Genomic DNA, 72,089 nt, shown 5'->3' with positions numbered 1-72,089 from the left:
TTCAACCCTCTTTCTTTTATGCTCTCTCGCCCTCTCTCTCGCCCTCTCTCTCTCTCTCTCTTTTATGCCCTCGCCCCCTCCCGGTCCATCTCTACCTCTCTCCCATTCCCTTTTCTATCACTTTCACTTTTCGCTTCCATTCCTTCCTCGTCCGTCCGTCCCCCTCATCTTTTCTCTCCAAACAGCATCCCCCCCCCCCTCTCTCTCTCTCTCACGTATCTCTCCATTTTCCCTCCTTCCTCCCCCCCTCTCTCTCTCTCTCTCTCTCTGTCTGTCATTCCCTGAGGTGAGTGGCTGAGTGCTAATGCCCAGGTCTCAGTAATGGGGTAATCCTTTCACATCAGAGCGGCAGCGTCAGGCAGGCTACGCGTCACTCTCTAAAAGCCGTCCTTATCATTGAAATAGGGCTCTAATCTCCGCATCACACGGCATTCACACACACACACACACACACACATACACACGTACGCTGACCGAATGTCTCATCATCAAATGATGCAGCCGCGGAGCAACCGTGCTCCAGACCCCATTTTGTTTCTTATCGGCTGAGCGGCGCTATCGCAGAGAATGTTCCTGCATGGCGTTCACCTGCAGATAAACACGTATAGGACGTTTATCTGCTCCTACGCTACACTTAGGAAACATAGGCATATATGTTGTGTGGCAGGAGGGTAAAAGGTATGTGCTGCATGCAAGAGGCAGACATCCAGCCCACGGCTATTTAAGCGATGTCACAACACGGCGTTCAAGTGCACAATAAACGTATTTGTGACAGCGCGTGTGGAGATACAATCATATTATTTCGCCAGTTTGCGCTTGGTATTTTTCTACGGTGTCACCACATGAAGTGATTGTAACACAAATACACCCACGCACAAGCGCACCTACGCACACACACACACACACACACACACACACCGGTCTATTCGTGCCAGAGCAGAAACATCTGGGCTCCCCGACTGGCGGGATCCTCTGGGGAGCGTTGATGTGTTGCTTTGACTGTCCGTGTCCACCTGTGTCCAGAAATAGCTCGAAAAACACAATCTCTTGGCAACACCTGCTATGGGCTTTACATAACTGCTGGAGGAGACCACACAGCGGCGGGCGGAGGGCTCCGCCACAGAGGAGAAACGCATCGGACAGGTGAGGAGGGTATGCGTGCCTGAGCCTGTGTGTGTGTGTGTGTGTGTGTGTGTGAGGAAAGAGAGGCTACAAGTACACGCAGACTATTTTCGCATTCTGAATGAATCCCCCCCCCCCCCCCGATTCAGAATTCCAAATTTGCTGTTCGTATCGGCGGTTCTCAACCTGCGGGTCGGGACCCCCCAGGGGGTCGCGAGATCATTTTGAGGGGTCGCGAGATGATTTATGGGAGAGGAAAAAAACATACTACTACCATACTGCTATAAATATAGACACTAAATAAACACTAAATAAAGTGATCTGATAAGTTGTACGTTTACTTAAACCAAAGGAGAGAAAGAATATTATGCATTCCAGCCGAAGAGAGCAGCCGGTTTAACATGGCTACTGACAGCTGAAATTCTCCCGACTGAACAGAATATCAAAGGTTTATACTCCCGCCTTCATGCTAAATGAAATTTCAGTGGGAACGGGTTAGTCTACTCCATGTGAGGTGGTTTCCAGAGGCCATTTTTTACTCTGAATAGACTATTACTCTGATTATTAATGAAATTTTAGGCTCCACGTAGACCCGGCTAGAGGGACGGAAGAAGAGACGGATAGTTAGGGAGGGGGGTAGAGAGAAAGAAAAACAAACCCCAACACACACACAGACGCACAGCTAACTCGCGTGGCTGTCATATTATCACACTTCGCCTCACATCAGGTAGAGGCCCTGACTGATGTGTTTTGATAGAGCGCGGTACTTAGGGCGACCTTTCGGAGGAAACTAATATTCTCCTTGACGACAATGGCACCGAGGCGTAATGCCTGTGAAGTTGTCAGTGTGCCTCGCGCGAGAGATCGGCGAGCCTGCCATTGATGTGACATTTGTGCCACAAAGCGATAAACGGATGCGACACCGAACTGTATCACTTATGAGCCGAAAGCCCGCGTGCGGTATGTGGGATCTGTGTTGTATGTGCGCGTGGGTATGTGTGTGTGTGTGTGTGTGTGTGTGTCTGTGTGTGTGTGTGGTAAGTGCTTCGGTGTGCAGTTACAGTCTGCGTATCCATGCGTATGTGTGTGTGCGGTATGTCAAAGTGTGTGTCAATTAGTGTCTGCTAATTAGATCATATAATGCTTACACATAGTATCTTGCACGCTTGAGTGAGTTTATTATGTGCAGATTGTGTGTGTGTGGTCGCGCTTGGTGTGTCGACATGTATTTGGTTTACATGTCTTTTGTACAAATGCGTCTGGTGCTCTGAGATTGTGTGTATATATGTTGTGCATGCCTGTATGTGTGTGTGTGTGTGTGCTTATGCATTCAAAATGAGGCTCGGTGTACTCAACATGCATGTCCTCACTAAGCTCGATGTTCGGTGCTGAGACTGTGCAAGCACTTTCTAGATGTTGGTATTCGAGTGTGTGTGTGCATGAAATTACGACACGCATGGGTTTGTGCATAAAGTACACATGTGCCTATGTGCAAATGTGTGCCATGGCATACATTTGTAAGTGTGTGGCTTTGTATGTGTTTGTGGTATGACAGAGTGGGTTTGTGTATCACACATACACACACACACACGCACACAAATGCGTCTACCCATGCAGATTAAAAGCTCAGAGCTCAGAGGGTGTCGGGTCTCACTACTCTCTCTCTCTCGCTCTCTCCCTCTCTCCACTCTCTCCCTCCTCTCTTTGTTTGAGTTCAGCTCTCCAGGGCGCTTTCTCATTTTTCTCAATCAAAGTGGAGGGCCTGTTTATTCGCGGCGGGGGCCACGGCGGCGGCGTCCATAATGGGACACGCGGCGCGGACGATAATCCCGCAGCACAGCGGCCGCTCCATCACTGACACGCCGACAGCCCGGTGAATGATGAGCCCTGCCTTGCCCTCCAGCTCTGTACCCATCATGCATCAGTTCTCGATGGCGCGGCGCACACCCAGAATGCAGACCGGGGCGTTGGTTCCGATTTGCCGTGTCGCTGTTCGACAAGGAGCGCCCGCGACTCCGTTTACTCACCTTTTTATATGCAGAATAGTTTTACTACCGTTTTAGGCTGGCATAAATCTTTATGGTTTCTTATTAATATCAAACTGATGTAAGTTTTATGAAGATAGGGCTTTAAAAAGGGAAAAAGCATAAATTGCTTTTCAGATTTTTTTGTGCAATGGTGCTTCTGATGCCTTATAATAATAATACACTTTATTTGTAGCCTATATATAGTGTTTTTCAATGCACTCAGACGCTTCGCAGCAAAAGAGAACGTCAAAAAAGAGAAAATACAATTTAATAACATTAAATCGAAAGCAGAAAGGTAATATGACTCATAGCAATTTAGAAACGACAATAACAACCACGAGATAAAAAATAAACTTGAGACAATATTTCAAACAGCAGACAGACACAGACTAAAAAAAGGATGGAACTAAATAACTAAAGTTAACTATAGTTTGAAAAATCTATATTATAGGCTACAGTGGGGATGGGAAGTGCTTGATCCTTATGGCTGGAGATAGGAGGTTGGAATCAGCTGATCTGAGCCTCAAGATAATCACCGACTGCAAATCCTAATTTACCGCTACTTGCCTGCTTCCAGGTTGGCGGGGGTTAAGGCGGGTGCAGGAGGAGGGCTCTCAAAGAGTCATGAAGTGTATTTAAAATTCACACGGTGTCGCGGATAATAGTTCATATCTCGGTTAAGGTCTTCTTTGAGATAAGCTGTTTATACGCATCTTCATATCCCCCCCCCCCCCCCCCCCATCACAGCTGTCTCCGCGCTCGAGAATAAACAGAATATTCGGCGTCGCCATGGAAACAGAGCCGGCACAGGTGATGACAAAGCCATAGGTAAATGGGCTTAAGTGTGCCCGTGCGGCGGCGGCGGCGTCCCGGTAAATAATTATTTTAAATGGGATATGATCTTTATGTGTGGCAACTCGAGAGCGGCACACTCGAGGAGGCCGAAAAATTAGCAGGACGCCGTTGTGGGCGTGTGTGTTAAGCGGGTTCACCGGAGAGGCCACAGGTATGTACATCTCTCTGCTGCTATATCACCCCAGGGAGAAACCTGAATGGGGTTTACTGCTAGAGTCTTTCCCCCCCCCCCCCCCGAGCTGCGCTATGCCATCACTGCCCTTGACTTCGATGTACACCCTTGGGAACCATTTCACTCCGATGCGCAAAAAGAAAAACGCTGTGTTCGACTTGCTCTCCGCTCGGCTCCGACTCCAAATCCCTGTCTGTCGCGGCTGACCTTGAAGTCCGGTTTTTGACAGGAGCATTATAATAGTCTGCTGTTATAACGGTAATAGCATTAGAACAGCTGTACGGTAAAACCTCGTGAGGTGGAGCGGGCGCTTGGCAGTTCAGATCATTCCCTGAAACATATTTACTCCTACGCTGCGGTGACAGCTACGGTGAAATATGCCCAGGGATAGTAAACCCGGCGTGTGTGTGTCTGTGTGTGTGTGTGTGTGTGTGTGTGTGTGTGTGTGTGTGTGGGGCTGAGCCGTGAGAGCTGCGGTGGCTGGGGCTGCAGCAGTCAGCACTCCTGCGATGTACAGAATGGTCAGACGGCAAAGGAGGACGACTTTCCTTCATACAGCTTCACTGTATGTACTGTCCCGACACCCCCCCCCGGCGTTAAACAGCAGGTGATGGGAGCCACGACGGCGCCCCGTTCTCGTAATACACCCCAAAAAAACACAGCGGGGGCAAGGAAATGAACCAGGAGAGGGGATTTGCCGCCGTGACAAAAGAGAAGATTTCTCTCTGTGTTTTCTCGAGCCAACGGTGCACAGTGACTCGCAGCCAAAACAAAGACGGCTTGATTTCCCGCTGCCCTCTGCGGCGTCTACCTTCGATAAATTACCTGCCAATTAAAAGCAATTTTTTCAGCGACCGACTATCGCAGGAAACGGAGCAGACCACAGCCAATATCAGCAGCTCTAACCCCTGCGGTGGCGGACCCCATGAGTTGGATCTATGAAGCCAAACAGAGGCAGCGACATCAAGCGCAAGAGTCTTCTCCCTCAAGCCTTAGCAACAGTAGGCCGCCACATTAGCGAGGAAGGAATCCATCCTCGCCCCCCCTGGGCATGCGCAGCTCTTCCGGACCCAGCAGGCATTCTGTACTGTCTTTGAATCTCTCTTTTCCCTCTCTTTTTATTTGTAGATCACTGCCCCCGGGGGCCACAAGAAACAGCATTAGCTCCTGTATGTTTTCTTGAATATCGTACGAGATCGCCTCTTAGAAAAGAACAGTATGGTTAAGAGCCACTCGCAGAGGTCATGAGGAATATCAAACATGCAGTACGGCTTTGGTAGTGTAGTTACAGTGGAGCCATGAAAACACATCCATATGAGAGCTTCACTGTGACCCCCTTTACACCTTGCATTAAAATGCGTTTTGGGTGACCGGATTGCAATCGGATGGTGCTTGACCACATGAAAGTACAGGTGTAAATGCACCCGGGACGCATTGAGGACGGATTGTGATCCGATCGGCCAAACCACCTCCGGAGGTGGTCAGGGACGCATTGTGACCACATTGAACACAAGTGTAAATGCAATTGCGTTTTCAATCCACATACAACAACTACGTGGGCGGAAATACGTAATCGCGCGCGACTTTCGTCTTCGGCATTCCAGTTGTTGAAGACGGCTTCTTCCCCCGCTTCCAAAAGCAAGCATAAGTCCATACAATAGCGCGGCTTCACGGATGGGTATCATCTTTTTTTTTTTTTTGGACCCGCGAAACGAGAGGAGGATGTGACGTTCGGTTGTTTGAGCTGGACAGAGCAATCGGATCTCAATCGGATCTCAATGTGGACACTGGAGACACATATTAATACCAGGTGTAAATGTAATCAGGTTAAATCATATCTAGATACAATCTGGATACCAGACGCATTTTAATGCAAGGTGTAAAGGGGGCCTGTGACATAAACTCACAGTTCCTACACTACAACCATTATTGAATATATATTTCATTCTCCGCTCATTCATTCTACATTTCACAAACCTCTGGATATGAATGGAGTGTGTCGCTCCCAGTGTGCCGGGCCTTTAAATCAAACCGCCCGCCCGCCCTGAGCCGGACCACGGCCAACACATGTTCCTGGTTCTGATCCATTTAGCACTCCTGCTCGCTCCATTAGGCCCGGATGAAGGCTAGAGTAGGGGGAAAGGGTGCGACAGACTGTGTGGGGGGGGCAGCATGGATGGAACGAGGAGGAGATGGAGGAGGGTAAGGGAGAGGAGGACTCAAAGGGAGTGTAGAGGGGTAGCAAGACAGAAGAAGAGGAGGTGGTGCAGGAGAGATGTGAAAGAGGGAGGGGAGTGCGGCATCATGGGAGTAGCAAAGGTGAAAGAAGGGAGGGGGTTCAAATGGAAAGGACTAGATTTTGGAGGAACAACGAAGGAGGTTGTGGTGAGGGAGGGAGAGAGGTAGAGGGTGAGGAGTATGGAGGGATGAGTGAGGTAAACAAGAGAAGAGAGGCTAGAGAGAGGCAGGAAGGGGATGGAAGAAATAGACTAACAGAGGATGTTGAAATGGAGGGGAAGGAGAGGGGGGGGGGGGGGGGGGTGTAAGGGAGGCCTCGCTCCGTAACGATCTCTGAGATCCTCCTAATTGGGCAAATCTCTGAGCAGCCACCCGGCACTCTGCTCTGGAGAACAGGTCAGAGAGAGAGAGAGAGAGACAGAGAGACGGAAGGAAGAGGAAAGCATTTACAGACACAAGGGGGGTGCCATGAAAAGGTTGAGCTATGTGAGTCTAATGAATTGAGGGGTTGTACAAGTGCGGCGCTGACCTCCCCCCCCCCTCCCCCAGCCCTGCAGCTCCCTCCTCGCCTTCCTCCTCCATTCCTCTTTCCCCTCTCTCCAGCCCTCTCTCCTGCCCCCTTCTAAATCTATGAGCAGCTGATTCGGCGGAAAACGGTGAAAAATACCTTTGGCCCTGGAAAATGACATGACCACGGCTTAGCAGCGGCCCGGGGTCCTGGTTTGCAACTGCGGCGTGGCCAATGAAAGGGCGGGGATGGGGGAGAGGAGGAGGAGGAGGAGGAGGAGAGTGCTCTATAAGGGCCTCTCCAGAGGACTAATTTATGAGCGGCCTGATCAATGGGTTAATTAAGTGGAGAGAGGAGAAAATGGAGAGGGCAGGGGCCAGGCCTGAGCGGCCAGGGGCAAAGCGGACAGGGGGAGGGATGGAAGGAGTAGATGGGTGGAGGTTAGGAGGATGGGGTGAAGGGTGACGACAGAAGAGGTAGAGGGATTTCGGTTATCGAAGCTCTGGAGGCTGTTGAACCCGCAGTGGGTTAGAGTCAAATCCTCTTGTGCTCTTAACTACATTGACTGGCTCCATCCATTAGTTCCCTGATGGGGATTTCTTCATGTTAGTCGTGATTATGAACTATAGCTCGCCCACCTGAATCAATACGACTCCACCTCTTCAGATTTGTCAAAGTCGGGCAAAATAAGATGTCAGGAACACAATCTATGGGGCGGTCTTTCGGAGACCTTTGGAAAATCAATTCCGATATTTACTTGTCAACAAAATCTCAATAGGAGGCATACGCGCGTCAAACACACCCACACCTGTCAGCCGTGGTTACACAGCACACACCCTTGCGGCTGTTCCGTCTTCTAGAAATGTGAAGCACGTTTCTCCAGTGAGAGGGATCAAGCTCATCCTCTGAAATGTGTTTATTCTCCACAAAAAGAGAGAGAGAGAGAGAGAGAGAGAGAGCGAGGGAGAGAAAACACAGGGCCGGGAAATCCTGCTGACTTGCACATTCTAAATCCCCCCCACCCTTCTCCAATTCCCCTCCCTCTTTCCAAGTCCCTGGAGTTTAAACCGAAATGGAAAGAGATCGTTTCATCTTAGCACCAGGGGAGCTCTGGCTGCTTTTTTCCCAGGTTCTCTTCCTCTTCTTTGCAGCGTTTCTAGTCCTGGGCCCCCCCCGATGCGACGGTGGTTGGTGGGATATATGCTAACAGATCTCCGAGCAAAGCAATCTCACCACTCATTAGCCGTTAGCACTAGCGTGTGATCAAGGTTACACTCCCTTACCCTTGCTCATTAAGGTGACAAGGCCCTATCTTTCTTCCTCTAATGGTGAGCTGTTCCCTCTATACGTGACCCCTAAACATTCTTGTTCCTTTTACCTTTATGTCTCTACATCCATGCTTCTTCTACCTGCTTTTTCCTATCCTCTACACTCTTATTTCAATCACCCTTGCTCCCTAAATCCTTAACTCCGTTTCCTATAACCACGTACCCTCCACCCTTTTTGTCTACACTTTCATTCTTTGTTCCTTACACCTTGGGTAAATTCCAATCAGTCAGTAGGGACCTGGGAAGGGCACTGCACAGGGAAGATGAGTCATTTTCACCAAGCTACTGTAGCCTCAGGGTGGCAGATAAGTGCATTTAATAAAGTTCGGTATGAGTCAGAACACTGACATTTATGTTACCGGTGCTGTGAGCCGCTACCTGTGCAAGTATAGTCCATGAAAATCCACTCATGTTGGGTGCAGGGCACAGGAGCGATCCCCACAGATTGGAATTGCCCCTCTTTCTTGCTGCCATTTGGTAGTCAGCAGAGGAATTGCTTCAGCCTTGGGAGACAGTGTGAAGAGCCACAGATGAATGATTCAACCGACACGCATTGTTTTATATGAAGGATGGAGGATACACATGCCGCATCCTTAAATATTGAGAGAAAACAAAAAGAAAGTGCTTTCCGTGGGGACAAATCGAAGGAGAAAGGCGTGGCAAAGGTTTTCAGGCGCTTGCTCTCGTAGCGTGCGCACGGAGGCAGAACCTCTCGCTGTTGTGTGTGCGCGCGTGCGTCTGTGTGTGTTCCCGCTCGTCCCGGGGGCTGCTGTTTTCTTTGCTGATTGTGACAATAAGAGCGACGATCATTGCCTGCTCGGCATCATCGGGCGCGAAAGTGTGACACTGCCATTCTGGTGCTCATTCATCACTGTCGCGCCTCTGCTTTCGGGCCGTAACCAGCGCACACACACACACACACACACAGACACACAAAAATACAACCTGAATCTAGTGCACTAGCACAGGCCTGTCAAGGCAGAGGCATCCTAATTCACTATGTAGGAACAGGCCGATTCTATTCATTAGCATCCGCCATCACGGCAGCCAAGGCCCGGCAGCCTAACAATGCATCAACTGCAGCTCGACGGCATACGGAAGCACTTGAAATGCTCCGTTTGTTTTGAAGATGGAGGGGGGGGGTTTAAGGCTCGGGGTTAAGTGCTTTGCTCAGGCAAGCTTGAAGAAGTGACATGTGCATGCGTGCGCGCACACGCACACACACCTACGTATGGATTTCGTAGCAGCGGAGCGTTCGGGAGGCAGCGAGTACGGAGCTGGAAACAACTCATCCAGAGCTCCTCCAGGCAGCAGCCTTAACAGCCACGGTGACCCCAGGGAAACGGACAGCGCGGCCCGGTATCTCCGCATCCTCAAGTGCTGCCATTAGCCGGCGGCTCTGGCCATGCCTCAAACCCAACCACCGCAACCCACTGCCACTTATGTCAACAGATGGACATCAAATGGATAACGGCCCAGCCTGTATTACGCGACAGCCACCGGCCACGCCGCCACGGTGGCTCATTATGGTTGACTGACTGAGACCAGCGCTCACTGTGTGTGTGCGAGTGCAGAGAGAGAGAGAGAGAGAGAGTGTACACGTTTTATAACAACCCTCATCATTATACAGTGCAGCTACAGTGATAACACTTCAGTGTGTTGGCCAACACAGCCACTGCTGCTGCTGCCTCTCCCAGCATTACCATTCAACTGGTCCTTCTCTAGCTAGTTGTTAGGGCTTCGGCTGACAGCCCATACTAATATGTGTGGTGGTGTCAGCCCATACTAATGTGTGTGCAACAGCAGGGAAGAGGTAGCATATAGTGGATGCTAGGAGAGCAAAATAGAGATGGTGCTGTTGTAATGTTGCAGCGTTCCCCTCTCTCTCTCTCTCTCTCTCTCTCTCTCTCTGCTGTACAGTACAGTATGTGCTGCTACACTGCTTGGTTTTCTGAACACCCTCCTCTTCATCTCGCTCCCTCTGCTCCATTCGATTTCTTGTGACATCCGTGGCCACTTGACTTTCAGAGCACATGCTCTCTTTCTCTCTCCTTCTCTCCCTGTGTGTGTCCGGGGTAAGAGGGCAGGAGTGGAGGCCTGCCTACCTGCCTGTCTCCCGGTGACCCGCTGCTCGTTTGCGATGCTGAGGGTTTACCATACAGTTCTCACACGGATGAGGCTACCCCTGACCTTGAGATGCTGTCGATACGGTAACTCACTCAATTTCTCCACATCCCGATCGAATGCGGTACGTAATAAGTGCAATGTGCTTGCGCGCGAGTAAAGAGGCGCTGTGGTATAGTGGGAAAACTGACAGAATATGAGACTGTAATGCATGATGCAGCGAGAACAAAAAAAGGATTTTTCATAAAGGAACATTACATAAACGTATTAATCTCCTATGTCATGTCACTGTGAGATTTGTGTGTGAAATCCCTGGGCTGTGGGGAAGTGGACAGGAGGGCAGGGGGGCATTAAGGCAAAAGAGCACGCAGGTAAAATTCCCTGGGATACACCAGAGATACACAGGGAAGGCATTCAGTTCAACAGAGGGATGAGCTGCACCGGTCTGCTGTCAGTCAATCTGATTGGCCGGAAAGCAGGATGTAACTAATCCCGTCTGCGGCTGACTCCAACGCTGATTCCATGCAATCTGGATCATGCTTTCTATTCAGGGCCAGACTTGCCAACATAGAAGAATAAAATCCCATTGCAATCCCATGCACCTCCAATATGAATGGAGATATTTTTTAAAAATCACTCAACAGTGGCTTTAATCTTTGCTGTATTTCCACTGTGAGAAGAGATGTGGGGCTGTAACCAACCTGCTGCGTTATCAAACTTAAGAGGGGAGCCGGTAGCTCGGAGGTAGCTGGCCGGCGGGTGTTCTGGGTGGTTTCTCACTGTCTCTCTGTCTTCTTTTGGCTGTTATCTCTTTGAAGAGAAAAGGAGGAAGTGTTCATTGGTCTTGGCCGGTGGTCGGTCTGGTTCTACTAGGGAGTAGGAGGGGGGGGAGTGGTGATTTGAAGGTTGCCGGTGTTGGCTGGAGACTCAGGAAGCGAACGTCGGGCTTTTCCGTCAAAACGTGTCGGCGCTATGAGCGCCCGACCTTGATCTAACCTTAATGAACCCACCGGGGACGCTGCAGCACCGCTCGCCTCCGGTTGACAGATGAGAGAGGCAGAGACAACGAAATAGACACAGAAACTAAAAAGAAAAGACAGAAAAGGAGACAGGAAGAAAGAAATGGAGGGAGATAGAGGCAGAGGGGGAAAGAGAGAGAGAGAGACTGCGGAGAGTGGAGCCGAGACATGTAATGGCTCTAACCTCTCGTCTCTATCCCGCACCCCGGAGAGCAAAGATCTCATTCAACAGGCCCAGACAATGGAGAGAGATGGGCCGCTGTGGAGGGACTGTGGGAGACCAGCACTCCGAGAGAATTGCCAGAAAATAGACACACTGACAGGCTGAGCGGGGAAGACGATGGAGGTACTCGTCTCAGAGAACAATCTTCCTCAACAATATCCTACAATTGTTTTTCTTTACCCTTTCAATAACTCAGATACAGCTGCATATGCACTAGGACTGCATAATACTGAACACAAAATGGAACTACATGTGTGGACAGTTTCTTTCATGTAACTTTGTTTTTCTTCACTATCCGCAAAAAAAATGGGGTAAATATGACATGCTGATGCTTAGGTTTGCTCATTTTGAGTATAATGAAATATTTTCTCTAACACACAACTAGAGATTCTGCACAGCACTGGAGAACATTGTTTAGTGGGCTCTCTGATAAAAACAAAAATGCAGCTTCTTGCAAGTTGGACATTGCAGTAGTCAATATGGTGATGTCAGTTGTTTTTTTTTTTTATTTCATTGTGCAGCCTTAGCATGCACGGACAGACACATGCAGGAGCACACATACACACACTAGTGAAGACAAAGCACAGACTACAGGTTTACAACACCGGCCTTTGTGGGGCTTATCCCTCCAAAAAGATGCTTCCATAGCAACGACACACACTCCTCGCGAAACAACAGCCAGGCTCCCTTTGAACCAAATGAATGAGTCGGCCACAAAATGATGGAAATGGATGGAGAAGAGACACAAACGAATACATGGATGAGGAACAAAGGCGACAAAGGAGTCACGTGGAGCATCTGTGTTCTTACAACAGCATGGAGTCTTGGCCGAGGAGGGGAAAGAGTTTCAAAAGTCGATTTAATATAATGGGTAGAGAGTGGTAGCCTACACACGGCAACAAACACATAAAGAAGACGGGGTGATTACATGGGGAGATCGGCGCAAAAGCGGGAAGCAGAGGCATACTCCTATTGTGAACAGCTTGTTGTCCATTACCAAGACTGGCTTTATAAAAAAAAGAGCATCCACTGACAGGCAATTCCATTTAATCAGCTTTATTTTCCACAAGAGAAGCAGTGAAAAATAGGGCTTTGTATCAGGCCAACCATCCACAATCTAGGCTTAGCCTATCCGATACTGGGTGTAGTGCAGCAGTGATAGAGATGAGGTCACAGCAACAGGCACACGTCATAAAATAATGCAACATACTGAACTCCCACTCAGCATAGACCAAGCACCACAAGGGAGACACGATTCTGTATTATTTACATACATTTTGTGTGTGCATTAGAGAGAGAGAGAGAGAGAGAGAGAGAGAGAGAGAGATAACAATAACAATAGAAAACCCAGAGAAGTGGTTACCTCAGAGGAACATTAATGGCTTTGGGTCAGGTTAAGGTTAGGAGAAGGGTTAAGTTTACTCATGTAATGTTGATGGTTAAGGGCTAGGGACTGACTGCAAGACTATAGAATGCTCTCACAACCATGATATGTTTGTGCGTGTGTGTGCGTGTATGTGTGTGTGTACTGCTGTTCCTAATCAGCATTGCTGAAAAAAGAGCAGAGCTCCTTCATGGAAATATCAAACGTGGAAATCAAGCTCCCACAATCAGTCCTTCACACTTCTTCAACCCCATCTGTACAGTTTGGCACACTGGTAGCCTGAAGATAGCTAAAAAGTAAAATGATATATATATGAGCTCTTGGGGAAATAAATATCTGCCAGCATGCTGAAAATACCTTCCTGGCACCTTCAAAGCAACAACTGACCCACAGGCTTCCTAGAAATTTAGATTGCTAGCAAGACACATTTTTCAGTTCTTCAGCTAACGTACCTGAAGCAACAAACATAAATAACATGTGAAGACATGTGGCTTCACCAATTCATTTCCATTTTGCTGAACAAACACTTAATTTGGCCAATATTCATCAGATGATTGTCTAGTTCTTCACGTCAATATATCAATCATCCTGGGGATTTTTTTCCATCACTCACACGTGGCATCTCTCACACCTAAAAATAGCAGCGACGGCTGTCATTTCCACACTAAAGACCAGATAAAAAACCATTCTGACCCGCCAGGGGACCTGCTGTCATCGACATATCTTGACTACAGTAAAAATAAATAGTGAGCGACAAAATTATCAGCAGTGCGTAGGCAGGTAGCGCTTCTGAAGATTGCGAAGATGGCCGTTTCAACTCTCGCTGTCACAACACCAGCCTCCATCTGTTGACTGCTTAGCGACCCGCGCTAGGAGCCATCAATCTACCCGGCGACACGCTTTGAACGACTCAGCGCCATCTGCCTCCAGCTTCCCTGCACCTTGCCCGGGATGGATGGCGTTGAGCAATGTTTTTAGGGGCCTTGCGCACATTTGGTTAAGACACACACAAGGACACAAAACACATACGGATGTATGCAGCACGCTCACACACAAGCACACACATAAACACACACACACACACACAGCGTGGTGGGAACGGGCCTCCTCCACAAGGCCACCTGTCCTCTGTGCTTTAGTCAGCCTATTGTAAATCAATTAGAGCGCATCCATCCACTGTTGCCATATGAATAAACAGGACGTGCCATGTAGCATTGCTGCAGAGACACTCTATGGTGTCTCTCCCTCACTCCTCCCTCTCTCTCCTTCTGTGTGTATCTCTCTCTCTCTCTCACACAAACACGCAATCACTCTACACACTGCATTAGCGCGCCACCTTTATCGCTCTTAAACATCTCCACAGGTCTTCAAAGTTTCCAGCCAGCCGCAGTCGAGATAAATAACAACTCCTCTGTGACAACATCTATTCAGCACAAGGACAGTCGCACATTTTTTTCTCCCTGCCTCCATTAAAATGCTTTCTCCCCACAGAGGAGCTGTCCCTATCTGCTATATAGGGCAGACTGGCTGCCTGAGCCAAGGAGAGGAGCTGAGCTGAGCTGAGCTGAGCTGAGCTGAGCGGAGCGGAGCTGCCTTCCCCTTCTCGTCGCCACAGATAAGAACAGAGGTCTTCTTGTCCCCGCTGAATTCTATCATCTAGCAGGCCCTGCCGCTCCGAATGCCCCGCAACACCAGCCCCAGCATATAAATGCGGCCCATTCTTTATGCCATGTGTGTGTGTGTGTGTGTGTGTGTGTGTGTGTGTGGGTGTGTGGGTGGGTGGGAGCATTTAGGGGCATATGTTCTCATAGTCGTGGCGTTTCCTGGATCCTTTGGCTATGACCCCAACAATAAATGAGATGCTCACATTACATTGAAGGATGACATGACTGTTGAAGGGGATGACTGTTGAGAAGTTCTGTGTGTGTGTGTGTGTGTGTGTGTGTGTGTGTGTGTGCGCGCGCCTGTATGTGTGTGTGCATCCCTCCAATCGTCTGTCTGCTACACACGACTCCTTGCAGAATTTCCTTCCCACTCCAATTCATTTCGTTCACATTCAAGCCGATATAAAACACGAGAAACACACACTGATCCCCGTGCACGGCGATTGATCCTGCATTGATGTGGCCTCAGCTGAGCTCGTTGATTAATAACCTACAAATTCAGCATGTATGAGGACAGAGAAATGAGCTCCGCCTGACTGAATAGCAGCCTCTGTTCCTCTCACTCCACCAGAGGAGCTTTGAATCCAGGTCCTCATTAACGCTACAGAGGATGCATCGCCTCTGTTATGAGGGAACAGCAATCATTCACAGGTCTGAAATACCCGGACTGCAAAAACACATTCCACACATAGAAGTATGCTTCAAAATATGCAAACAATTGGCCAAGAAACGTATACATTAAGATGACATTCATTCCAAACATATTTTGAACATTTTGAAATGCATCTTTTCCTAATGCACTGTTGACAACATATATCTGCAAGGATTTCTCAAAATATATTTTGAGTGGCCAAAATATATTTCGAGAAATCCTTGCATGGAATGAACATGTATACATGTATGAACATGCTATATAGTATAAAAAATATAGCGTGTAAAAACATACATTTTGCCTCATTTTTGCATATTTTGCTACATATTTCTAACATGTCAATGTTTTTTTTCTTGTTTGTTTTGTTTTTCAGTATAGGGATCAAAGACCCCCACCACACACACACACACACACACACACACACACACAGACATACCAACAGGAAAAATGAAGGCTGCGCATTTAATGCAAAATTACAATACACTAGTATGATGGTAGGCTATAATTAAAAAAATAAAAAATAAAACAAGGGGGTTTTCAAGAGCACTGGTCGGACTTGATTTTAGTGAGAAGCATCTCGTCAGTGTGAATTGGCATTAGTCGTGCAAACCTCAGCCTACCTGTTAATTTGTGGTCCACGGGTGGTGGTGAAGGGGAGGGGGGGGGGGGGGGTGCCAGATCCCACTGATGATTTTTTTCCTGAGATTTCGTCCTCCTCCTCCCCGTCCTCTTCTCAAAAAAACCTTCCTCCAGCAGCGGTAGTATATGTCAAACGAGCAAAGAGAGCTTCTTCAAAAAAAAGAAAAGAAAAAGAAAAAAAAAAAAAAAAAAACCTTCCTTCTGAAATCCCCCCCCCCAGGTCTGTTTACCGACACCACCACCCCGTTCAATCCAACCGGGCCGGCAGGTGGGACCGCCACATCATGACTAGAAACGATGACAGTGGACACTGAAAGGCAAAAATAAAGCTCTCTACTGCATTACACACCAGAAACAGACATGCAAGCAGGCTTTAGTATGATTCCCCATCAGAGTATGCAGGCTCGGCTCGGCTCGGCTCGGTCCCCGTCCTCTCCAGCACCGCAATAAATTAATTAATTGCTCGGTTGACGGTCCAGTTTGCCTCGGGACGAATGTCTCTGTATTTTCCGAGGCCCTTTAACGACAAAATAACCCGGTGTCTGCAGGGAATCGGCTGTTGACAGCCGGGAAGTGTCACCTATGTTGACCAATGGTCGTAGCGACTCAGTTTTTGGACGTTTTATTGGGACGTCGTCGATAAATCCTCAATAAATCCCCTCAAGGAAAGCTCCGACGCGGTATGGACGCGGTTCAAGTCACGCTGCTAGCCTCGGCTTCCTTTGGCTAGCCTTGAGGGCGCTCGGTAACGGCGGAGATACACTGCGTGGTCCTCCGGTGAGAAGATGCTGCCTCTGCTTCTGCTGCCGCCGCTGCCGCCGCTGCTGCTGCTGTGTGCCTGCCGCGACCGCCTCTGCTATCTGTCGCACGCCCGCGCACGTACGAACGCACGCACGCAGGCACGTACGCTCGTCCCCGCCGTGAGTCGCGCGCCGCGGTGTCCTCCCTAGCAAGTTGGTCGCCGTGGTAACGCTGTCTCCTGACCTCAATATGGTCGCTATTCTATTAAAAAATGTGTTTCGTTTACCTCCGCTTCGGCCGCCTTGACAGCATCCTCCAATTCACTCGGCGGCGGAAACAGGAATTAATCCGTTCTTCTCCGTAGCTTCCATCACAGCGGCGTCTTCTCCTGCGGAGGAATGTGGAAAAAATAGTGCTGAGGAGTTTTATTTGTCGGCATCCTCTCCCCTCTCCTCCTCCCGCATCCAGCCTACCTCAGCCGGGCAGAGCTGCATCAGCGTGACGTCAGAGGACGTTAAAGCGATACTAGTCCGTTTTATTTCACCCCCCCCCCCCCCTCCGCTCCCCTCCGTCACTCCGATCCTCCCCTCCAGCCTTCTTCCCTTCTTAACTCCATCCCTCCATCCTTTCTTCCTCAACCCCATCCATCATTCCTCCTTACCTCCCTCCCAACATCCCTCCATCTCCCCCCTCCCTCTAGCCCATCCCTCCTTACCTGCCTCCCTCATCCCCTCCTTCAATCCATCCGTCCATCCATCCCCTCATCCCTCATGTAGTCTAATTAATCTCCACATAGAGCACAAGCAGCCCACTTGCGAGTATTGTATCGCTATGTAGTTTCCCATGTATTTCCACCTCTCTATTCCCTATAGTAACAATAATCATAAGTTTTAGAAGGACGCTATACAAATATCACAGCAAAACTGAGTTCCTATGGGAATGCTATAGGGATATTATAGTGATACCATAAAAGATAAAAATGCCATAAAGTACATTAAGGTCACTATAAACTCACGATTAATTACCATAGCCACACTGTAGGTCCCTGTACGGATATTAGACTGATTTATTTGTTAGGCTATGTGCTGACTTGCTTGCTCGCCTGTTTATTTGTTTTACTTCAAGGGATAATAACCGTCTAACATCCAGCGCGGCTGAATCCCTGATCTCATCACCGCAGATGGTAATGGCTGTGCGGTGGCAGCACCTGCTCCGCTGGACGCAGCGCGGCCACATGTCGTTCTTATTACCGGGGCGCTGACACCGCCAAACATCTGCCTCAGCCGCTGTCCTACACCAGAGCCATGTAGCTGACACCTGCCACCAATTCACGGATCATGGGACGCGAGTCTGCCAAAAAAAAAAAAACGTCATCTTTTGTCGTCAAAAACCATCATTGTGCGGTTGAACTGCAGCTTTCCCCATGAACTAATGTATAGGGACGCAAAACAGTGTGATAAATTGGTTCTGAACGCACCTCTAATGTGATTTTATTTTTAGGTATGGATTCCCCTGATGATGATCTTTCCTTCTCATTACGATCACATGTGGACCCAACTGACACCCACGTTCTCCCAGGCAGCAGCGTCTCTGATTTTAGAGAAGATGGACTGCTTCACATCCATCCGCCAGCGTCCATTCACTTCCCCCGCTGTAAGAACCCCGGGCAGGGAAACGGACGGGGGGAAAGCGCTCGTCTGGAGAGCCCTGCCTGTCCTCGATCATGTCAGCCGGTCCGGACTCTTACCTTGGACACCTCCAGCCACCTGGGGGACGAGAGAGAGAGAGAGAGAGAGAGAAAGAAAGAGAGACCGACATGGGGCTTCTATCTCGGCTATCAAGACAAATTGTCTATGGTGTTGGACGTGCGTTCCCCAGTGACACCTCATCAGGCCAAGGTGAGGAGGTAGAGGGCCACTGTGTGTGTGTGTGTGTGTGTGTGTGTGAGTTGGGGGGTGGATGGTGGGGGGTGGAGGGTGGTGAAGGAGGGGTTGATGTTGATGTCCCACCCTTGATAGACCCTGGCCAAGCATCAGAAGTAATGGGCCACCAGGGAAGACCTGACAGCTGAGCCCTCACCAAGACAGCGCGCACACACACACACACACACACACACACACACACACACACACACACACAGGCGCGCACACACACCCCTCGCTGCCTTGTCCCTGTTGTTTCACATGGCTCCCTGCAGTTCGCCTCTGATGGGCTACATCGATAGACGCTGGCCAACACATGTATCACGACAAAACACACACACTCCTTGCCCTCCCCTTAACCCATACATACACTTAACACATACATAGAAAAAAACATACAACACACACACACACACACACACACAGTCCCTCCCCACACACATGTCCAGTCAAGATGTATGTTGTGTTGGGGGTCAGCTTGCCGCTGGGCAGCCCCAGGGGAAGCTGCCGGTCTGTGGAGAATTCCTCTGCAGTGTTTATGTATATTGTCCCATTCCTCCTGCCCACTGTAAACGCCCGTGCTCTCTCTGTATAAGTGACCCCACTCTCTGTATAAGTGACCTTGCAAGTGGCCCTTTCAAGTGGCCCCGGGGCCCCTGAGCCCCCACACACCCCCACCTCAGGCTACGCTCTCTCTTGCTCTCTTTCTCTCTCTCTCCCTCTGGCTCTCTCAATTCAATTCAGTATATACTGTAGGCTATATAATATGTAAAAGAGGGAGATTAAATGCAATCTAATGCCTTGTATTAAACAGAGAAATATAATACTATGAAATGAAAATTACAAATTACTAAGTAAATACCCACAATTAAAATCTACTAATGGTCATAAAGGTGAAAATATAACTACATAGTGTTACAATATTCTGGAAGTTCTAATTAACATTCATTATTTTCTCTAATATCATAGCAGACTGTTACATATCGTGCGGCTAAATGTGTATATTCTCTCTCTCTCTCTCTCTCTCTCTCTCTCTCTCTCTCTCTCTCTCTCTCTCTCTCTCCTCAAAGGAGAACGGCTCTGATATGAGTTGGAATGGAACACATACATGAGTAGCGAAGCACACATGAGCAAAACATACACACATAAAACATACACATGAAAGCATACACTGACACACATGCACACACAAACAAATGACCAGGCACGCACACACACACACACACACACACACACACACATACAGACATGCACATGCACACATACAGTACTGTGCAAGAGTCTTAGGCACCCTAGCTTTTTTAGATAAAATGTATCTTTGATGTTTGTTTTCTGCACTGGTGTGTCAGTAGGCTGCTGTTTATAGTACATTTCTTTGATATGGATGGAGAAACTTTTCATTTCATTATTTTTGAAAGCATCTTTGCTTTATGGATGTTTTTTATTGTGCCTAACACTTTTGCACAGTACTGTATGCACACACACATATCCCGCCTGTGGAGTTAATATTCCATTAGCGACCGCCACAAGAACAGCTACAGTCTGCGCCATTACATTCAAATAATTTGCTGGCTCTGAGGTGTTTGCAATAATATGTTGTTGCAATCTAATAAAGCCATTAACCTTTCTCTCTAAGCTACCCAGAGTATTTAAAAAGCCCATTTTCTCTCTCCCTTAATTTACTTTTCTCTCTGCCTGACCTATTGAGCATGCCCACAAATCCCTCCTGTGTTTGCAGAATGCGAGTGCCCGGCCCGTCTCACAGATGAAAACAGACTTTCAGACGGCAGCCATCTTAAATAGCGACTATTGCCCCTTTTCATGTGTTTCATTTCTGACTCTGATTTGTGACATGAAAGTGTACGGCAGCAGCAACACTGATCTGTCAAAAAATGGACAGAATATTAGGATAGATCTAGGATAGATTTCTGTCTGTTGGGCTGTTTTGAAAGTGTGCAGAATTATGTTTATTTCTGAGCCACAGATCTTTCTAGCGATGCCACTGGCTCACTAGAATATAAACAACAATTTAAAAATGTCAAGTGCAAATAATATAATTTGGATGGAGAGTTTGTGAAATTGGGATGGTCAAGTCTCATTTGTGATTACTACAGCAGAATAATATGGAGCTAATATCAGGCTAAGTCAGTATCATCTTTTAAATCACTCCTAAAAACATACTTTTATCGGAAAGCTTACCCCTAATCCTGGTCTTTTATTTTATTTTTTTACTTGTATTTATTTCATTTCTTTTACTTTCCTTTAAAATTTTGTGTTATTTACTGTCAATTGTCCATCATTTTATTTATTGTTATTTGTTTGTCTTTTTTTTTATCTTTTTGCTATGCATATTTTATCAGTACCTTCAGTTTTGTTTTATCTCTTTACTATGCTTATTTTAACAGTACCTTCAGTTTAATTTTAATGTTTTCTTCCTTGCACTTGTTCCTCACAACAAGGAACAAGTGCAAGGAAGAAAACATTAAAATTGTTGTGAAGCACTTTGTAACTTTGGTTTTGAAAGGTGCTCTATAAATAAAGTTTATTATCATTATTATTATTATTATTATTATCGCGATTCATTTTTCTGACCCACGATACGTATCGTCACATTTTCGTATTGCGATATATTGAATTTCGCTATATCGTCCCATCCTTAGCCAACATTATACCAGGCTTTCTCCGTTTTATCTTTGTTTTTGTATTCCTGTAGAACAAAAACAAAACATATAACGGCTCTAATTGGCTAAACAGGCAGTGACAAATCCTTTCTGTCCATCTAAACAGATAGAAATCTGACAGAGGGACGCACCATCAGCCCTGTCTGGACAGGCTCCCATTGAAAACGAATTGAAATTACCCTACAAGGACAGACCCAACCGTGTCAGCGTGGCCGCCCCCTAACACTGCAGGTCCTTGTAAAGTATACAGGAGAGAACAGCTTGTATCGAAACATGCGCACGCTCTCTCCCCCGTGCGCGCGCACACACACACACACACACACACACACACTACCGCTACAGCCTATTATTCCTCAATGCCAGATAAGGCCCAGCAAAGATGTCATTCCAAATAGCTGGAGACAAACACGCAGCTGATGCCAGCAGCTTTTTCCATTCACAAAGCTGTTTCAGGGGGGAAAGAAGAGAGAGCGGGCCTTTCTGCAGAGTCTCTTGCCAGGAGAGCGAGAGGACTTTTAATGAAATGTTACCGTCCTTTTTTAACCTTTTTAACCGCTTCACACTCCTATGATGTTCCAACTTCGCCATCTCCATTCCTCCTCTGTGCCCTTAATCTTCTCCCCCTCGTTCTCTCGCCCTCTTCCGCCCTTAAAACCCTCTTACCCGTTTCTCGCTTCCTCATCCTCATTTTCCTCCTCATCACTTCTAACCTCGCCACCGGTAATCTTTCTCGACTTCCATGTGAATTGCATTTATTCTCCCTTCTCTCTCTCTCTCTCTCTACCCGCTGGGAGGCATGTGCCCTTTGGGGCGGTAACTGCTGCACCTCCAACCTTATTCCCTCCTCCTCCTCCTCCTCATCCTCCTCCTCGCCTGCTTTTCACCCCCTGGCGCCACATTCCGTTTCTTATAGACTCACTTATCGCTGTGGGGTTGGGTTTATGCTCGAGCGCAAAGCCATGTGTCGGAACCAAAAAAAAAGAGCACTGTTTTTTTTTCTTTGTGGGGTGAATTCACAAGCAGCTGTAGAGAAGGTATGAGTCAGGCATGTTTATTGTGTCATGGGACAAACTGGTCATATAGCTTAAGAGCAGAAGTGTAGTTCAATAGATCGCTAATGGCATGACCACTGTGTGGAGAGGAACATAATAATAACATAATGAGTGTGTTTACATGCACACTAATAACCCAGTAACTGGGAATAATCAGGTTATGGCGATAATTTACATGCACTTTTAGATTCAGTTTACATGATTCAGTCATAGTTGGATTTTTCTCCTTAAAGAAATGACGTTAAACTCAAACTTCCCACCGGTTGTTTTGGAAGTGGCTTATTTTCGTGAAGTACTACACAATTTCAATCAGGAAGACTACTTATCATTCATTCATTCATTCATGCTTTTTCTTTACCCAGTCAGAGTTGGCGAACACTTTCCCTCTTTTTCCAGAGAACCAATCAGAGTTAGCCGTCTCTTCCCTCTCTTTTTCAAAGAGCCAATCGTCTAAGTGACGGGAGTATATACACGTCACCTACTATGCTATTGTGCTACTCACAGAACTATGCTGTATGCTGCTGTCATTCCAGTCGCTGTGCTTACTTTCGTCCCTCCACCCCATCACCACCAATGTCCAGGTCCAGAGGAACTCTCCAGGGGGACATCCTAATTCCTACGTCTATCCCGGATGTACTCCTAACTTCACAAATGGTCCTCCATGCATGGAGCTTACACCAAAGTTTCCATCTTGTTTCATGTCATGAATAAAGTTTTTCATTTGAGCATTCATCCTAGTCTCTCCTGATTGAAATACGGTCAGATTTCTGTGTCTCATTACTTTGCACTAGTTATGGTTGCAAAACCGTTTAAGATGCTGTTAGATGTTTATGTTTAGTGCTTCCCGGGATGTTGTTCTCTATCCGGTGATGTTTTCACTCATGCACAGATGTAAAAGAACAAAATAAATCACACTAAGGATATACATGCATCACATAATTTGATAGAGGCAAAAACCTAGCTGTGTTATCACAGCCTAAGAAAATCAACATGACCACTTGACTAATCGGGGAATTGGCTTAGTCTGACTATGATCGGTTTATTCATGTGCATATAAACACGCTCATCATGTTGTCAGTAATCAGCTATTGCTTCAGTTTATCATCAGAAATTTATTCGGAATAGGTTTGGAAGTTTCGGCGGCAAATTATATTACATGCAGGGCTTCTTAGGGTTCAGTGAATTGAAACTCCAGGAGGTAAATCACCAAAAACAATGGGAATTATAAGAGAGGTCAAATAAGAAGTAAAGGAAAATTTAATGTGCAACCCACACCAAAATAACATATTAAACTGCCCCAAAAGATGAACCACTGCTTCTTCCAGCTCCTCAGCAGCTCCGTGTCCCCATGTGGTCCCAGTGGATTTCACCCTCTTCCCCAGCTTCACCCCCGTTATCACTGTAAGCCTGCTCTCCTCCCTTCTCCCTCCCATCTTTTCTCCCTCTTTCCTCAGCAGACCCCCGCGACCCGGCGATGTTCACCTGCTCTCAACCCGCCCTCCATTTTCCAGGCTCGCTCGCACTTCCTCGCTGCTTGAACTGCCGTAAGCCCGCTCTCCTCCCTCCCTCCCTCCCTCCCTCCCTCCCTCCGTCCCTCCCTCTTTTCCGATATCTCTCCTCCTCAGCAGGACTCCGGCCCCTTGGGGTCGGGGATGGTATCCCTCGTCTCTGATCTGTCGCAGCGGGGGAGCCTGCCAGATTAGTGGTAAAGTAGCTCCACTTGCATGGGCTCACACATACACACACACCCACTTCTCACTCTATCTCAGCATCCCTCCCAGCGCGCACACACACACACACACACACACACACACACACACACGCACCATTAGCTGGTGTGGCATCTGCTTTTAATTGTACCCATCTGAGCATTGGCATTGCCTCCACATCCATGAATGGGCCAGTGCTAATTGCAACGCCACATGTCCCATCGATGCATTCTGCCACACTGAGAGAGAGAAAGAGAGAGAGAGAGAGAGATAGAGAGAGAGAGAGAGAGGCCTGCACAGTTTGAGTGTGCATTTTTTATTGCTTTCTGTGCCCCTGGTAACTTTGTGTGTATGGCCTTGCGATCACATATGCATCCATTATTAAACTTAATAGGTTCATATGCCATGTGTATGTCTGTACATATGCCTGTGTGTGTGTGTGTGTGTGTGTGTGTGTAGCCACTGTGTGCGAGTACAGGGCCCTGCTGAGAGAGGCGCTCGGGGCCGATGTTTTATTCATGGTAAGAAGATAGTAAACTCACGCAAAGGGAAAATGTGCTTGTTTGATATTAGCATGAAGGAGAACCGCCCCATCTTTCACCGATGGTGGCTGGGAGCGACCGAGACCGAGTCAAATGTCGGGTGCGCACACACACACACACACACACACACACACACACACACAACCGTGTGAAGACATTCTTTGACTTCACCTTATCCTAACCTCATCCTGACTCTAATTCTCACCTTAAACCCCTACATCTAAAAGTATTTTTTTTTCCTAATGAAGGCAAATAAATCACCATGTCTCTTTTCTTACATACATGACACACACACACACACACACACACACACGCACAGTGGTTGGAGTTAAAGGTGTGCTGATGAGCTTCCAAACTGACCATAATTGTTTTGATTGGTCCATGTCCTTTTGTTTCATTCTATCATGAAAGCCAAAAGATTGCATTATGCTGTTTTATTTTCTAAAACACACACACACACACACACACACACTGTTGCAGGAGTGTGTGTCCATGTTCCTGTGTCCACGCGCATATTCCATTATGAATAATAAACAGAACAGGACGCAATTTTACAGGTTATTAGGCAGACTTATCCCGGCCTGACATTCTGCTGACTGTAATTGCTTCTGATATATTTAATTCATTCGCTGCTCCGATTTCTTTTGTTTTTGTTGCAGCTTGCTGCCTTGTGAGCGGAGCGGAGCGTTTGGAAACGGAGAGGCCGCATCAACATAATGAAACCAGAAAGTGGAATCCTCCGAGAAGTGAATCCAGATGACAGACATCACGGATGACGTCATCGTCCCAGACGGATGACGTCCGGCTTAAAGGAAGAGTTCGCTCAAGTTCTTGTAGAACACTTGAACTTTTTCAGCATTATTAGATCAGATAATTGGATGAAACTTTAATGATCCCTGTGGGGAAAGTGGGTTGTTGCAGCGGCAGAGAGGAATCGAGCAAATAGAGAGTACTGAAGACACTACAAGCAGCAATTAGTACAAGAGAACACATTAAAGATACTACAGCAGATAAAGATAAAGTGTCTGTGTTGACAGATTTACTCAGCGGATTTACAGTGGATATGCAAATGTGCATCACTGGCAGTTCAACTTATCAGGAATACAGATGGAAGGAAATATACACAGAACTGCATCCAGATGTGCAAATGTTACAGGTTCATACTGTTTTACAACTCCATCACCAACTGATGTAAGAGAATAGTGATTCAACCTATGAAAGCTTTTCCATTTGCTGTTACAAATAGAAGAACTGGGCAGTTAGCATGAGCAGTGATAGCCACCATGGCTGAACAGACAAAGAAAAGAGAAACTCAAACTTCATCAACAGAAAATCCAAGGAAAAACACGTCACAGTACTGGACACACTGTTTGATTGACAAGTGATCTGTGGGAAGAGCAGTGCAGAAACACCACAGCAATGAGGCTGACCTCCAAAGATGTAAACAAAATTAAAAAACTAATTTAATTAACCTCTTACTAGCAATACTGGCTGCCCCTGGTATCTGTAGTGATGTAACCCATTTGCTTCTGTTTTAACATACATATTCCAAAACAAAATCATACTCATAAGTCCTCGCACATGGGTGCGAGGGCAATGCAACTTGAAAATATTACTTTCAAAATATTTGTCTGTCCTCCGTGCCAAACTAGACAAGAGATAATTATCCCTTTTTCCCAATTATAGATAACAGCAGTAAAAGAAATTACCCTGAACACTAGTAATGATTGCAGATTGTGGCACTTAACGGTTAAGGCTGACTGCTGGCGAACTCATTTTGAGGTGTGTGTGTGTGTGCTCAGAAAATGAAAATATTCCCCCAAAGTAAAGCATGACCTTAAACCCATTAGAGGATTAACAGTGAACCATGATGTGCAGCGGTGCGTCCATTCGGATGCATGTTCCCTGCACATGCTGCGACCGTGCCGGGAATGTGAGAAGGATTCATGTGAGTCTGATTGGGGCCGGTCGAGCCGCACGGCACGGTGTGCAACATTAAATGAGGTACCTGCATGTTGAGCCAGAATGCATATAGTCAGTTCACCGATGTGTGATGAGGTTCCATCGTGAGAATCTTGTCCCATTACTTCCCTTTGAGACTGTACAAATAAAACACGTCGACTGTTTGGTTCGCCTTCTTATTTCCCATCTGTACCTTCTCACCAGGTTCATGTCTAATGAGCTAAGGATTATAAAAACCCCCAAACTGTGAAGCCGCACTCGAAGAAAGCACAGCTCCACTGAATACAATTTTCTTTCCTGTCTCTCCCGTTCGTTCTCTTTTCTCTAAAACAAACAAGGTGTTGAGGCGCTGGATGTCGAGACTTAAACCTGCAATAATCAATATCAGACTTTATAACCAATCCTGAATCTAATGCGTGCTATGTGATTTTTCTAAAGCTTGTTGTCAAATTCTGCTCCGGAACAAAGCTCCTCCCGCTCCATTCAGTAGTTTTTCTTTTTTTTTTTTTAAACTAGCTTGTCTCCTCCCTCGCTTGTAAACAGCGAGCAACAAGCTAGCTCCCAATCCTGAAAACAATGCTTGTAATGGCGGAATCGATGAAGGGAGTGAGTAAACTTGTTCAACTAGTAAACTTGCTACCTACCTCTTCACTTCTTCATTCAGTGGCTAAAGCAAGTCTGGTAGCCTGTGAGACTTCTCCGTAGGTACGTTTAGCTTAGCTATTAGCCTTTATGCACAGTGCTTTGCAATGTAGTGCAGTGGCTTTGCTGTGTCTTATTTACAATTGTGTTGCAGTTTCTGTCGCCCTCTAGTGGTCAGAAAAATTCACTTATTGCAGCTTTAACCCCGGATGACCGTTACACATCTCTTAAAGGATAAGGCTGGTGTTTTTTAATGCATTGTATACCGTCAACAAATCCTATGAAAATAACAAAATCAGCAATGATTTTGTTTTGCCAACAAGTCTCGTCCATGTAGCCGGTGCCCAATGAAACCATGTCTCAGCTGACATAGAACTCCATTGTATTAAGAAAACGATAAAAAACACGTCAAAGAGCCATGCTGCTGCTCTGCAGCATATTTCATCATCGTGATGCACCAGGCCAGCCGACTTTTTCCTCAAAAAACGTAATAAGCCGGCTGTAAACACGTTTGCGATCTCAGGAAAGTAGTTCCGTAGGACCGAAAATAGTCCTCGGCGTAATGAAGACTTTGTTCCCATTTGAATTTGATTTGGTAATAACTACAACAGCCTGACTTTTCATGGTAACAGTTAGCGATTTTTAAAATTGAAACTACGTCTTTGTGAGCTGTATTTCAAGGTTTTTAGCTTACAATTGGAGCCAATGACTAAAAACGGTACGAGGGAAGTCAGAAAGTAACAAACGCATTGTTGATTTTGTTATTTTCATAGGATTTGTTGACGGTAAGCAATGCATTAAAAAACACCAGCCTTATCCTTTAAAACCCTCAAAGAGAGCCCATCCATGCTCCTCCTCCTCTGCTAATTAACTTTTTAGCCCGCATTTGCCCCGTTAGAATAATACATGACTCATAATATCGAACTTATAGACACTTCCTCCCTTCCTCCATTCATCCATCCCTCGCTTCCCTCCACCCCTCATTTGCTCCCAGCCTCGTATTTCGCTCCAGGCGCCCACATGTCCGTCAATACGGCGGCATGGAAATTCAGGTGTTATTGTAGAAAAACAAGCATTCAGATGGGGATTCATTAGAGGCGTGAAAACGGAGTGATGGAGGCAGAGGTGGAGGGGAGGGGGGGTGGAGGGATAAAGCAAAGCAAAGCGAACGAGACAGATGACCCGCGGCACGGCAGCGGCCCCTAGGATGACGCCGCGACGTGATTGGATCGTCAATCGAGCGGTTACACGCGGCATCTGACAGCTCTGATTAAGACGACCGCGCTCGACTGAACCGGTGATCCGTTCGCTCTATCTATCTCTTTCTCTCTCTCTCTCTCTCTCACACACACACACACACACACACACACACACTCACATGTACATCGAATGTAGAGGCGGCGGACGGAGCGATGGAAACTCCAAGGACGCGCCGGCGAGAGGAAACAATCAACAACAACAGGATGTGATGTTTGCTCATGAGGCGGCTCAAGGACGGGCGATCTCAGCCGCCAATCAAACTCCACAATTCAATTTCCCATTTGGAAAGACCACTGCTGTTCTGTAAATAATTGAATAAAAAGACAATTACCCGAAGTTCATTGCTCAATACCGCTAAAATATAGAGGACCCAGTCTGCAAAATTGATGATTTTCTCAGGCAAGGACTTCAGTTATGTACTATCCTTCGGAAAAAAAAGTCAGAATTTGTTTTGATTTTGTGCGATCAGTCGAGTTTGTGAGAGCGTATGTCACATTTTTGTCTTCCTGAAAGCCCGGGATTTTGCGGTTGCTGATACTGGAAGCTGATTAAACAGAAGCTGATTTAACATGAGAGCGAATGAAAGCATGGGTTTAGGATTCTATTATCCGCTGTGTGCAGGGGCAGAAAACGCATTTTCGCTGCAATAACATTTACTTTGCCTTGCTGTAACCAACTTGCTCCAGCTTTTTTTTTTTTTTTTTTTTTGGCCTAATTGCTGCCAGTGGCTAAATCCTATCCATTTGCATCGATCTCCTTTGAAGAGAGATGCAGATGAGCTTAACAAGTGTGCTAATTACGCTCACTCGGCGCGTGGACTTTGTGTGTGTGTGTGTGTGTGTGTATGTGTGTGTTTTTTGCGTACACAAACGCTAGGGACAAACAACCTGACATTAACAAGGGTTCGCCTCTGCTTGAATATCATTGGATTAATAATAAGTTTGTCTATTGATTGCACATTTGGAAACTGTACATACAAGTCAGTTCAATGATGAGAATCTATTATAACCAATCAGCTATTTAATCAGCAAAACTAGTTGAACAAATATAACTATTTGACCAAAACCGTCATTTTTTCAGTGTTGACGTGAGAACGGAGACTTCATACGAGTGTGTGCGTGTGTGTGTGTGTGTGTGTGTGTATACCTCAGGCTGTTTTGGTCCAGTGTGTGTATGCGTGCTGCTCTGCCAGCCAGTGTAATGGCAGTGACTGGTGTTGTCTCCCCTAGCACATAATAGCCTGGATGCCCAGACAAAATGTCACACGACAGGCCTGTCTCTTCTATCTCTCTCCCTCTCTCTCTCTCTCTCTCTCTCTCTGTCAGCCTCTCTTGCTTTCCCTCCCTCCCTCCTCTCCCTTCCGCATTCTTTCCACTCTGCTGAGAGCGATGTAATGGCATGGAGGAGTGACAGAGCTGGAGCATGAAAAGCTGTGACACTGGGGCACAATACGTACATTTGTGACTAAACATCTCGGAGACATGAAAGCGCCCTAACGGATGGATAATTGGCTGCGGTTGTGGCTTCTCAAAGCGAGCTGAAGACAGTGAAGGGCTGAAAGCGTCAAAACACATCAAAGTTAATGGAGAATTCTGGAGATGTTGGGCTCTTTTAAAATCTCGGTATAGAGGGGGGGGGGCGTGCATCCCAGCAGGCGAAGCGCTCGGTGCACGAGGGATAGTTCGGGATGAAGTGCTCCCCCGTTCTTCCGTTTTTTCGCACCGTTTGTCTGCCGCGTTTCCAGCCTGAGACATGAGAGGAACCCCGAGGGAACGTGACAGCGGAGGCGACGGGTGACATTCGTGACATTTTCGACTGTATGATCGTGCAAGTTTCTCATTGAAGGCGCTGGCGGTGTCACTCAGACTGTTGTTTGTTTCTTTAAATCGTGAAGATTTGGGCGTTATCATCGATCTTCCTACCCGAGCGACTCGCCCCCTCGAGCAACCCGAAGCACAATCTTTACTTTTATGTAGATGAGACGGAGGCTGTTTGCACCTCATTTACCTTTCATTAAAACCCCACTGCAGAACAAAGATGCATCGGCGCTAGATATACCGAACAGTACGCCTAACAAGGATTGGAAATTGGATTTTTCGAAAAACCACCTATGGCAGTGGGAGAATCCAATGCTTCTTGGGATTTTGATGCCTTGGTAAAAAACAAGGGGGCCAACTTTCCCCCTTGTTATTTTCTGGATGAAAGGATCTTACTTTGTCATTGTCACACTGCGCCGCTATCACTCTGCTCGCATAAAAGGTTACACCGGGCTGAGGGCTGAAAAGTGTTACGCAATAGCAACTGTCATGTAAATGTGTAGGTTGCAAGACAAGCGACTCGTTCCCGTTTTCGCGGGAAGCGCTGCACGCTCGGCTTCCTCGCTGTTTGTTTTTAAATAAGCAATGTTCTGCTTGTCGCGCGAGCGTCGAGCACTTCCTCGTCCTCGATCGCGACAAGACAGGCCAGAGGAGATGTGGCGCGCGCACGTGCACACACACACACACACACACACAGATTTGGCGGGAGAGCCAGAGCAGACGCTGGGAGGAGACGGGACAGGCGGGCGGTCTGGCTGAAGTGAGATGGATGCTGATCTCTTGGAGGAACCTCACAGCACACTGCTGCTGGGACTTGGAGATAATTTGCTGCTTGTCTGTGAGAACAAGATGTAAAGCCATTCTTTGCTGTTGTCCTTGCTCCCTCCCCCATCTGCCATGGGCCAGGCTGAAAATGACCTGTGGGGGTGTGTGTGTGTGTGTGTTCTAGTGCTATGTGTATTTGCGCACACATAGAGCTAGAACACATAGAATATGACCGAAACAGAGAGAGACAAACAGGGAGTACGAAAGAGAGAGAGTGGTATCTGCCTTTAAACATCAAACTTGAACACACACACACACTGGCTACCGGTTCAACTCACAAGATGATGATGGCCTATAAGTCATATGGCTTGTTTTTAATTACCTACATGGCCATTAAAATGTGTTAATTGTATGCGTTGTTTTAACGCTGTGTCAAAGTCAGCCAAGGACAGGACTTGGCAGAAATGGTGCTTTAGTAACTCCCAGTAATGCAGTGTGACCCTGTGTAATTTCAATATGCTAATTGGAGTAATGTAAGTGCACACACACACACACACACACACTGACCAAGCAGCGGTTGAGATAGCAATATAGCACCCCCTTTTGGTGGGCTCCCCCTCGACTTGATCCACCTCTCTGCTGGGCTGAATGTGTTTTCATCTAAATGGTAACATCACTATTAGCCCAACACCGCTGCTGGCATGGAAGTACATCAAGCATTAGTAATTCAGCAAAGCAGAGAAAGCCACCAATGAATCCCAAACTGCTTTGATTGACAAACTGCAAAGCGCCACACACTAATGCACCCTCCCCACCGCTGGGCCTATCATTCAGTGTTATGGGGCAATTTGGTGCATGCCGTGATGTTGGAAGAGAGCAGCCTAAACCCCTTCTAAAGCCAAGCAACTCTCCTCTGTGGAGAAAATTAATTATTCATACCAAAGCAGCACAATAGTATAATTCAGCCCTGTCATGAATAATGCATTTCAAATGCGGGGTCTTAAGCAAAGTCGAGGTTAAAAAAAAAAGTTGTTGAAAGAAATGTGAAATTCAGAACTGAGAGGAAAGAGCATTGCAGTAGCCAGTTGAATGCAATTAAAATATTTTTTTAATTGGAGCATCATCTAAAGGCCTCTGACAGCCTTATAGCCCAGTGCTTTTAATAAGAAACATCAAACAGATCAGAGCAGTGGCTCCGGCTGAAATGTCATTTCAGTGTCAGAATCCATTTGGTAGTTAGGAAATCTGCCCTATGGGCTGAAACTGTAGCACGGCTGTCGCCATTTTGGTTCCAGCCTCCACACTGATAGCGGATGTACTTCACCGCCCGGAGCCCCGGAATGAATGCAGTTTCCTGTGGTTGTGGTGCTGCATTCAAGCACTGTCGGAAATATTGTAATCACGATGGAGAGCACATGAGCGACTCAATAAAGTGGTAAATACAACTGGGGAAAGTGAGAATTTTCTAAACAAATAGAATTTTCTATTTCGATACCCCAAAATCCAAGATGTGACTTTTATTGATGGCGTAATTGATGTCGTTTCATTTTTTTTTATGTTATTTGTTTGGCATTTTTTGTAAATAGTTGTATTTTGTATTTTTTTTATTTTTACACGTTAAATTTGATTGTCATTTGTCTTATTTTTTTGTAATGAGTGGAACGTATTATTATTGTTTTTTTTGGAAATGTAAACTTTTTAAATAAATGTAAACAATTTAAACATTACATGGCTGACGTGCATTCCTCTTCATAATACTGCTTCAGTACGAATTAGCTCTGTGCCGCACGATTTACAAAATAAAACAGCCATCAAATGAGCACTTTCATTACAGGCCTCCTGTTATTATTTTCGTCCGACGGCATTTAAATACTACTTGGGACCGCGGAAGTAGTAGTTCACGAGGAGACCTTGAAGGCAACATCTCTCAGTCTTCCGCTTGTCGGACAGTCACACAGCTACAATATGACCGCGTCCCTTGTTGTCCGGAGGTTAGCAGCGCTGTCGGGAGCCTCGGCGGTGGCAGCCGGGGCATACGGGGCTCACGGTAGGCACCGACATCTCTGTAATAACACCTTGCACGACAAACAGCATGCACGGCTGTTTCCATTAGGCTGGATAATAAGCTGTTTTCCAAGCTCAGCAGGGACTGTCATATGCTCATGTCACACTACTGTGTTAGCCTTGATGCGTGCCGTTTCCAATGTTTTGCCAAAGTCTGTTAAAAAATATGGCAATTTAATGTTGCCTTGCTTATAGATAAAGATACATAACCGGTTAAACAAGGCTTAAGCACTTCAGCAATTTATTAGTGTCTTCTGGTAAATTCGGCTTATGAATGATCCACCAAGCAGCATGTTATTTTAGTAAAATATCAAACTATCACAATCGGTTGACACTGCTCGCTAACGTTATCGCCCACCACGGTGTGTTTTGGTGGGAGACAATTTAGTAGCGGCGAACCAATTCTAAAAGTTGATATTTTATTGAAATATTTGGTGCTTTTTGTATTTGATCTATGCCGAATGAAAGAGTGTCTCCTAAACTTTGGTAAAAGATCTTCAGTCATGCTCTACCAGTTATGTAACTTTGCGGGTTATCATGGTAACATTAAACGGACAGATTTTTAATTGAAGTTTGGCATGCCGTTTTCTCCATACGTGAGAACGGCACGCATTAGGGCTGCCCCTTATCCTGCTGTCAGTAACATGGTGTTTAGACTGGAATCTTAGACTGTACCATGACTGACAATGAGAGAATGCATACGGATGATTGTTTTGCTCATAGGTTAATTCTCAACACTGTTACCTCCCCACTTAGAAATTATAGGGCTACATTTCAATATTAAATCAACACTAAAAAATCTTCCTTGGACAAAATCTTAGCAAATGGGGGTTGGTGACCTTAAGTTTGTCTTTTTGGAGTTCTTGATATAGAAACATCTGAGAAGCCTTGGTTTATAGCAGTGGTTTCCAAAGTGTGGTTCGGGGACCTCCAGGGGTCCTTCGGGAGGTTCCAGAGGGTCCCTAGCAAGATGAGGAACAGCTTAATTTCACCATTAATTCACTCTAGACATTAACATGACAGCATGCATAAAGATGACTGTTTTGATCATAGGTTTCAGTGCCGCCACTGTAGTTACCTCCCCACCAACAGTGAGGGACAGTTTTGTAGTTCTATACAAAATCATAACTAACCACAGGAGTCCTCTCAGATGGGGTCCCTTAGAATAAAATCGTATCAAATAGGAGTCTGTGGTGGAGATGAAAAACATGATATGGAAAAATACGGGAACCCCTCACCTATAGATTGTCACTATTATGTTTTGTTTGAGTCACAATATATTTCTGATTATTACTGAGATCCAGCAGTTTTCACAGTGTAATACCATGAATACCATATGTGTCATTTTTCTATTCCATACCTCTACTTCCAGGTTTCAAAAACAGCGACCCTGATGATTACCAAAGAGTGGTATGTAAGCTCATTATAGTTAGTTAGTTTATTGTCCCCGGGGGGAAATTCTTTTCCACATAACTGTACATCACAAGGAGAACCAACAATACACTTTACACACATCCTCACACAACAATAGCAGACAGTAACATCATTGCAAATAGTCAATTCTCAGATTAAAAGGGAGGTTCAGAGTTGTTTTTTTCCCCCCCAAGACTGTCCTGTTGATTGCTGAGTGCTCTTTTATAAGGTGTTCGCTTCAGAGATTTTGTTGCCACCAGCCTCCTGTTGGCAATTTCCAGCAATGCTAGTGGAAGTCAACAGGGTTCAAACTAGTTCTCTCAAATCAAGCCATTCCATATATTTCAATAGTTGTCGTATAGTAGATATTTGAAACGACAGGTATGCAATTTTGAGATTGGGTTTTGGTTTAGAGCCTAATTTTGAGATTTAGTAATGGTTTATTACCCATAGTATTACATATATTTAGTAAGGAATATTTTTTTCCATCTTGACTGACTTGTACTATCACTGACAAATGCTAACAGGAGGCTGGTGCCAATTCCCCTAAAACCAAAACTCTTGATGTGAAATTGAATTCTGAATGTCAAAGAAAAGGCCTCTAAAAATCCTGAGCCTTCCCTTTAAAGGATAAGGCTGGTGTTTTTTAATGCATTGCTTACTGTCAACAAATCCTATGAAAATAACAAAATCAGCAATGATTTTGTTTTGCCAACAAGTCTCGTCCATGTAGCCGGTGCCCAGTGAAGCCATGTCCCAGCAGCCATAGAACTCCATTGTATTAAGAAAACGGTTAAAAACTATCTGAATTTGATTTGGTAATAACTACAACAGCCTGACTTTTCGTGGCGTGACAGTTAGCGATTTTTAAAATTGAAACTATGTCTTTGTGAGCTGTATTTCAAGGTTTTTAGCTTACAGTTGGAGCCAATGACTTCCGGGTTGACGGCTAAAAACGGTACATGGGAAGTCAGAAAGTAACGGGAGTAGAGCAAACGCATTGTTGATTTTGTTATTTTCATAGGATTTGTTGACGGTAAGCAATGCATTAAAAAACACCAGCCTTATCCTTTAAGAATGGAGTAATTAACCAATACAAAGGATCTAATGTAACTGTCGCTTGTGCCATTAGGGAATTTTGCCTGATTGATGAAAATGACGAAATAGCTCTCTGATAATAACCCACTTTCCTCTTACATTAGCCATGACCCATTAAATGCCCACTTACACTGTATAGTAATCTTTTTCACAATATCTTTGATTCACTAAAATGAAAACTGATTTGAGAGAGCAGACTTTTTGTAATAGGTCTTTCCTCTGTGTGTCTGTCTCTCCAGCTGTTTGAAACAGCCAACAAGTACCACTTCTACCACAGCCTGGCTCTGCTGGGCGCTGCCCACTGTGGCCAACCTGCTGTGGTGAGTATTGAAGGCTAATACCATTTCTCAGGGCTGGATGCACTTCAGTGTCCTTTAAAATTGAAATAGTCTGATGGTGAAATTCCATCATTTCCCTCCTATCCTTCCTCAGTGAATCAGTATTCCTCTAAGCCGTAATCACATAGGATGCTTTTTTTGAATGTGCCTATGCTGCTTTTTCAGTTATTTTCAATGGTTTGGTCACAGCAAATTGAATATGTCTTGCATTTAGAGTAAGAAATTAACACCCAACAAGTGTCAAATACCAGTAAAAATTGTCTTTGGTGGATGAATCAATAAGGATTTGAATGTATACAGTCTTTGGGCCAATCAAATCAAAGCTTTGTATCAAACAGACTCCTGATTGGCTGCCTGTTAGGCTGCTCAACACAAAGTGGTAGCCTCTAAAATTCTGCAAATTTTTGCTCCTGTTCCTCTGCTGCCTGGATGGTTAACTAGTCTAACATTGGTTGAAACTTCACGTTATTTCCAATGTGGAAACACACAGCCGGTGTGAGGCCACCAAGAAGAAAGAATGAAGACCAAGACAAAAAAAGATCCACTGTATAAGGGAGTGAGCAAGTTTTTAAAGTACCACACAGTAGTTGATTCTGCACACAAAATAGAATTGAAAACGGGTTGGGTGACATATTTCTGTGAACAGTATATATTCATTATTTTGGCAGGTAAAAACTTATTCTTGGCAGGTACATTTTGTTTTACCAGCAGGTACATTTGTGTTTACCAGCCGCTGGCAGGCAAGCCAAAAAGCTAATTTCAGTTACATCAGTGCAGAAATAGCCCTTGAAGTGGGTGCTATCTATGCCAGATGATGAAACTCTGTGCTCCGTTCTCTCTGAGAGGATGTCATGTACCTGCATCCTCCATGTTTGCAATCACGGCCTTCAGTCAACACTAAATCACATTAGACAAAGAACTGTTGTTGCACTGCTCTCTATGGGTCGAGACTTTCAAGCGTGTTGCACTTCTGGTCACACCCCAGTCAGTGATGTCAGAGCAGGTGCTTTGCCTTAGACAGCTTTCTGCCTCATGTGATTTAGTGTTGTTTTTGCTCTTGAAAAAGTTATCTTCCTCTGCTGTTTTTCTATCACAAAATCGCTCTTTTTCTCAATCATACTATAAGCTCATGACTAGTGAGGATCCCCAGACTGGCAGGTAAAATATTGAGTTGAGAAAACGGATGCTCATGTCTGTCCCCTCCCCCTCCTCTCCGCAGGCCGGCACCCTCCTGGTGGCGGGCATGGGGATGTTCTGCGGCTCTCTGTACCACCAGGCCCTGACGGGGGACCCCGGCCTGCGCAAGGTGGCTCCTGTGGGTGGCATGGCCATGATCGCCGGCTGGCTGGCCATGATTATCTGAACCCCCCCCCCCCCCGACAGCTCACATCACCTCCGCAGGGACGCTGCGTGACACTAAACTGTCAAACTTGTATATCAGTGAACTGGAGAGGGTTGGATGAGAGATTAATGTCTCTCGTCCAGCGGGTCCCTTCCCTGTTTTGCGGGTGGCAGCATAAGATAAGGCCGCAGTGGGAGTATCGCTTTCCCTCCCACCCAGTACTGGCTGTTTTCTGGCTGGTGCCCTTTGACTCATTTTGTTTGTGTGACTCTGGATGTGTGAATGTGTTATGCACTTTGCCACGATTAAAGAAAATACCTTCTCAAGGATTTGTTGGTAATGACTTAACAGATGCAGCAGATTTCATAATGTCAGAATTTCAGTAATGATGCTTTTAAAACAGGTAATATCAATTTCCACAGCTGCTGTCAGTAGCTGTAGCGATGCTGAACGCAGGTTAGCCGCACTGAAGGATAGCATATCTTGTTCTTTCTTTAGTTTTACTATATTTCCCCAAGCTGCAAAAAATACTTTTCACATATACTTCAGAATATGTTTTGAGATATGTTTCAAAATGTACAAAAAGCATCAGACAAATTATATTTGTACATGTATATGGCATTCATTCAAAATTAAATGAAGTACATTTTATTCTTGCGAGCTGTTGAAAACATACATGTATCTGTATATGAAAAATTTGAATGATTGTCATGTACATGTATACATTTTTTTTGCCAATTTCTGTAATATTTTGAAAATCCAAAATCACATATTGATAACTATAGATGGATAGACTGCTTTATAACTGTTTCTAACAGACAGTACCATTGTAGCATTTTAGCATAAATAAATCATTACCACATTCATTTTGAGACAGTATAATTACTGTAAACAAATGAGAAGTTTGGCAGCCTTGACCACGGTCTCATTTGTTTATAGTAATCATACCACGGTGTCACAATTAATTTGACATTGATATAGTGATGTTTAAAAATGTTATGTGTAGCAGCTTTCACCTGGTTGGTAGACCCAGTACTTGTGAGACTTCTATAAGAGTCTCACAAGTTCCTGTAGTTCCTCCAGACTCCCTTTACACCTGGCATTAACATACATCTCATATTTGGATTGTGTGGATTACATTTTTACACTTGATGTTAAACTAAAATTTTATGTCATTTCTGTTTCCGTAGTTACTACAAAAGGATTGGAGACTATTTGCATTCACACATCTCTGACCACTTCCAGAGCCGATCTGGGTAATCAGATCTACCCAAATGCAATCCAGTCACCTAGGACACATGTTAGCGCCAGGTGGAAAGGTGGCCTCAGCATCACATCTGTTTTTTAGTCAAGGGTGGAGGGACCCATATGATCCACCAGCTGTGAAAGAAGGAAGGAAGCAAGGAAGGAAGGCCTGTCTCTTTGAGCGAGCTCACTGCTGAACGTCTTCATGGCCTACAGCATTTGATCCTCTAAGTGGCGGAACACAAAGGACTTCATTACCAGTGGCCTCCCTTTAGCCGGGGCCGCGTTCCAACCGCTCCGTATTCAAATTGAAAGCGAAATCCATTGAAGCACTAATTCCCCTTCCTGACTGTAGGCCCACGAATGCGGGGGTGGGGGTGGGGGTTGGGGGGGACCTTTACAAAATAGCCTTATAAATCTCCAGGTCAATTTGCCGGGGTCGGCGCGATAAGCCGAGGCTGTGCTCAGAAGAGAAGCCGCTATATTGACCGAACGCGCTGCCAATGAGCCCCTGATCACGACTCGTAAAAACCTCATTAGAACGGAGTAAGCTATTGGGGAGCATTCCACCATGCCAGGGCCAAGCAATCACACGGCGAAGAAAGTTTAGAAACCCCGGTTGCACGTCTTAATATGGACTTGTGAAAGAGACTCTGGAGACGCATGACTGAAAGTTCACCGGAGACTCCTGACTGAAAGTTCCGGGGTGTTTCACGGAGTCGGACGCATATTTTAGCGCCGTCGTCGCATTCGCTGCTACGTGTGAAATGCTCGAGGGGGAAAGCGTCTGATTCACGCGCATGATGTGAGCTATAAATTCTGACCGGGTTCACACACCACGTCTTATTTTAGTGTTTCTGTCTCTCCTCTAGCTGATGTTTAGATGTGCGGCAGCGGGATTCTCTCCAGTTTTTTCATTATCTGAGGCTTCTGTGTTAAAATCCATTAGCTGGATCGTGATGTTCTGCTCTACCAGACCACATTTAAGGTGCGAGTACATGAGAGGGGGAGAAATGGAAAGCGAGATAGCTACAGGCAGACGCTCGTGTCTGGGCCTTAATCTTCTTTCCCTCTTCCATAACTTCCCAGGTCATTCAGGTGAAACTATATCCACATGTACCGTCTCCGTTTACTATGAATAGCACCGGTTTTTCCTTTACATCTGCTTTCCACGGCACTCGTTTTATGTTGCCGTATAATCCACAGACCATAAAGCAGCATAAAGATGGTTCTGTTCAGTGAACTTGCCGGGAGAGGGTCTGGGGGCTTTGGTCTGTACTGTTGTTGGGGGCGGCAGAGAGAGAGAGAAGAACCGCAGATCCTAACGGTAGATATTGTTAATTGTACCTCCGGGGACTTCGCCTGCACTTCACAAGCTTTTCCCCTCCTTTATTTCTCCACTCCAGAATCTATTATTTAGTCTAAATTTTACCCTTCTCTCTCTCTCTCTCTTTCGGTGTGTTTCTCCTCTTACTCGGCAGACGGATTTAATTACATCAGCTTCTTCTGCAAGGGGGGGCACGGCTCCGTTGTCCCATCGATTTCTCGGTTTGAGGGTGTTTCGTTCAAAGGTGAGGTGCGAGTCGGTGGGAGAGACATCAGTCATGGACAAGCTGGGGGATGAGAGCCAGTAGGGACCGGTGGACGGACTGACTGACTGACTGACTGACCAGCTAGCTGCTTGGTTGGCTTCTCCAGATTCTCTCCTGATGAGAAAGACTGGAATGAAGCGCCTTGCCCATGCCATCTTACACGATTACCCAGAGCTTCTTTCCTCTCTTTCACACCAAGAGACACACAAATGCATGCACACACACACACACACAATATATTAAAGTGCATGCTGTCCAACACACACCTCAGCAGCACCAAATCCTCCCTCAGAGGCATCAATCAAGGCTGCGGCGGCTCGCACAGTGAAGCGGAATGACTGTAATGGCCATTCAGGACGCTCCCGCAGCCCGGCCCCACCCCCCCACCCCCCTCCACCCCCCTGCTGACCTTTTCAAGCCACTTAAGTGATGGTCACCGCTATCACACTCTCAGATAGATTATTCCCTCACTTCGATGGACACCGAGGGCCCCGCGCTAACCGCCCGGCTGCTCTATAGCCCCCTTTTTCACGGCTTTATATCCAATCATTTCACTGCTGGGACGGCGGCCATGCATCAGTGGAGCGGGGGGGACGACACTCGGGGAAAGCTGCCATCGTTACCATATCAGCATAACCGCTATCCGTCCGCCATCTCAGTGTAATGTAATGTCTAGGTATTGTGATTAGCCGGATGGGGAGATGGTAGCTGGTGGTGGTTGGCGCTGAAGATAAATTATGTAGGGGTAATGAATTAGGTATTATGCAAATTGTGTAATGGAATAGTGCAGGTTTACAGCTAATTATTGGAAATAATGGCTCTATTTTTGCCGTGATGATAATTGCTCATTTCTTCTCTTTCTTAAGCCAGCTAAGGGAGCATTGAGATTTTCTTTCTTTCTTTCTTTCTTTCCTTATTTTCTTCTATCCTCCCTTCTCTACTTCCTTCAACTGCATTACCTCCCCTCTAGATCTACATCTTTTACTTTATTTTATCACTTTATTTGATCACTTATCCTTTGCAGATTCTGCTGAACAAGTAATAGTAATAATAATAACTTTATTGATATATCACTTTTCTTAACAATTGTTACAAAGTGCTTACACAAAATAAAATGGATCATGTAAAGAATAAAACAATAAAATAAAAACAAAAGATAAAATATACAACATAAATACTCACATATGAACATCAATAAATGAACATGAGTACATAAAGAGTCAATAATAAAACTGAATTAAATGTATAAATAAAAGAATAAAAGTCGGTTAAAAGCAAGTTTAAAAAAGTGTGTTTTTAGTTGATGTTTAAAAGAAGTATGTAAGATGGGTGACCTGAAACCACCACCGTTGTTGGGTGAAAACCTTGTATCGCCACAATGTCAACTTCTCAGGAACTAAGAAACACAGCCATGTTTTTGATGACTATGCATTTTTGACATTATCCAGTGGGTTCTGAAAGGGTTTCATAAGCCCAACAGGTGTGAGAATGTCCTCAACCCATAGGGGACCATGCAATCCAGTTGCAGTGAAGAGTTACAAGGTCATCACTGGACAACAGCAACATTACCTGCACTGTCAGGCTGTCTGACTCCTCAAAGGGGAAGGTTTTTAAGGTAGCACCAGTTCCAGAGATAGGTGATGTATGAAGGAATGTGGAGAGAATTGGTAATAGTTTTTTTTCTTTTATGCTCCTCTTCCTGGATAAAAAGGGGGCAAGGGAGGAGAGGAAGAGTTAAAAGCTATCAGCGAGCTCTCGGTCTCTGAAGTGCCTGTGCTGTCACTTTGTCTTCTGAAGGCCACGGTTGTCTCTTATCTCTCATTTGGCAGACGCGGAGTGTCATTCTCTCAACTCGCTCATTAAGTGCTGTTTGGTACACCATTATCTTGATATATATTCCACTTATTCCGCAGAATAGGCTGATGAATCAGGATCTGTGTGACACCACACAGGAGGTCCTTCCCTGCACTCATTGTGATTGCAGTCTATGAGGTAGAAATGATCCATAAATAGGCTAAGGAAGAGGTCTGACACATTATGCCAGAGACCATAAATCCAGAAATGTTTAGCAGAGATGCATAAAATGAATACATAGTAGGCTAGTGTAATCGAGGAGGTTTATGCAGGTATATTATACAGCAGAGGTTCTCAAAGTGGGGTCCGGGGACTGCCAGGGGTCCCAGGGGGTCTGCAGCAAAAAGAAGAATAGTTTAATTTCACTATTGTTTCACTCTAGATGTTAGCATGATGAGAGAATGTATAAGAATTAGCATTTTCATAGGTTTGACTGCACCATTCCCACCTACAGTCAGAGGTGGAAAGTAACTAAGTACATTTACTCGAATACTGTACTTAAGTACAATTTTGAGGTACTTGTACTTTACTTGAGTATTACCATTATATGCTACTTATACTTCTACTCCACTACATTTCAGGGGAAATATTGTACTTTTTACTCCACTACCTTTATTTGATAACTTAAGTTACTAGTTACTTTGCAGAGTCAGATTATTAATACAAAATATAATCAACTAATAAATTGTGATGGATTATTATAGATTACTGTAAGATACCCAGCAGTATATAAAGTAGTGGAAATCAGCCCCACCTTTTCCGGCTCCAACATTAAAGTGATGCTTACACATTATTGCATCAATAATTCTAATTCAATAATATAATATATACTGTATTATTCTGAAATGGGCCATTCTGCATAATGAGTACTTTTACTTTTGTTGCTTTAAGTATATTTTGATGCTAATAGAAAACTATATTTATAGATTTATACTGTGGTATTTCTACTTTTACTTAAGTAAAAGATGTGAGTACTTCTTCCACCACTGCCTACAGTTTATGCAATTCTTTACTAAAATACATATAACCCTCTCTCTCTCTCTCTCTCTCTCTATATATATATATATATATGTATATATATGTATATATATATATGACTAACAACAAAAATATTTTCCGCGGGACAAATATTTTCAAATGGGGTCCATGGTCCAGTGTGTTTATTTTTAGGATTCCTTGACATTGAAAAGTGTGGGAACCCTTGCTGTACAGTGCCCACTTCTACCTATGGGGCAAGTAATCACTGACAAATGAGCAAATGGGAGCAGTAGGCAGACTGCCCAGTCCCACAAGCAGCACACTTCCTCAGCTGCAGTACACCACTTAATGTTCTGTAGGCTTTACAGTAGTAATGGATCATTGCTCACTCATGAAAACATTGGCTGTGCAGTACTCAAACCTCGCTGTCGTGCTGCTAAACCTTCGCTCAGCCTTATCTTCTTTGCGAGGACACAGGCACATAATTTTAATCATAACCCTGACCTCGCACAAATCCGCTTTGTAGTTTCGGAATGTGGGTGTACGTAGCACATATACTACTAATCCCAGGATCCTCTGAGTAGGACCATGATTTCTGGGACGGTGTTGCCAGGGGGAAGGTGGCGCCTGGGACCTGTTGGAAATGACAGCTGAAGAAATCGGATTTCACCACAGGGATCAAAACAGTAAACCTAGAAGATAGCGAAGAAACTCCCTCGCATCATTGTGTAAAGGGTGTGTGCCTGTTTGTAATATTTGACCGCTGTAGCCGGATAGCTAATGATTTCGCTGTGATTCGCTAGCTCGCGAGCTAGCTGAGAGACCTGAGCTGAGTGCATGTGTGCATGTGTGTATGCATGAGTGTCAGTGTGTGTGTGTGCGTGCGGGGGTGCGCGTGTGCGCGAACGTGTGTGTCGCTGCACTTATCCTCACTGTCCCCACCTGTCATGTTAGCCAGCAAGCTAATTTGATAAGGCTAGCTGGCTAATATTGGCTAATAACAGAAATTAGCTGTCTCTGGGCGAGGCAGCACACATCGACCTTATCACTGCAAGCCAAGTGATCTGCAAATAAGATAACAAGGATATGGATCCGACTAATGCGACTCAGGCTAACTTGTTATCTTATAGGAATCAACTCATTTGTAAAATTAGCTAACGTTGACTGTCAGCCAGCCAGCAAGTCGGATAATTAGCCTGGCTAATAGCTTAGCAGCTAACAGTTAGTAGCTGGCGAGCTGGCTAATTGACCTAGTTTTGTGGGGCAGGAGCCATGTTGTCATTCCACTAGACTGAGCTTTGTTTACATTTCGTAAGCATGGTTAACATTTTTGGCTTATTACTTTTATAACATACCATTGTATCTAGTTTATAAAGAGCACAAATGCTCAATAAATGTTGTATTATAGTGTAAATATTGGTCTTCCGCTAAGCAATATAATGCTTACACAACATGTACTTAAACAACGTGGTTGCTAAGCAACATACAAGTACGTGTGTGGTGATTGTCGGTTAAAGAATGGTGGCTTTAGCTAATGTTTATGACCATTAGTGACATCCTGCTTCTGAAATACTTGTCACAAAGTTTAATTTTTCCAAAAAATATTATTTATTAATCAAGCCTGTCACACCCACCTTGTCAACATCACATTTTCCCCTATTAAAATGTAATGTTAGTTGCTTCCTGGTCATATGTCCCTCTACAGGTGTCTCCCAAAGCCACATGAAGCACATGAGGATACTGAACACAAGGCAGGCATTAGGCAACATTGAAAACATGTACGCTCAACAACAGTAAATCAGGCTAAACATAGGCTGTAAGACACATCCCTAAGACAGGTCAAACATGGGCCACCAGTTGATTCTAGTCCAATGGAGTTAATATCAGCATTGTAACAGGCTCATTTGTCCCTTGGGAGATGCCTTTAGGCACAGAAAAGGCTATTATTATGATAACAAGACCTTGAACATGTAGACTAACAAACCTAAAACCCTCTACTGCTCTTCCTCACCCCACAGGGTTGTAGTAATGGAGTCCCTGATCAGTGCGGTGGCGCCGCGCTCCCCGGCCCCTGCCAAGAAGCCGTCGGAGGTGGACTTCCGGTCGGGGGCCACCCTGGAGCAGCTGTCGGCCCAGGTGTCCGAGCTGGTGCTGCTGGAGCAGGGTGAGTTCGGAGACCAGACCGCTTTGGAGGTGCACACCGCCAAGGACTTCATCTTCAACATGCTAGGTAGGCCTGCAACACACACAGGAGAATGTCACTGACCCCCAGATTGATTTTCATGAGACCGCTGACCCCCAATTGATAAGAATTTGCTCTAAGGAACCCCAGCTGAGAAGGTTTTTGTGGATAGGTATAATTTAGTATAGAGTCATATAACTGTTGGTGGAGTAGCTGGAGTCAAAATTGTGATCCTTATATATTCTCCCATTGGGCCCATTGTCTCATGAATGAAATAATTGGGAAATTAAATATTACATTCCTCGTTTTGCTGGGGACCCCCTGGAAGTCCCCGGACCCCACTTTGGGAACCACAGCTATGCACACACTATGCAGGCGTCAGAATCAGATTCACTCTAGTCGCCAAGAGTGATGAATGTGCAGAAATTGGTCATGGATTGGTGAAGAGAAATATTTATAGTTTACAGAATTTGACCGTAGATACTGACATAACGTGATAAAAGGACAATAGAACTTCACATACAAAGCATAAAAATGAGGTTACAAATACGATTGCAGCTGTAGAGGGAACTTTAATTCATTAGTCCGGTCAGTAGTGCATTTGTCTAGTGTATCATGAGGTTGTTGAAGTATACTGAAAAGAATGAAATGCATGAAATAAAATAAATAAGGTGCACTGGAGAAACTGTATTCCCAAGGCTGAAAATTGTTGCGGTTTGCAAAGCCTGAAGGATGCAGCGTGCAGACATTGTAAGCAGTGCAAGATAGTAACAAGTAATAGCTCAGGCAGTTGGTGATATAAGAAGCGCAGCCGAGTATCTTCAAGCTACACTTGTCAGCCTCACAAGTCGGCGGCTCCAAATGGCAGCGAGATGTAAACGCTCCAGTAATCTTGTAAGGTGACCCCACATCAGTAAACTGCACACAGCACGCTCATGTTTACCGCCCCGGCCCGTCTGTGATGCTTTATACCCGAAGGATACCAAAGAGACGAGAGAGGGAAAGATCTAACGTCGGTGAGTCCGGCTTTCTCTGCTCGCTGCTGTTTGGGAGGCAGTTTGGATTTCACTCTGAAGTTTAGATTTGTCTCTTCCTATTTGTGGAGAAGTGTACATACCCGACACCAGAATTTCATTTGGGCAAAAAGGGCAAAGCTATGCTGTCTCAATTAGTTGGGATGGGACACTCTTCTCTGTCCCACTTTGTGAATCAGGCTGATAAGACAGGTGTATTTTTACATTTAAAATGGGTTAAAATGGGTTGTTTTAAGACATGGAAGATATGTACTATATCATGCAGACATGATCAACACTAAGGAACAGATGGGTCCTAGTCCCACTATAGACTTAGCCTACATTGAAATGATGGGCCAGGTACAACATAGACAGAGACAGACATATTGTTATCATCAAATTAAGAGACACTTTGTCCATTTATAAGACACAATATAAGACACAATATAATTTTTTAACCGGATATGATCTCTGCAGGTGGTTCAGTTTACCTGCTACTTAAGGCAGACCTCAGACATTCGAATCAGTTGGGTTGCCAAACGGGGATAATGAACAAATAAGCTGTGATCCCAAGATATATTTTACCGATTGTGCACAATTTAGAAGATCTTAGCTGGAAGTGAACTTGCAAATTAGAAGTCTGTCAAATGCAAATTAGATTCTACACGGTGCATTGGAAAACAAACACATATATGGTTCATATTTTGATTATAAGTGGCCCTAGGCTCTCTGTCATCCATCCTTACTGACGTACATGAAGGACTTCCATGACTGAGGGATGGGTTTGCTGAGGCAGTAGACAGAAGGCTGTCCCTGACATATTGTTTATGACTGCTCTCAGTGGTGAGGGAAAAAGTGAAGTGTGTTTGTTTGTCCAATAGGTGGCACTCTCCCCCCTCCCTGCCGTCCTCTGTCATCCCACGCTCCCTCCTGTCACCATCGCTCCGTCCCGGCGCGCTGGAAACAAAGCGTCTCTGGCCCCCGTCCTGATAGATTTTCGTCCTCCTTTGTTTTGTTTTTTTCCCAACTGTCTTTCTCTGCTCGGTCATTTCTCCTCCTCTCGTTCTCTCAGCCGCCTCCTGTCTTTCCGTGTCTCCCCTTTGCATTCCTCATCCCTTCTTTTTCGATTCCCCTCTCTCTCTCTCTCTCTCTCTCTCTCTCTCTGGTGGGGCCCTCGGTGGTTTGTCATCTCGAGAGGCAGCACAATGCAAAAGTCTGCCGCGGAACTAAGTCCTCTCTCCATCTCCCCACATCATCCCCGTGTAACAATAGCCACGGAGAGAGAGAAAGAGAGGGCCTGCGTTCGGCTCGGCCCATTGTTTGCCCCAAAATATCATAACAGGCGCTTTTTTACTAATCCAGTCAAATATTGGATTAGCTGACAGCCAGCCCTCGTGGATCTCTGCGCTTCTCCTCCTCTGCTCCGCCACTCCTCTCCTCAACCAGCCGCGATAGCTTAATCAAACCGGCTGCCCCGGGGGGAAAAATCACACAGAATCCAAATTGTACCCAGGCCTATTTTTCCCCCCCTTATTTCATTGTATCACTGTGCACAGGCGAAGATTCCCTTACCTCCCTCTGCGATATCATAAACTTTTAACTCCTTTTTTTTTTATGTGTATTTCTGCATTTTTATTTCTGGTTTTATTTTTCATGCTCCCAGTGCGAGGCCCGACGCTTTCCTGTTTGTCCCTTCCCTTCCCTCCCCTCCCCTCCCTCCCAACTCAATTCCCATCCTCTCACTTGGTTGAGAGCCTCTTCTCCGGTATTTTCATGTCCCCGTTCCTCGCCGCCCGCTGCGACAGCTACCCGACTGTGTGAAAAGGAAAAAAACCCCAAAAACCTAGTGCTTCTTTTTAACAGAGGAGGAAGACGGTTTGTGTCGTATGTTAAGTTAAGCACGCGGTGGTAGCTGCATTAGCAACGCCGCGTCTAACAAGGGGCCCGCTGAGGATGAAAGGCAGCGAGTATCGGCCCCTCGATGGAGTGGCCTTGTTAGTGCATGCTGGACTGTTGCAGGAGGCATCATCGTAGCTGTATAGGTGTGTGTGTGTGTGTGTGTGTGCACGCTCCGCTCGAAGACATCAGCGGTTGTGGCTGTTCTTGCCAGGCTTTTATAAAGTTTGAGCTGCAGCGGGATCCCCACTGGGCTTTGCACACTGTCAGGGAAAGGAGAGAGAAAGAGATTAAACACACACACACACACACACACACACACATACAGAGTGAGTTTCTTCACAGCCTGACAGATCCAAGAAGAGACTCGTATTTACCCTGCGTTTGAGTAAACACCATGGGTTTTGCCTTCAGGGGAGCGTGGTGGGGGCTACTGTATATATCTTTTGAGAAACAAAAAGCGTGATGAAGGCAGAAATAGACCGAGACTGCCAGCGAACCAGCAGATCTGCTCAACTCGTGTGTGCTGGGGCCTCCATGTACCGCCGACCCAGCTTGCCAGATCTCTTATAGTTTGTTAGCCGGTTTGACAAAGTTTAAAATGTCACGGATGCCACCCCTGCCTCGCGGATAAAGACGTCAAAGCGCAACCCGAGCCGAGACGGAATACAAACCTTTCGCTCGCCGAGATTTTACAGAATCGGGCGTTTCACTCGGGGAAAGAGGAGCGGACACGGATGAAAAACACTCCGAAGTTCATGCCAGCCCAGCAGCCTGCCACGTTCCCTCTTCATGCAGCGCGCCAGATCTTCTCTTCGGCTGCCAGTGACCTCCGCTTCCCCTCTCCCTATCGGGCTCATTACATCAGCCCCACTTTGTATTTTTTTGTTTTTCCCACTTCGGCCATTTAAACTGTATGCATGTTCGGGGCTCCAGCAGCGAGAGGCGGAGGCGGTTAGAGGGAGGGGGGGGGGGATGAGTTGGTCATTCCCAAGTCAAGGCAGGCACGAGTCAAGAGTTCACCTCCGAGCTGAGATGGAAAAACAAAAACCAAACAAGACAAACAAACAAACGCTGGTTTATGTATGTGTGTGTGTGTGTGAGAGAGAGCGAGCTTATGCATGCGAGCCTGCATATTTATATATCTGTGTGTTTGGTTGTTTTGTCTGCGTGCCAGTGGAGACATCCTCCTTCACAGTTAGGTAACCCCGGCAAAAAAATAAATAAAAAAACCCAGAAGTCAATCAGAGTGGAGTAGCAGAGACTACCTGGGGTTTTCTCTGGGCAGTAGACGATACCTTTATGTTGGGTATATTTACCTAGCAGCCAAGTTCTCCTCCCAAACTTTCCCCCCTCTCCAAGGGTACACAAACTTTGATGTGTTCTATGCATATGTTATTTGGAGAGAAAAAAATATCCTCAATATGCTCAATTTGAACCATTGGAGTGGCAACTTTGCCCTCGGGAATGCGGTTCACTTAGCCGAGCTAGCCGCTGGCCTCCTGGACGGCATCTTCCTGGTAAATTGATGGTGATTGGATACCTAGCCACTGGCTGTCTCCAACCGGGGCCCAATGGCACTGCTGGTCTTATCTGCCAAGTGATTTGCGGCATGATGGCGTTTCAACTGCTGCCGCCTGCCTGCTCTCTGCCATGTTGGACGGCCCGGCTTTGATGCTCCCAGTTGGGCTGTAGTTTACAGTGCGGGCTTGGGGTTGGGGGACCCACACGGCCACTCTAGCTGAGTAATGATGTGTTAATGCTTCCAGTTCCTCCACTTTGGATCTGGGAGCCTGCCTGGGTCTGGCAGCCCACCCACTCCCTGCCCCCCGGGGCCCATCACTGCCATTGTTATTCTGTCTACATCCACCGGGGGCCGCTTTTGATAACGCTAAGTGTAGAGCGATGTGAGGAATTGTAGTCGTGCCCAGTGCATAGACACACACACTGTGTGTTGAAAAACTGCATACTCTCGGTCTTCCATGGCACGTGGTTGCCTATCCATGATCTAAACCATAATTAGAAAAATGTTTCTACAGTTTGAAAAAGGTTATTATCATAATGCAATCTAATGCTCAAAATTGACACCCACAGCTTTACTTCTGTGTGAAGAAAATACAGGAAGTACAAGTCCAGTTTGCCACCAATAGCCACATTTTGGGGGCCCGGAAAACCTGTGAAATGTTGTTGAAACAGCAACAATGTCAACATGACCATTTTTGAGGCCAGAATGACTCATGAAGCACACACGTCAATGTCAATGTGGCCAGCTTCATTAAAACTACTGGTACCTAAATAATGTGATGCTTAATTGATCTCTGTAGAGCAATTCTCATTTCTCTTGCCCCTCCTCTAGACAAAGGTCAGAGGTCAGGGTCAGCTACAGAACCGCATCCCTGGTGCTGGTGGGACTTCAGTGTCTTGGTCTAGGGCACTTCAGCAGGGACGATTCTTGCTTGAACCCTGGTCATTCGGTTGAAGGACTCTCTAACCACTAGACCACCCCGCTGCACAAAAATAAAAATCAAAAATGTAAAAATGACACTCATATTCCAGTGGTAGGGGCTTATCTTTTGCTTGGCCATGGGATGGGAGTGTATATAGCAGCCATTAAAGTAGAGGCGTCGAGCTGGAAGGCATTAATAGCTTCCTACCTCCCTCCTCTCTGCAGGTGGTTCAGACTCACCGTGTCTGTCATCACTATCAGCCCTGTTTTCCGTGGTAAACACACATACACATTCGCACACAGGCATACACACACACACACATGCACACACACACACACACCTGGCCCAATGATCTGAGACATCCACCCAATCGGATTAAATTGGAACATATCCATTCCACCTTCTTTAAAAGGCCTATTTTGAGCTAATCTCCCGGCTTGATATGAATTCATAAACGGCGAGAGAGCGGAATGGCTCACCTTTCAGCGGCTGGGCTGTCTGGGATTAATCCCGCTATTAGCGAGCGAGGGAAGGCTGCACGAAGTGCCTGTTGAAAAGCGACGATAACATCCAGTCGAGACTGTATTAGTCAAGACTCGTTTGTAATGGATCGAATCGCTCCTTTCAGGATGAGGCTGTTTTTAAGATTATTTTTATGGCGCTCTCTGTCGTATTAGATAGGTTTCCTGCTGAGAGCGAGAAAGATGGGAAAGATGGGAGACAGGTAGAGAGAGGACTTGCGACAAAGTTTGAGAACCAGATTCCAACACACAGCCACCAGCCCCTCCCTACTGAAGTGTCCTTAGGTTCCCTGGAGCAAGGCACTTAACCCCCAACTGTTCCAGTGGAGCTGGTAAAGGTATTTCATGCTTCGGAAATTGACGCAGCAGAGTGTACCCATCCAAAATGACGCAGTTGTGGCCAAAACAACTGGGTGCGTTCGTTGCATGTGGGAGTTGTGTCCGATTTCGCGCACTCCTGAAATTTGAAGCATTGCGGCCCGTGTCGCAGTTCCGTCATCGCGGATCGGCTGCACCAAGAGGAACCGGAACTGGAACCACTGTCTGTTTCCAGTGGGGTTTTTTTCTTGTTGGGGGATGCGGAGAGCTGAATTTTCCGACAGCGGCGCTCAAGTAATGGAGTTTTCAACCGTGCGATCGTCATGAGAAACGCAAGAAGCATGAATGCCAAGGTTCATGGACGCGCTGCTGCGTTGGTACGGAGCGCGTTCGCGTTCAGCCACACAGAAAGCGGGAACCAGGCGCTTGGCTGCGGCTGTACCACGCAGCTCTCAGGTGTGATTGTGTGGAACTGTGTGAATGTGAGGCACGGCATTACTGAAAAAAAGACTGTGTTCAAGCTGACTTTCCCTGGATAAATAAAGGTTAAAAATAAGTACATAAGGATGCGATTACTAGCTTGCCCTACATCCCCCTTATAATGCGGCCTAGCTTATAGAACAGCGTCACCTTTTCAGACCCTCTCTCCCAGCAGCCTTCTCAGGCAGCACAGTGCATACAAGTCTTCACCTTATTTGGAGGAATCCCATTTTCCAGAGATTTACGGCGCTATTTTTGGACTCTATCAAACTAGAGGCGTGTGGCTGAATATTCTCACCCTACTCTGGGTGTGATGAAATGGGACTTCTCTCCCATGCTGCTGCTGCTCTGCTTCAGGGGGTTTGTCCACTGTGTCACATTGTGGCTTCATCTCTAAAAGCGCGCATGGCTGCGTGCACTGTGTGTGTTTGTGTGTGTGTGCGTGCACGTGTGCATGAATCACGTTGCTGTGAGCTTTTCCATTCCAAATTAGCTGTATTTTGCTGTGTTTAGTGCTAACAGGTATGAACCAGAAAATGTGTCCACACACGTAAAACTCCACTGAATCCTATTAAGGAAAGTATTAGTGGTCTTCTTTCTATCTTTGACATACTTAATATCACAAATCACGTCTGCCCACAATCATAAGAATAACCTCTGTGAACTTTGTTAAAGGATAAGGCTGGTGTTTTTTAATGCATTGCTTACCGTCAATAGGCTAAATCTTATGAAAATAACAAAATCAGCAATGATTTTGTTTTGCCAACAAGTCTCATCCATGTAACCTGTGCCCAATGCAGCCATGTCCCAGCAGCCATAGAACTCCATTGTATTAAAAAAACGATTAAAAACACGTCAAAGAGCCATGCCGTTGCTCTGGGCAACATATTTCATCATCGTGATGCACCAGGCCAGCTGACTTTTTCCTCAAACAACTTAATAAGCCGGCTGTAAAGACGTTTGCGATCTCAGGAAAGTAGTTCCGTAGCACCGAAAATAGTCCCCGGCGTAATGTAGAATTTGTTCCCATTTTAATTTGATTTGGTAATAACTACAACAGCCTGACTTTTCGTGGTAACAGTTAGCGATTTTTAAAATTGAAACTATGTCTTTGTGAGCTGTATTTCAAGGTTTTTATCCTACAATTGGAGCCAGTGACTTCCGGGTTGACGGCTAAAACGGTACGTGGGAAGTCAGAAAGTAACAGGAGTAGAGCAAACGCATTGTTGATTTTGTTATTTTCATAGGATTTGTTGACGGTAAGCAATGCATTAAAAAACACCAGCCTTATCCTTTAAGGTTTGATGCTCAAATTCTGATCACGATTCTGATGAGGACTGGCCGTATGCTCACAGGGAATTTCTCTTTCCAGAGGCAGTTTCTTTTTCTTGTTATTTTCAGTGGAAAGGTCATGCTGTCATACCTTCCAGACACTGAGAGCTTAGCATGTTTTAGAAATCCAATATATTTTAAGCAAACTTTAAGTGAAAGAGTGCCACGCTTCAAATAGGTCTTCAATAAGAGCCACAAGTTGTTCCCCCAAACAAGTACTGTAAGGGTATAAATGGTAAAATCAATTACATAAAACCAAGTCTATAAAAGTCCATCAGAAGAAGCAATTTAATTAAAGGTGCTACATATAGCATTTTGTGTTTCTCAAAAATTAGGACCACATTTCTCATAAACCCCTTTGGTTTCTTTACAAAGAGGATGTTGTCCCCCCTCTCCCTACCTGTAAGAGCAAGGATAAGAGCTGATAACAGCCCTCGATAACAGTGAAGATGCATTCTGACGAGGAGTTAAAGTAGTTAGAATAGTGGAATTATATGTTCAAAGTAAAACGGTTCCAGTTTTGTAAGCAGTCCAGCAGATTCCCGTGAAATTCCTCCCAGTGGCTTACAGTGTAAAATTAAGTATAGAGGTAGAGGCTGCAAATCTTCTTGGGGATGTTCTCGTTTGTTTAAGGAAATGATACTTGTGTCTCAAAATTAATGTAGTGATGATTTATTGATGTTAAAATGCTACATGTAGCATCTTTAAAACAACATATTGATTGATATTTGACATCAGCATGTGATGGGATGTCTCCAAAATGCATCAGTCTGTCGCAAAAAGAATTAAATCTTAAATAGAACAAAGAACCTTCCTGGCAACACTTTTGATGTTCGGTTTCATGTGACTCCCAAGAGCGCTTTCTTTTCTTGTCTTGACACATCAAGCTGTTTTTGGAAAATCACACTTTATGAGCAAACCATCTGTAATGCATGAGTCACTTTTCAACACATCCGAGTGTGGATCAGTCGGGGTCAACACATCCTGGATTCTTTTAGCTGCACTGATTCAGCATCTGGGCTTATTGCTCAGCCCTCCTGCTAACATATATTACAATTAAAATTACAGCACAATTGCCCATATGTCATGATCTAAATCTCCAAATAAGAGAAGTAGAGAAAGAGAACATTACCCCCACATCTTTTTTAGTGGAAACACTGGATCAGATTCAGGCCATAGTGTGGGAAAGCCTTTACTGTGACCACTCTCTGAGGCCGATGGAGTTACCAATAGCCATCTCATGGGCCAGTTTCACACACATGAAACCGGGTCTAGTCTGAGAGCAAAAATAGTTGCACTAAAAAGTTCCTTCTAATGGAAATCTACATTCAAAGACATTTCTTACAGGATTAGGCTTAATCCGTGTCTGTGAAACCAGCCTAGTCTGTCTCCATTCCAGCTCTATTCTCAGTATGGGTGTGTGTACAGGCATATGTGTGTGTGTGTGTGTGCGCGTGCTGGCAGATGCCCAGTAAAGCAGTGTGCGGCTGTTGATTTGAGAGTTTGCATTAAAAAATAGATTGCGTTCTTTGGAACATCCTCAAACTCCTGCAGCCAGTGTGGAGATTGGAGAAGCCTTGCTAATTGACACACAGTTTTTTCCTCAGCTCTCTCTCTCTCTCTCTCTCCCCCCCTCTCTCTCTCTCTGAAGCCCCTGTTGGAGAGATAAGACACTCTTTATTCTCTTTTTCATCACTCTTTTCCTCCTCCTCGCCTATTTGACCCAATTTATCAGCGGCAGATAAAGCCAAACAAATCAGAGAAGTCACAGCTTTAAACTCTTTGCCCTTTGGCCGACTTCTGATCCGCTCTTCCCTGTGACACTCACTCTCTCTCTCTCTCTCTCTCTCTCTTTGATCTACCCATTCAGCGCTTCCCTCCTCCTCCTCTCCTCTCCCCAACTTCACAGATTTCAATTTCTGATAATCGATTGGTCATAATTTGTTTCACAAGTCGCATGCGCGCGCACAAACGCAGACCTCAAGTAGAGGAGATGTGAGATAAGTGTGTGTGTGTGTGTGTTGGGGTGAGAGTTGGAGGACGGAGCCCTGGAGGCCGTTTCAATTTGTAACCTCACATAGCAACAATATTGAATATGTGAGGCAAGTCAATACTTGTCTCAATGTATATTTGGAGGCATCCTGTCTTCACTGGAGATGCATGTGGTGTTCCCATTAGATAACTTAAAAATTAGATTTCCCACATTTTCTCATTAGCGAAAGACAGCAGAAACAGAGAAAACAGTGTTTCTCTTAATTTCCGTTCCTGCAGTCGCCTCGGAGAGCTTGCCAAACAGATTCTTTTTTTAATAAGTGACAGTTACAGAGTTGCTAATGGAGAAATCCTGAGGAACTATGCTGTTCTGGATGAGGTGCGACGGGAGCCACAAGGAGCACAAGGGGGAGCCCAAGACTGGAGCCCGAACAAGGGAGGATGGGCTGATTCCTCTGCTGAGGAACGAGCAGGTTCAAAGCACGCCGTTGCATACTTTTCCTCTTCATCTTCTCCCCTTCTCTCTCCGACTGCTCCCCCAGTGGCGGCGTCAAATGAGACGCTTTCATTTTGTTCCGCTTCAAAGAGAAAGCGCCAGAGAGATTCTCTTCAGCAAGTTTGACTTTGACTCCCGCTTTACTCAGACTCTCTTGCTCATTTTTGGTCTCTAGATTTTTTTTTTTCTCCCTTCTCACCTAGTTTTTTTTATTTTATTCCCTCAAACTGCGCTCTAACTTTCTGTTATGACATAGCAAACGATTGCGTGATATTCTCAGGAATGTGGATGTGTGTGTTCCTCACTGGTAAAATGCTGCAATTAATTTGATCATTGTTTGATTTTTTTTTTTTTTTTCTGCTCCTCTTCATATTGAGGTGTGGATAAGTTGTAAGCATCATTGGCTCTTTCCTTTAATCTTGCCTTGTGTCCAACTGCTACAACTGCTATCACTCTCTCTCTCTCTCTCTCTCTCTCGCTCTCTCTCTCTCCCTCGCTCTGTTTGTCACATGTGCACACACACACACTTCTGCACACAAACACACACACACACGCCTCTACATGAAAACAGCACGGGGTGTTCGGCCACTAGGGTTGTGTGCCCCTTGTAATTGGATGAGGGGAATCGCGTTAGGAGCTTTGCGCCCCCAGCCATGGCCTGCTGGCTTGGTCTGATGCTCCCCGCTTCAGCTGTCTGCAGCCACTTACTCCCCTGGAGGGATAAACACACACACATGCTCTTTCTCCCCCACCAGAGGGCACGAAGGGGGTCCCGGTCGCCAAATAAGCCCACGTTTTACCTCCAACCTACCTACAGCTCTAGACCGGGCCAGGCCTCTGCCACAGTATCAAGCCTTTCTCAGTCGCTCTCTTAAGCTGGCAAAACATAATCTACTTGACTCCAATACTGCGGCTCCCATGGGCCCAGAGCCTGGGAAGTTTACAACACAGCTAAGTAGCCATAAAGGGATTTGGTGGCTCTGGGTTTTCTCATATAAACTGTTTAGGAGAGGAGAGTTTGAGGGTTTTGCTTTTTAGCACTCTGGGAAATGACGGTGCAGCCGGGCCTAAAATGGGACAGGAACGGGATCGATAGGACATTACTGGCATTGAAAGTTTGACTTTGACGTTTCCTTTTACTCTCTCGTCCGTTTTCAATCTATATTTCCCTATTTCCTTGTGTGAACGGGGCTCTCCCTCTCTGCCAGTCGTGATGCGGTGCCCCTCTGTTTGGCTACTATATGTGGACAGTCTTGACTTGGGTAAACTGCCGGTCACTGAGGGAGCAGTTAATTTCACACACACGCTCTCCTCTGTCAATATTACCGCAGCTCCGGCTCATAAATATATGCAGTACCTTTCAAAACAAACTTAAGCCGCGCTTCTGGAAAATTTTATATGCTCATTGCTCGCGGAGCTGCTGCCTTCTGTCTCTGTAGCCGGTGTGCGTACGCCAGGGTGTGTGGATGAGCCTCTCCGTGCATGTGAATATGAAATGCATTTTAATGTGTGTGTGTGTGAGAGAGAGAGAGAGGGAACACTACTCCAAAACTTAACGCTCATTGCTCCTAGCAGCGGTTCTGCTCTCGTTTCTGCACATACCAGTGCCTTTGAATATGAATTTTGCTGAGTGTGTGTGACCGATTGCCTCGTCTCTCTCCCCCCCACTGCTCCAGGCTTAGTCCAGAAGGTGGACCAGCGCCTCCCGGTGGCCAACGAGTACCTGCTGCTGTCGGGCGGCGCCCGGGAGGGCGTGCTGGACCTCAACCCCGAGGACCTGGGTGACTACGCCAGGGGGGCCGACTTCGACCTGGACTTCACGCTGCTGGTGCCCGCGCTGAAGCTGCACGACCGCAACCAGCCGGTCACGCTGGACATGAGGCACTCGCCGCCCTGCCACTCGTGGCTCAGCCTGCGCCTCTGCGACTCCAGTACCCTGTCCCGCTGGAGTGTCTGCTGTCAGGAGGAGAACGGGCTGCCGCCCGAGGAGGAGGACGGGGAGGAGGAGGGAGAGATGGGTAAGGAGGAGGAGGAGGATGAGGGATAGGAGGACAGTATAGTGAGGAGGAGGGCGAGGTTGAGGAGGAGGGAGAGATAGGTAGTAAGGAAGAGGAGGAAAGAGTGGTAGAGACAAAAGGGTTGAAGGGAAAGACAAGGAGGAAACTTTGGATAAGGAGGGGGGTAAGGAGTGGGAGGTAAAGGCATAGATGAGGATGGATGCAAGAGTAATGGGTTGGGATGATCAGTGCAAGGACATAGGAAGAGGAGGGAGGGAGAAATGGGTAGGAAGAGGAAAGAAGGAAAGGATGAATGGATGAAGCGAGAACAGAAAGAGCAGCAGGGAGTGGAAAGTGAAATGATGGGAGGAAAACAGGTGCAAGAGGAGGAGGGGCGGGACGGGACTGATGAGAATTTGAGAGACGAGGATGGGTAAGCAAGGACGAGGAGCGGAAAGATGGAGAGATGCGTTAAGAGAGACGGGGAGGAGAGGAAGAGGAACGGGGTAACGATGGTGGGCGAAAGGAATTGGGGGGGGGGGGGTGATTGAACTTGGTTAAGGTAATTTGATGCACGATGTTGTGATGCAATTTTGCTTCTGTAACTCTTCAGCTGGGCAGAACGAGAGACGCCTCCCCCGGAAACAACCGCTGAAACATTTATGAGCGTAACTTCCCAATCGAAAAGTTTGAGTGTGAAACTTCCAAGATAAGAAAAAAGCAATGACGTTTATTGATACGGATCTCTTTAATTTTCAGCAATTTTGAAAGTACGTTTCACACATTCTCTGTCGTATTTTCCTAGTTGTATCATAACAGCGTTTCCCACAGGCATAAGAAGGCAGGCATAGTCAACAGCAGAAACAGATGCCACATGCATCACAGCAAGTGCTTAATAGCTGCATACTGTGTACACTCCATGTTATGAGTTCAAATCTGATTTGAATCCGTTGCAGCATGGGCATCCCCACCCCTCTCATTTTCCTTTCCTCTATACTGCATAGATACAGGTACAGGACAGGTATCTAAAGCTCTGTTCAAACTGGATAAGTATTATTGGGGTAGGTCCTGGAATTGTAATTATTACCAACAGCATCTGTAATTTTAATCCAGTGTTAACCTGCCATGTCCATATTTTTTACAAGTACAGAAAGGAAAACAAGTGCAAATGTGCTCAGTAGTGCGCAGCTTTAATGTGTAATCGATATTGCTTCAGCGTAGTAAGATAGTGATCCATGACTGTACACATAGAGCCAGTGTAGCAAGATTGTGATCCTAGTCGTCCTGGCTCCTGCACAGCAAGATAGTGATCCATGACAGTGGCCACAGAGCCAGTGTAGCAAGATAGTGGTCCGTCACCCCTAGACACCATCCAGCCAGGATTAGCAGCGATTAGTCCTAATCCGGAGCAATTGCCTACTGTTTTTTTGACAAACTCAGAGCAGATTGTCATAACACATGTAGGCTACAAGCTCAGGCAGCCTGATGGAGGCGGAAGCATAGGGGATTTTTGACCTCAGTGCAAATGCAACATGGAGGAGACGCATGCGAAGAATAAAATCAATAAAATCCCTTCGTAAATGAAAATGTTGCAACTTGATGTGATTGATCTCTTGTATGGCAGCCTTTAGTAAGTAGGTAGCTATTTAAAGGAATGGTTCACCCCAAAATGAAAATTAAGTCATTATCTACTCACCCTCATGTCAGTAGACATGACTCCATTGAAGTTTGTAGGACCACCAAACTCACAGCGAGTTAGTCTCAGCCTTCACCCAAACGATTGAAGTTAATGGGGCCATTTTTCACAGCTCCAAAAAAGCATAAAATGCCCCAACCTGAGATGGGACGACAGGGCCTAACTCGCTATGTGATTGGTGGTCCTAGGAACTTTAATGGAGTTTTGACTGATATGGGTGTGAGTAGATCATTTACATTTTGGGGATGAACTTTTCCTCTAAATCTAGATTCTAGTGTCACAGACAATTGAGCAATTGTTCTTGTGAAAGAAAGTTGTTGGTAGTAGCAAAAATAATGCTTGTTTGGCCAGCCAGCTTGCACATAAAAGTGGATGTGTAGATTATGGTTTGCATCTGGTCTCCGAGCAGTAATTTGAGGGAAATAAAAGAGATCTTTTTCTCGTGTAAGCAGTCCTCTGATGGAAAGACCCATAGCATTCATTCCTCCTCCTCTCTCCATTCCCTCCCCAGGTAAAGGCTCCATCTCCTCCCTGGGTTCTCCTCAGTCTCTGGACGGCTGCTACTTCTCTCCGGCCCTGGTGACAGACTGGTTCTGGGGCGTGGTGAGCGAGGCTGTGGAGGAGCTGAGGCGCAGCCCCCAGAGAGGCATCCCCATCCCGGACCGGCTGGAGAGGAACGGGCCCCTCACCACCATCATCCTCCAGGTACAGACTAGGCGCTCCGACACTGAAACGGTGATAAAACGAAGGCAGTCGGACTCATTATGTCGGAATCGATAAGGGACGGCAAGCTGCTTAACTTTCGCATTCTGCTCTAAAATTGCTCGTTTAAAGAGGACATTTTTGTGGTGCAAAATCAATATCGCAGAAAATTGCAGCCTGTAAATGTGTCTTGGATTTTTTTCATAAATGTTAAAATGATTGTTGAGAAAATCACTCTGCGACAGCGTTGTTAAGGGGAATAGAAATTTGGGGACCGAGTCGATGAGATCCTAATAGTCCGCCGCCGTCCTCCCCGCAGGCCGGCTCCAGCCGGGTGCTGTACGACCTGCTGCCTGTGGTGTCCTTTAGGGGCTGGCCCGCTGTGGCCCAGGGCTGGCTGACCGCCAACCACTTCTGGGACGGCAAGATCACAGAGGAGGAGGCCATCTCCGGCTTCTACCTGCTGCCCTGCTGCTCCCCGCTGGGCGGCCGGCCCGACAGGGAGTGGAGGCTGGCCTTCTCCCGCAGCGAGGTAAGCGGATCGTTCCTCCAGCATTCCTTGTGTCTTTCGTTTTTTTCCCCCCAACTGATTAGGTCAGATGAGCTGAAGACTTGAGAGTCGCTGCAACATGTGGCCACCTTAGATCAGGGTTAAAGCATCAGCGCAAATGTTATGGTTTTCATCAAGTTCTCTTTCTTTGTTGCTCTCTTTACTCCCTCTTTCCTTTATCCCTTCTCTCCTACTGTACATTCCTCCCTCTCTTCCTCCGTCTCTCATCATTCCCACCCTGTATCTTCCCTCTTGTTCCTCCCTAATTCAGTACTGAGAGTTGTCCTCTTTCTCCCTCTCTTACCACCAGGTTCAGTTGAAGAAGTGCATCCCCTTCCCCATGGCCCAGGCCTTCCAGGCAGCCAAGGCCGTGCTGTCCCGCATCCTGGCCCGCCCACGCACCGGCCTCAGCCCCTACCACCTCCGCACCCTGCTCTTCTGGGCCTGCGACCGGCTGCCCTCCGCCTACCTGTCCTGCCCCGACCCGGACACCCCCGCCCGCCTCCTCCTGGGCCTCCTGGACGACCTGGCCCACTGCATCCTGGGCAAAAACTGCCCCAACTACTTCCTGCCCCAGTGCAACATGCTGGAGCACCTGTCGGACGGCCAGGCGCTGCTCGTCGCCCGCAAGCTGGCCCACGTGCGCTCGGACCCCAGCGAGCACCTGCGGGCGGCGCTGGACCAGGCCCAGCAGGCGGGCCAGCTGAAGAAGGAGGCGGCAGCCGGCACCAACGGCCACGGCTCGCCCGGGCACCACCCGGCCAACGGCATCATCTCGCCGTCGGAGGACAAGCTGGCGCAGCGGCTGCAGCAGCTGGTCACCGAGAACCCGGGGAAGTCCATCTCCGTCTTCCTCAACCCCGACGACGTCACCAGGCCGCACTTCCGCATCGATGACAAGTTCTACTGACCGGAGAGGGGGGGCGCGGCGGGGGGGGGGGAAGCGTGCGCGCGCGTGTCCTGGTCTTACAAACACACGCTCTGAAAATGCACACGGTTTGAGACGCGAAGTCGGAGGGAAGGAGGCTACACTGCAGGCCTCGAACCGAACACACTCTTCCTGTTTTCCACCCCGAGGCTAAACGCTAACAACGCTAACACATCAGAGCCTTGCTGCTTGACAGACTCTTCAAACCAAAAAAAAACAAAAAAAAACACACATATGTCCTACTACTGACAGGAGAGAAATGACGTCCGACTTGGCGGAGGTTACAGAACAGAAGAGACGTCTCCGAGCTGTTGCCACGGCGACGGCCCGCTCCTAACGAGCCGGCCTTAACGAGACTTCTCAGCTGGTGCTACAAAGACGAGGGCCGGCTTTATTCGTGAGAAATGAGCTCCACGGAGAACGACACAGAGGGAGCGTGTGTGTATGTGTGTATGTGCGCCCCTAAGGGTTTTCATATATTACTTACACTTCTAAAGAAAGAGGGGGGGAAAAACTCCTTAATTGCTGAATTTCTCCTCTTTTATTTTTTGGCCCTGATCAGAGCGGGCGATTGCCGAATTCGAAAGGAAAATCAAGGTACGGCTGATGTAACTGAATGTAATGTTGCGAGGAGAACTGCCTAGTCTATGAACAAAGAGTTTCTTTCTTCTCTCTTTCAACCGCGTCTTAGTCCTCTTTCTTGACCCCGCCTCCCTCCCTCGCGTCTCGCTCCCTTTCTTTGTCTTTCTCAGGTATTTATAACGTCGCTCATCGTTTTTTCTATGTAAACGACTCCTTAGAAAAGTCTCTCTCCCCGTGGTTCGACGGCACTTATCCACGATCTGTCCTCGATTCGCAGCATTTCGTCGCGCGACGGAATGTACCAAAGAGCCTCCACAACTCTTCAGTCTGCTGACTCAGCCTCGCGTGTCCCCAAAGTTCTGATCTTGAACCAACTTGATGATCTCACTGAGTCGCGATCAGCGTATTGATTTGCCTTTTTTCCTTCTCAAGCTTGAAGCGGGTTAAGATTGCAAGGGGATGTGGATGTTAACGTAATTAAGCTGATTGGTATGCCAGTATACTACAATGGTATACTTATACTATACGATGATACTGTAAGATTTGTGAAAGTTTTTTGTCGTTTAAGTAAATCTCTTGATATCAGGGCCCTTGAAACTCATTCAAAACCCTGTGTATATTATAAAAATCAACAAACAGACCGAAGAAAAGAGATTTTCCTTAATCCTTGAATGGTTTTGGAGATATGAGGATGTAAATCAATAGTGACGATGTGTTATATACAATGTCAATGTCTGGATTGAAAGACAGGTACAGAATTGTAGTAGGGTTCGGGCTATTTGCTGGCCGATTGTATTGTAATTTAGCTACTGTATCTGCTCGTCGCGACGATGCCGAGGTACTTTACTGTCAAAAAGTCCAGTGGAGGGACTAGTGTGTAGAACGACTGGCTATTATTTTTTTAGTTGAAACTCTCCCACATTGTTATTTGTGTGTTTCCGATTCGATTTCCGGGCGCCAGGTTCTGACTTGACTGGTTCTGATAATTGTCCCCTGTCTCCTCTGCTTGGTTGGTCTTTTTTAATGAGCTTTGTGTGTGTGTGTGTGTGTGTGTGTGTGTGTGTGTGTGCGCGCACGTTTGTGTGTTGAGAGACGAACCACACAGCAGGATGCAGACAGACACCCAAACGCTGCCCATTGAATTATCCCCTCGGCGGGTGTCTGTTAGTTGCTGGGCCCTATCTTCCCTCGCCAGATGTGAGTTATACACAGGGGGAATGGAGGGATGGAGGGAGGGATGGATGGTGGATGGATAGAGGGAGACAGGCCAGCCTCTGGTCCCCTTTGAAGAGATTTGCAGCGGGAAGACGGGGGGGCCTCGCGGGGCCCCGGGACAGCTGCCTCTCTCCGGGACTGTCGCCGTCTCTCTCCCGGCCTGTTTTCCTCTTCATCTCCGTCTGTCGCTCTCTCCTCTCCCGCTCTCGTCTTTCACTTTCTCTCCATATCACTGACCCTCCTCCCGTCCTGTGACTTTAATTTTCCTTTTCCCTTTCTCCTCTCTCCCTCCGTCCCATCTAGACCCAGAGGGAAATCTCTCCTCCTTTTTGTCTTTTTATTATCGGATGTGCAGAACCGCAGAAACCACTACCACTCCAACTCTGTTTACACTGTTAGCAACCACATTGCCGTATCGCCACTTGGCTGATTTGAGTTAGATGATTGCCTGCTGTACAGCCAGTCAGTGATGTGGTAAATGAAACGGTGGGTAATCTATGACCTCCAGTCTGTGATCACATTAAGGCAAAAAACACAAATCAATTATATTTTCACAAAAGCATTCATTTTTGTTTTCCCTTTCCATTTATATGAGTTAGATACAACTTACTATGAAATTTAAGACATAAATATTTATGTCAGTCTGAAAAGATGGTAAACTATTCTGTAAAAGCATAGTGCTACTAGCATTGGTTACAGAAAATTTTATACACTACCAAACAAAGTAACAGGGTGATGGTGCTTAACATGGGCCAACGTGCAAATAGATGAACTTCTGCTGGTGTGTAGACATAGGCTGCTGCTGGATAGCCTTTATTTTTCCTTAAGATAGAAGTATAGACACATCTTAGTCAATTGTGTGGTGCAATTGGATGGTACAATATTGGTACTTCCAAGTCTGGTTCTAAAAATCTAGCGTGTTTACTACTGAGTTAAGTCAGTTTTTGGATATTGTCTGTACCGGCGGTGTGTGTGTGTGTGTGTGTGTGTGTGTGTGTGTGTGTGCGTGCGATTGTACGCACGAACTGAACCGGAGAAAACCAAAGCATGTTGAGGTGGTACAGAATGTCGACTCACCCCGCAGAGAGGAACCGGGGGTGTGTATTCAACTGCCATGTGTCAGAGGAGTGTGTGTGTGTGTGTGTGTGTGTGTGTCTTTCAGCACTTTCAGCAAAGGCGGGCCAGATTTGCCGTGACCCAAAATCATACGGAAGTGTTTAAAAGTTGAAATAACGGTGTTGTTGCAACATTGGAAGAATGTCGCTGATGTAGACACTTTGTTCCTCACACACAGCTAATGAAAAGTACTTGCTGAAGGCCCCCCCCCCCCTCCTCCCCCCTCTTCTAAAGTTTGAGAGTGTTGAAGTTTAAAATGTTTCAGGCATATGTCTCACTTTGTACCTTAACGGGCCGGGTTAGAGATTACTAGACACTGGAAACAATCAATTTATTTTCTGTGGAAAATTGACTCGTACACATTGAATCTTTGTGGAGAATTATCAAATCCTGTATGTTGCAATGACAGCATCGATTTCTACATTATGCAATCTAAACCCCTATAGACCGGCCTGTCTGTTACAATGCCCACTGTCATTGTACTTTAGTGTAGATTTAGACGTGAAATAAGGGGGAATGAATATCTGCTGGGATTGCATGAAATAACAGTCGACACATTCTTACTGTTCCATATCAGCTCCCAAATATCAAATGTGCTATTTATGAACATTACTATTTCTTTGTGCTAAACTACTGATGATCCTATTTCAAATTGTATCACGATAACCACAGTGGATAAATACCTGAACAAATACAATGAATGTATCCAGTTTACCTCCCTCAAATCAAAACACAGCCGAATCAAACGTTTTCACGATATCTTTTCTCGTCTTTATTCAAGTGCTGAAAATCATATATCCTGTATTATTCAATCACTCCGCAGTTTGGAATACTGACTTTCATATCTCTTTTATAACTTGAGTTCTTCCTCTTTTTAATAAGTGCAAATTTATTTTCTCTGTTTCTCTGATTTGCTGTATTTATTACCGTTATGTTTTTTGGGGGGTTTATATCGATTGATCTGGAAGGGTACTGCAGTAGCATGAAATAAATCACTACATTTCAAATCATACTGTCTGCTTCATTGTGAAAATACATCCGTTATATATGCAGGCTTTTTTTTATGCAGTGTCATAAGATTTTAGGAAGCGGGATAATTAAAAGAAAGACCTCTCCCACCGTCTATAAATCTTGTTTATAGTTTGACAGTGGCCTCCAGGCAAGATTCATTTGACTTGCAATACACGTTCATGCCAACAGAGGGTGCTCCAAGACAGTGTTTGCGTTGGTGGCGCTTTACCCCGGGTCTGTTCTGCTCTGTCACACTGTGTGTGAAGAGAATTGAGGGATAAATCCACAGCACAGAGGGAGGATGCTCCCGCCCTACATCACACACACACACGCACGCACACACACACACACAGTTAATATAAAAATACCAGACACTGATTGGTGAATGTACTCTATGCCGACTGCCTGAGGAGAGCAGAAGGGCAGTGCAGGACATGGTATTGCAGTTGGTGAGGTTATGTCAGGTGAACAGAATTCATTACTGTACAGGAAATGATTTATGTTGTCTATATTCTGATCCAAAATATCCTTGATCCTCATAGGGAAATGATCTTTTCTCTTGCCGCCTCTTGCGTCCACAGGGAGGTCAAAGGTCACGGTCAGCAACAGAACAGCCCCGCTGGAGCTGGTAGGGAGTCAGTGTCTTGCTCAAGGGAACTTTAGCAGGGTGGATGCTTGCTGGTAGGACATTTTCCCTTAAGACTGTATGTGTGTTTTATGCTTTATCCTCCTCTCACGTCTCCCTGCACACCGTGGTTAAGGCCTCCATTACTCCCAACTAGAATTATTAAAGAGAACCTCACATGACACCATCCATTGTCACAGTGTTAGCAGGTGACACTGTTATACTAAAGAACTTACAACAAGAGAACAGGTAGGTGGTTCATTGTCTTACTTAAAGACACTTCTACTGTACACATGTAACCTGTTTATAGAATGGCCTGCCACACTAAAATCAACAATGATTTGCAAAAGTCATTGTCAGAGCAACAGTTGCAGAAAATGTACACTAAAATGACTATTCAGCAGTGTGACGTTTTGAGACGACGAACCCTTTTGTCTCAAGGGTTTTGTGGAGAAGGACTATGATGTCATCTGTCCATTACGGATATCGGATCTCTATAGCTTCTCTCTTTGTTGTGGTTCAGATTCCTTGTTCATCTTGTGCCATACAGTGTAGAGGCACTTTCACTCTGTTTGTGCATAATGATGAGAGATGAGACACCAGGCTCATTATGTGGAGAGTTTAACCACAGATGACTCATGGACCAACAGCTCTAAACTTCTCAAAACAAACACACATTAGCACATACTGAACTGTTTGCACAATTCCCCAAAAAGTTCAGCACAGAATGAGAATAGATTCAGACATGAAAACACAGGCATAATTAAACAATGGTTATGTCCATAAAAACACCAGGCAAGGCAAAGTAATGCTACACTCTGAAGGTAAAAAGACTTTGGGGAACCTTTGAAAAAGGGTTCATAAGCACTGATAGTACTTCCAAGAACATCTCGTATATGGCGGTTCTTCAAGGAACCCGGATATTTCTGCTAGTGAGGAACCCTAAGGTGCTTATTGACTCCCTCTGGATCTTAGAAGAATACAACCCAGTCCCATTTTGTGAAATGAACCCAAACTCTGAAGCACAGATTACATGTTGTGGACACGAGTTCAGTGAACCTGCTGTTCCTCCACCATGAATTGGATTATGTGACAATAGAACAAATGGGACAAGCCATTTACTCTTGTTTGTCACATGAAGAAGTTAACTAAAGCTTAAGTTTAGTCAAGTAAAACAACTTTGGTTAAGGTTAGCCTTAAGGTTAGGGTTAGGTTTAGGCAACTAAAACTTTTGTTAAGGTTAGCATTAGGGTTAAGCAACTAAAACTTTGGTCAAGGTTAGGTTTAGGCAACTAAAACTTTGGTTAGGGTTAGGTTTAGGCAACTAAAACTTTGGTTAAGCTTAGGTTTAGGCAACTAAAACTTTGGTCAAACTTAGGTTTAGATTTAGGCAACTAAAACTTTGGTTAGGGTTAGGTTTAGGCAACTAAAACTTTGGTAAGGTTTAGGTTTAGGCAACTAAAACTTTGGTCAAGTTTAGGTTTAGGCAACTAAAACTTTGGTCAAGTTTAGGTTTAGATTAAGGCAACTAAAACTTTGGTTAGGGTTAGGTTTAGGCAACTAAAACTTTGGTCAGGGTTAGGTTTAGGCAACTAAGACTTTGGTCTAGGGTTAGGCAACTGAAATTTTGGTCAGGGTTAGGTTTAGGCAACTAAATCTTTGGTCAAGCTTAGGTTTAGATTAAGGCAACTAAAACTTTGGTTAGGGTTAGGTTTAGGCAACTAAAACTTTGGTCAGGGTTAGGTTTAGATTAAGGCAACTAAAACTTTGGTTAGGGTTAGGTTTAGGCAACTAAAACTTTTGTTAAGGTTAGCATTAGGGTTAAGCAACTAAAACTTTGGTCAAGGTTAGGTTTAGGCAACTAAAACTTTGGTTAGGGTTAGGTTTAGGCAACTAAAACTTTGGTCAAGCTTAGGTTTAGGCAACTAAAACTTTGGTCAAACTTAGGTTTAGATTTAGGCAACTAAAACTTTGGTTAGGGTTAGGTTTAGGCAACTAAAACTTTGGTAAGGTTTAGGTTTAGGCAACTAAAACTTTGGTCAAGTTTAGGTTTAGGCAACTAAAACTTTGGTCAAGTTTAGGTTTAGATTAAGGCAACTAAAACTTTGGTTAGGGTTAGGTTTAGGCAACTAAAACTTTGGTCAGGGTTAGGTTTAGGCAACTAAGACTTTGGTCTAGGGTTAGGCAACTGAAATTTTGGTCAGGGTTAGGTTTAGGCAACTAAATCTTTGGTCAAGCTTAGGTTTAGATTAAGGCAACTAAAACTTTGGTTAGGGTTAGGTTTAGGCAACTAAAACTTTGGTCAGGGTTAGGTTTAGGCAACTAAGACTTTGGTCTAGGGTTAGGCAACTGAAATTTTGGTCAGGGTTAGGTTTAGGCAGCTAAAACTTTGGTCTAGGGTTAGGTTTTAGTCATGGTTAAATAAGAAACACTTTTGCGAAAAATGTGAACTTCACTCCCAGTAGAAAACTTCTCAGGAGTTGGGAATTGAACCCAGGTTGTTGGGGTTGAAGGTAAGTGCATCCGCCCATCCACCACCCCAACTACTGTTTCTTGTCGTGTGTCCCTCATATAATCCTTTGCTAGAGGGGGAATGTATTTCTTGTGCTTTTTGTACAGGGAGAACATATCTGCACTTCAGGACATTGTGCTCATTTCATGAAACTTAAGGAGACAAGGCTCAAGAATCCACGATGAACCCTTTTAGAGTGTAGGGAGTTGGCTCCTGTTGTACTTGGTATAAGGTTTATGATCATGAAGCTGTGTAGCATAATAGATTTTCTGTACTGTAGTGTAGTTAAAGCATATTTCAGAGATGAACTGTACTGTTAATGGTGTAGGTGACATAGTATGAGCTGGGCATAACAATGAGATACTATGAACAGTGTGGCTGTTTCCCCAGGCAGTTCCTGACTATTTGGATATTGTTTATCATTAGTTGTTTGACGATGGCACAGATGTTTGAGGTAGCAACAGAGAGCAGCATCATTTCCCATTAATGCCCCCAACCACACACACACACACACACACTGACACCAGCAATCTGTTGATGCCTATTAAGCAGATTATGAAGCGAGGAATTTCCTGGATCGTGTGACTGACGGATGTGACAGTCCACACTCTGACCTCAATGGATGCATCCACTGCCCAATTTGAACCAGGGGGATGGGAATAGCAATGTAGTACTTAACTTGGCTTGAAACTGCCTTTTCAAAGTCTTTTTCTTTCTGTTTTATATAAAAACAGAAAGAAAAAAACTCCACCAAGTATGATCATTGCGGCAATTTTGAAAGATGGACCCACCTTTTGGTATTAGTAGTGCTAGTGCAGTGCCCGTTCAAAATAGGCATAGGCTATCAGTCGCTTGCTTTGAGCCCCGCTGCTGCACAGAGCGCTGTTTGCTTGTTTATTCAAAGTTTATTAATACTGAACATGTCGCGTGTCCGATCCGACACTGCACGTCCTTGGGTCCCCAGCAATACACCCGCCAAGTGTGAAGTAGATCGGACGAACGGTTCTCGAGATATGTGAAGGACACACATACAGACAGAGATTCCTTGCTTTATAGTATGATTGGATACGTTTTGATATGCTCCAGTCTGGGTTTTCATGTGGAATCAACAGACTCAGTTCGACTTGATCAGGTCTTGGCCTCTGCCTCAGTGGTCTACAGTCCTGAATGTTGAACAGGTTTGTGGTGGTGTTGTTTTTTTCATAAGCATTTTTCCTAAACCTTTGGAATTCCATCCATAGACTAGACTAGATTAGACAAACCAAGTGGACTAGACTGGAATTAATTAATTAATTAATTAATTAATTAGACGAAACAGACTAAACTGAACTGGACCGGCCTGGACTGGTTTTGGATGGACTGGACTGGACTGGACCGGACTAGACTGGACTAGACTGGACTCAACTATATTGGACTGGACTGATTTGTGACTAGTAACAGACATGCAGCAAAGCAGGTTTAAAGTCATAATGAAATGAATTTTTTTTTGGAAAAGTTTTTAATCTTGTCAGCTAATTCTCCATATCATAACATACACAATAAATGCAAAATTACCAAAAAAATAAATAAAATAAAACATACGTTGTCATATTTTTATATCAAAATCCCATTACCCCCCCCCCCCCCCAGACATCATGGCTGCATCCCAGTGGCTGTAATTTTTCCTTTTGAAGAATGAGTAATTGATGACAGATCAAGGTTATGTGCTGGGAGGAGGCCGGTGGTCCTCCATCATCGAACACAGGCTAACATCTGGTTCACAAGACCACATTAGTCTCTCTATCTGTCTTTTCTGTTGACGCAACTTTACCTGTGTGTTCAGTCTATCCTCACCAGTATCTCTTGCCGATAATTGTGATGTAATGTACCTTGTAAATGGGCCACTGTAACCTCAACCCTCGGGCAGGGGGTGTGTGTGTGTGTGTGTGTGCGCGCGTGTGTGTGTGTGTGTGTGTGTGAACGAGGCCAGGCTGTAACTCCATAGCCCTCGGCTGTCTGTCAGTGAGAAACTGGGGCTGAACAGGGAGGTGCCATGTGTTCACCTGGCACACACACACACACACACACGCACACACACACACCAGGTAAAAGAAGGTTAGTTTAGAAAGGTAACAGTAGTCGGAGCCAGTGGGCCATTCTATACTGATCCTGTCAACCTAGTTACATCTTGTATCATGAAGCGGTATTGTGTTCATTGTGTCTGTTTTTCTGTGTTTATCTGCTATGATTTGTGTGTCCCTCCGCCCGAGTGTCTCAATAACCTTTGAAAATAGTTACCCAGAATGCTCGGTGGAGCTAACATAAATTCATAACCTTGACCCAGAAGCGTTAAGGCGGACAGGCCGGATGTTGCATCCTGCTGACCGCCTCGCTTACCTGATAGAGGCTGACGTGCAATCTGTAGCCTGTGGAAATATGAGTGTGAAGATTATACACTGGAAAATATCACGTAATGTGTTTTGCAGAAGCAGTGTGTGTGTGTGTGTGTGTGTGTCACCCAGGGACACCCATGGTGGTGTAATCCCTGTTTCTTTTTTTCCTGGTGGCGTTCGTGCACATCCCTGTTTCTGAATCCGATCTATCTTTCATCTCTGTCCCCAATCAGCCCCCCCCCCCCCCCCCCCCCCGCCCCCGGTGCTAATTCTTCCCGGGACACCCCCCCAACACGCACACACACACACACACACACCACTCTCTCCCTCTGCCTTTCTCTGCCATCACACCCTCTCTCTCTCTCTCTCTCTCTCTCTCTCTCTCTCTCTCTCTCTCAGTGTTGAACTTGTTCCAATGCCAGTGTGCATTAATCTCCATTACAGCATCACGTGTATTAAGAGTTTCTGGGACGAGAGAGGGAGAGAGAGAGAGAGAGAGAGAGAGAGAGAGACAGAGAGAGAGAGAGAGAGAGAGGGAGGAGGGGGGGGTTATTGGAGAGTCCTGCAATCTCTGCAACATTTTCATGCGGATCACACATTTTCCACTGGGGTGTCTTCCCACCTTTACCCTTGTGCAATTTCGGTTGTTCCCCTCTGGCTGAGCTGCAAAACCGCACGTCATCATAACCATCGCCTGCGGAGCTGATCGCACATCTCGCACCATAGAATGGACAGTTCTGCTCCTGGGCTCTGATTGGCTGAAGTCGCGTTGCAAAATTCCTGATAAGCGCACAACTTTGACCGCATAACAAGTTCATTCAAACATGAATCCGCTCATTTATAATCACCATACTCATTCTTATGTGTCGCTTCAGCCTGAAACAGAGATGCCACAATGATTTTTGACAATATAGTCGATACAATGGACTTTGAGGGTTGGCCAGAAAGTTCAAACCCTCTCGTTTCCTCTATCTCCAGGCTCAAGGAAAAAAAAAAAGAAAAAAAAAAAAATCAAAACCTTGGAGTCTCTGGCTCAGTTCGTCCTCCCCACGCTGAGTGTTTCCCCCTGCTGCTCTTGACATAAGCACTATTTTTCTGTTGGGGTTGGTATCATTAGTTTGGGCCTGTCATCAA

General features: G+C 45.8%; 2 protein-coding genes across 2 annotated transcripts; both read left to right on the top strand.

The window, feature by feature from the left end:
• The first annotated feature begins 32,978 nt into the window (after positions 1-32,978).
• Positions 32,979-37,629, top strand: tmem256 (transmembrane protein 256). Its single transcript, XM_071530712.1, has 4 exons — positions 32,979-33,095; positions 34,485-34,522; positions 35,863-35,943; positions 37,181-37,629. Exons 1-4 carry the CDS (start codon positions 33,014-33,016, stop codon positions 37,322-37,324), a joined length of 345 nt encoding a protein of 114 aa, XP_071386813.1. The 5' UTR covers positions 32,979-33,013; the 3' UTR covers positions 37,325-37,629.
• A 7,353-nt stretch (positions 37,630-44,982) lies between these two features.
• On the top strand, positions 44,983-61,504 carry tmem102 (transmembrane protein 102). Its single transcript, XM_071530713.1, has 5 exons — positions 44,983-45,202; positions 57,326-57,667; positions 59,854-60,047; positions 60,364-60,576; positions 60,905-61,504. Exons 1-5 carry the CDS (start codon positions 45,001-45,003, stop codon positions 61,502-61,504), a joined length of 1,551 nt encoding a protein of 516 aa, XP_071386814.1. The 5' UTR covers positions 44,983-45,000.
• The last annotated feature ends 10,585 nt before the right edge of the window (positions 61,505-72,089 follow it).

The sequence above is a fragment of the Centroberyx affinis genome, unplaced genomic scaffold (assembly GCF_046629955.1).
Source record: "Centroberyx affinis isolate AG114_WGS23_722 - 3 ecotype Tasmania unplaced genomic scaffold, CSIRO-AGI_Caff_v1 ptg001962l_1, whole genome shotgun sequence".
Classification (NCBI taxonomy): Eukaryota; Metazoa; Chordata; class Actinopteri; order Beryciformes; family Berycidae; genus Centroberyx; species Centroberyx affinis.
The sequence above is the reverse complement of the archived record's forward strand: the minus strand, read 5'-3'. Positions and strand labels throughout refer to the sequence as shown.

Excerpts from the sequence above, each read along its gene's own strand:
- tmem256 (XM_071530712.1), top strand. The coding sequence starts at position 33,014 with ATGACCGCGTCCCTTGTTGTCCGGAGGTTAGCAGCGCTGTCGGGAGCC. Across the intron at positions 33,096-34,484 it reads CGGGGCATACGGGGCTCACG|GTTTCAAAAACAGCGACCCT; the intron begins GTAGGCACCGAC and ends CTCTACTTCCAG. Across the intron at positions 35,944-37,180 it reads ACTGTGGCCAACCTGCTGTG|GCCGGCACCCTCCTGGTGGC; the intron begins GTGAGTATTGAA and ends TCCTCTCCGCAG.
- tmem102 (XM_071530713.1), top strand. The coding sequence starts at position 45,001 with ATGGAGTCCCTGATCAGTGCGGTGGCGCCGCGCTCCCCGGCCCCTGCC. Across the intron at positions 60,048-60,363 it reads TCACCACCATCATCCTCCAG|GCCGGCTCCAGCCGGGTGCT; the intron begins GTACAGACTAGG and ends TCCTCCCCGCAG. Across the intron at positions 60,577-60,904 it reads TGGCCTTCTCCCGCAGCGAG|GTTCAGTTGAAGAAGTGCAT; the intron begins GTAAGCGGATCG and ends TCTTACCACCAG.